Genomic DNA, 55,092 nt, shown 5'->3' on the forward strand with positions numbered 1-55,092 from the left:
CAGTACCACTACAACTTCAGTACGTTAAAAACATCGAAATAAAATAATAGTATTGTACCGTTAAATCATAAAATAAATATAAAAATATAAGCACCTATAGAGACGTAGATTTGACATCCTACGTTTCATGTTAACATGATACTTAACGTTCTCTCTTTTTTCTTTCCTTTCCAAAACAGCTAATATACCAGGGGATTAATAAAATTGCTCCCGAACATCTACCAATTTTCAGAGATGGTTAGCATAAAAACCGACCCATAAAATATATTTTAGAGATGGTTTTTTACGTTAACCACCTCTAGAATTAGTTTATTATAGCAATGGTTTCTTATCCAACCACCCCTGTAAAAAGCTGATAAACAAGTAAATTCATATTTTCTTCAAATATAGTTAGATGAATACAAACTTTATGTAAAACCTTTAGAGCTCAACGATATCTAAAATTCTGTAGCTGCCAACTTTTTTATTTGAGTTTGTTTAAGGGTCCAAATTTACATATTTTTATGTTCTTCGCTTTTGAAATTTGAATTTTAGAAATTTTTAAACAATTTCGGATGGAGACATGCTCTATACCAAAGTTGGAGTGCTCAAAGATATCTCAAACTTTTATAGTTGATTTTTTCATTTAAGATCACTTAGAGATAAAATATTCAATATAAGATATTTATAGAAGTTAATACACAATTATAGCATCCTATACATACACCACTTGACTTTCTCCGTTTCTCGCATGATAAAGTACTGTGTATGCCGGTGGACGACGGTAGCCCATGAGTTGGCCACTGCCGTTGTCGAACCAAAGAACTTCCAAACAAAAAGGCGAGGCTACCAGAATCACGCCTCCCAAATTTGGCCAAAATCGTTGCAGGCGAAGGGTCCCCCCTCTCCTACTCCCATTTTCCCACCGTTGGTTTGAAAAGTGTCTGATTCGCGTCGCCAGCGCCGCCGTGCCGTGGGTACTCCGGCTCCGGCCCCCCACCCGCAGCAACCGCCCCCGCGCAAACGCAAAAGGGTCAAGTCAAAGGCCCTCGCTCTCGAGCGGGCCGAACGGCGTGACGGCATCCTGGCCGATAAACAAAGCAAAGCTAATGCCCCAGCGCGCCGCGCAATCGCCTCGCCGCCGCTCCTGCCCGCGCCCAACGGCAACGAATCTGCCTCCCGCTGATCACCTCATCGGTCATCAGAGCCCGCCAGGCCGCCAGCATCAGATTCCCACCCTACTAAACCCTCCTGTTGCGGTTTCTATTCTATCCACTCCAGATAATCACCCGCATTATTTTTCCCACTACTCGGAGGCCCGACCACCGCCGGAGCCCATTCAGCTTTCATCCCCACCACCACCTCCACCGGTGGATGATTTGATGGAGCTGCAGCAGTTTTGCGGGCTGTTGCGGTAACTACTCTACGCCCACCACCAGCAGCAGCAGCAGCTCCTCTGCAAATTTCACCCTCAGAGAAAAAAAAAAATCAAGAGTCCCAAGAGTCTCCGCTCTCCTCCAACCTCCTGCCAACGGCACGCTTGCGTGTCACCGCTCACCGGAGGCGGTCGGTCCCACTTCCGCTGTCTTCTTGCTCACTCCGCCTGCGCTTCTCCTCCTCACGGTTCCATCTCCGGATCCTTGAGTTTGGATGGGATTGGAGACACGGTAGAGCAGCGCGCAGTTTCCCTTTCCCCTCCCAACAAGGTATTCCTGGGTTCCTGCCTGTGAGCTCTGCGGAATTGAGAATTCTGGCAGGACCGGCTCGGAGGAAGGAATGATGGTTGTCTAGAAAAAATCTTTCGGTGGTTATTAAGAATCGGGAGCTTTGGAGGAAAATTCGACTCTTTGGGCTCTAGGTTGGTCTGCGCGAGGCCGAGGAGGTTGCCAATGGAGCCGCCGACTGGGTTCTGGGCCTCGCTTTTGAGCTTCCTCAAGTTCTTGCCCTACTTCTCCGGCCTCCTCATCCTTGGGTTCATCAAAGGTGACTTGCTGTTCTCTCTCGTTTCCTCTCTGCTGATTTTAATCCACGCATTCAGTTCGTTTGGTGGTAATGGGAGGGCTGGCAACTTCTGCCTTGCCTCTCTTGATTTCCCGTTTTGCTCGTACAGGGCTGCTTGATTCAGAGGTTCCTGCCTGTTCTTTGAAAAATTAGCTAGGACCATTTAAATAATTGGTGGGCTGTCCCTTTTTCAGTTAGGTTCTTCTTTGACTTGAACTAAAAGTTCACAGTGCGGCAGGGTAAGTTTAAATAATTGGAAATTCCCAGACCGGGTTTCATTAGAACTGGAACCTGTTGGGGGCTAGTCTCTGAAATGTCCCTTTACCTGTTTTGTGTAAGAACTATCGAATTCGTCATGCTTAGGTTTCAGTCCAATGTCTTTGGCCTCTTGACTGCTTGTTTATGAATGAAAATTCAGTCATTCACTCATGTACTGCGGTCAGAATTGCAAGTATCTGCAATCGGAAAGTTAATGCAATTTTGGAGATGAAATGGTGAACCGACATATTACTACAAAAATAATGATGGAATGACACATGTGATATGATATGCAACCCTCATTTCAGAATATTTGATTGATTTATCAGGTGTTTTGTTGTGCCCTTGGGCATGTCTGATTATGGCAATTGGAATATCTGCACTAGTCCTGGGCTTATGGCCTATGCATCTGATTTGGACATACTACTGCATTATCAGGTACATGTCCTGCAGTTCCATTTTTGGCAACTTCACATTAAATTGCTAACTGGAAGTGCCCACATTTTGTTTCCTCCATTTTCTTGAGGCAGAACCAAGCTGGTGGGACCTGTAGTAAAGCTTCTGCTTCTTATTGCTGCTACTGCAGTCTTGATCATATGGTTGATAATTGGCATCCCGGGAAGTGTATTTGCTGGATTAGTATATGGTTTTCTAGCACCCATAATGGCTACGTTTGATGCAGTTGGAGAAGGCAAAGAAAAGCCATTTGTTCATTGTTTTGTGGTAAGTTTTTCTTTGTATGAGTAGTTTATGCTTTATCTCTGTGGTCGTTTGTTAGCATATCTTTTAGACTTTGCTTAGCTTGCTATTCTGAACTTCAGGATGGAACATGGAGTACTATCACTGGAAGCTGTACAGTAGTCAGGGACGTGAAAGATTTGCTTTTCCACTCCTACTTTTCAATTATGGATGACCTTCGTCTTCAGAAACCTCCTGACGGGAAGCCATATGAGATAAGGTCTGCATCTTATTCACTATTGGCTGTTTATATCTTTCAACTTTACACCTCAAGACCAGAGACTTTTGCTGTTACTTTTTCCTCTTTTCTCCTTTTAGCATTAGGCTTTTAGCTTTAATGTGCAAGAATCACTCTTTATGCTTGACTTGAGATAACAGTTGCAAGAAAGCATGCATTCAGACATTCATTTTGAATAATATAATCCCCCGTTCCAGTGCTTTGCATTGAGATGGCACTTTTCTGATTATTTTTCATCTGAAGAACAATGTAAAATAAACTAACATACATGACTTTCTTTTTCCCAGATTGCTTGATATTCCTGGTGCCTTGATAGCGGCCGCATTTGGGCTTCTACTTGATGGAATAATGTTCACATTAATTGCCTTCTATAAGTGCCCTGTGATGCTTTTCAAAGGATGGAAACGACTGATCCAGGATATGATTGGGAGAGAAGGGCCTTTCCTGGAGACGGCTTGTGTGCCATTTGCTGGTCTTGCTATTCTTCTTTGGCCATTTGCTGTAGTAGGAGCCGTTCTGGCATCCATACTCTCCAGTGTCCCTTTAGGTGCTTATGGTGCAGTTGTAGCTTATCAGGTATGGTAAAATTCCCTCTTTTTCAGTGACTGATGACAAACAATGCATACTTTTTTCAAGAACACGTCTGTTGATGCGATTTTCATTAAAAGGAAGTTTTAATTGTTTACAACGGATACCACGCCTCCAACACGAGAAGCGTAGCAGGGCTGGTGACCATGCACGCTACGCTACATTGCATACTTTCATCACAACATTTTTTGAGCAAGCACTGCCACCTTATGATGAAGTATTAGCTCATTTAACCTGTTGCTATTGAAGTCATCTTGATCATGTCTCAGGAATCCTCCTTTGTCATGGGACTTGCCTATGTGTTCTCATCAGTGTCTATATTTGATGAATACACGAACGATGTTCTCGACATGGCACCTGGTTCTTGTTTTCCAAGGTAAATTAATACTGAATGCCTTTGGTTGCTATGGTAAACGATTCAAAATGTCTGGTACTGACTTTTCAAATCTCTAGATTTAAATATCGAAAGGGCAAAGGTGAGTCTTCGCACGGACATAGTGCTCCGTTATCCAGACCAGCCTCATTCGACAGGGAGAAGCAAGAAGGGAAAAAACCTCCATCTCGTGTTACGTCATTTAAGAACAGCATTGATGAGTTCAATCCATTCAAGGTGATTCTTTTCTCCAAAAATAGTTAGGCTGCAATTCAAATTCTGTAGACTTTCACTTTCTGTACAGTCCAATCAGGGTAGTACATACTTAGAATAGGGTATTCACTGTGCAAATAAATTTTCAATAAAATGTTTCTGTACTGGTAGTAATATGTAATATGTAAACATATGAAGTCAGGGCATTATATAACTGAATGATACCGTTATGCAGTTGCTGGACCACCTATTTGCCGAGTGCAGGAACCAGGGGGAGGCTTTGGTCAACAAAGGGGTGATAACAATGAAAGACATTGAAGAAACTAAGTCTGGAAAAGTTGGCAGCGGTGTTCTTAATGTTGGTCTACCAGCATATGTTATCCTTAATGCACTCCTTCGGTCTGCAAAAGCTGATTCAGTCGGGCTAATCTTAAGTACGTGCACAACAAAATTAGGTCTTTCTTCCATTTTAACTGTTGTTATGACTAGTTGTAGGGTTTTTTTTCCCGGATTGTTATGACTCTAGCTTGACTTGCTTTGGAAAAAAAAATGCAGGTGACGGCTCTGAGATTACATCTGACAATAGACCTAAAAGTACCATCTTTGATTGGTTCTTTGACCCACTTATGGTTATAAAGGAACAAATCAAAGCTGAGAATCTCAGCGAAGAAGAGGAAGAATATCTGAAAATGCGAGTACTGTTGGCTGGGGATCCCAGTCGCCTGAAAGGTTCTCTGCCTCATGTTCCATCCTTGACCGAGCGAAAAAAGGCAGATATAGATGCATTCGCTCGCAGGTATCTCCTCCGTCCTCCCCTTCAGCCTTTATTTTGATGGAGGATGCAAACATGGACGTTTACTTATCGATCTTTTCACTCTTCTTCTGCTGCAAGATTGCAAGGAATCACAAAGTCGATATCTAGATATCCTACAGCGAAGCGCCGCTTCGACATCCTTGTGAAGGCGCTCCTGTCAGAGCTTGAGAGGACGATGGGTGGCAGCAGCCAATCTGCCAATGGATCCCAGTCTCAGGCGCAGAGGCTGCGGAACTCGGTAGCCCGGATGCTCAGCCAAAAATCCATGGGCAAGACGGCCAACATCAGGGATGAAGACCCAGAAGCGCAGATGACAAGATTGTCTCGCACCCCGTGATAGTTTGTAGTTTGACGATGCGGTATGCTGTGGCTGGAACGTAGCTTTCACATGCCGTTCCAGCTTTGTACAAATGAGTAGATGCTGCGGCCTGAACTTATTCTAACCATTGTCTTCAACTCATGTATATGATTTGTATATTTTAGGTACTATATATGTATCGTGTATGCAAATGTTTGCAAGAGTAAATATATATCACATGCAGTCGTTTTTGCAGCTGATGTTGATTTGTTCTGAAAGAAAAACACAGCTCTGTGAATGGAAAGTAGTGATTGATACAAAATACATCACAAATCACAAAAGAAGTAAAAAAACAAACAACTGAAAAATACACAATCCACGACAGCTAACGCCAGCGGCAGAAGGCGGAGCACCGGCGAGATGTAGATGTGGGGGGAGAGGAATGGTGGAGATGGGTAGTGGGGTAGAATAGAACTCACTGTAGCCCTGCGCACCTGCTGCAACCGTGTACGAGTCCTATTTCAGATGAACTATTTGTCACACAGCATCTGATCAGTCAGGACTCCACAGGATTTTAAATTTCTTGCAGTGAACATTACTGCCGGAAATCGAAATGAACCAAGACTCAGGGGTGAGAATCTGAGAATGCGCGTCGTTCTTACATATATATAATATAGTAGTTCTGGTAAAATGTATCATGAACATCATCGATTCGTCCTCAGGCAAAAGATAGTTTAAGCCCGACAAAAGAAGGAACTACGTGTGGTGTATTGGCCATAACCGACAAAAATGCCATCAGCAACATCAACTTATGGGAGGTTCGGCTACAACTCTTGTAGTTGTAGGGCTCGCCTGAAACCTGCACCGTTATCAGGTGGTCAGGTGGATAATAGCAAAAGGTTGAAGCAGGGTCAGTGCTTCTCTTCATTATTACCATGTTCAGCGCCAAAGGTCATCCGTGGGCTGGCTATCAGGCACAATGGTGTCATCATCTAACAGCTCCGCCTGCTTCTTTCTTGCCTTCTGATAGCTACGGGAACCACGGAGGATGGAGCCAATATCCAGACCACCTTTGAGACTCCTCTGAGATCTGAACAAGTGGGAGGAAAGCAACTCAGGTGTCAGTAAGCTTCAGCTGACGACAAGGAAACAAACATGACTAACTCAGTTCCGAAATAAGGGATCCTGAACCTGGACAACAGGGGTAAGTAGTAAACAAACAATTTGATCAAACAAGTCACCGTGTGGTTGTTTCAACCAGCTAAGGTTATTCTAAAGGCAGCTACTCTACAGCACTAATGCATGACCAAGCCACAGTAGGTATTAGGTTTAGGTTACTATAATGCCTACCATGCAACATTATACTTGCCCATCCACATCGCCACAAGCTGATACAAGAAAATAGGCATTTCTCTAATAACTATTTTCTCAGTTTGCAGGTCAGATAACTCACAGTGATACGGTGCCATCATCAGGAACCTCGCTTTCATAGGCTGCAGATGAAATACCTGCCAAGGGCAAATTGGTTAGACACATGTCGACCAGGACATCTGATGCCACATCTAAAATAATCCATAAGCAGTTTAGATGAATAATGAACCTGTAAAACATGCTCTGAAGAAAGTAGATTGCTAAAAACATTCATGTCCTAAGTTAACTAGAACTGAACCTTTTACCAATCAGAGTACATCAGCACCAGAGATATTAATGCAACATTTCAGAATGGTAAATCTAGCATTTTCAAGCATGGCATTGATAGAGAAAAAGAAAAAGAAATTTATCAGTGCAGGAACTTCCAATGAACTTGTGAATATGACCAATGAACTCAGCAATTTTTCACCAATTTTGACTGCAGGAAGGCATCCACCCCCAAGAAGCATAGATAGATATAAACAACCAAAGGGAAGTGATGTTACAAATCCCAAGGAATGAACTAATGCATGACCAAGTGCAAATGTGATCCTATTCCATGTGATACTATCTAAGGTTCCCACCTGAGTCAGCAGATGTAGATGAACTATCAGGTGATCCTTCCATGACAGTCTTGGTGTCCAATTCATCATCAGAACCTTCACTGATACGGTCATCGAATATTGCACCAGAGCCTACTTTCCTACTCGCTTTTTTGGAGTTTCCACGGGTCTCTTCATACCTTTTATTTGGGACTTTCCGGACTGCAACTCTATATCGGTTAGCACTTTGTGGCGTGCCCTCTATGCTGTCACTTGACGCTTGTGGGCTCATGGAAAAATCTTTCACAAGGTTGCTTACAGGCTTAGGATTTGGAGCCACCTTTCCCTCGATAGTAGACCCATCAGGCTTTCTAATCTTAGCATGGGGCTTTGTAGAAGTGAATTTCCTCACTTCTTTACTTATATGTGCATGATCCTTTTCAGTGAGCAACTTGCTCTGATCATCAACACTCTGGTGGAGATTCTTCTCAGGAGTATGATTCCAAGTGGCATCTTCTGGTTCATGTGGCATTATACTGACATTCTGAGTAACTTTGCTGTTGCTCTCTTTCCCATTGTCCTGACCCATCCTTTGTTTTTGTACAATAGAAACAAGTGAATCTTGGGTACCAATATCAATGCCTTGACTATCACAATTAGGATTGTCCCTTTCAGCAGTAGGTACTTCCATATTAGCTTTGCCCTTTCTCTTCTTCTTATCCTTGCCGTTATTCACATTCTCATTTTCTATGTTCATGTTTTCTGTTGCAACAAATGGCACAATATCTTTCTCTGAGGGAAGAGATTCTAGAACATCATTTGGTTCAATGCTACCAGTATGTTGCTTTCGTTTCTTCTTCTTTTTATTCTTCACTTCCCTTAAAGATTCATCTTCATTGTTTTGATTACTTTCTGCAGCTATTGATGGATCGTCATTCAGATTGCTGCAGTTAAAATGATCAAGAAAATTGATTCCATCATTAGCAGGATGAAACACAGTGTGGTAATCAGGTTTAACAGCACTAGCACAACTTGTAGTGCTGACTCCCTTTTCAGTCCTGGAGTTCACCAAATCTGCACCGAAACCATGTTCCAGGGCACAATCCCGACTTTTAAGTTCAGAGTTCAAAGATGTTTTCCTTTCCTTTTGAGAATTAGGGTTGGCAGAGTTGAGAGCCATGACATCTTTCTGAACTACATGCAAGGTTGGAGTTCCTGCAGCATTCTCAATATCATGGGTCCCAATGATGTCAGTTACATACTCATCATGGCTGTCCTTTACTGCATGACTATCCAGCTCATGAGTAGAACAATTAGTTTCTCGCATTTTAGGAGTCAAAGTCTCAGAAGCCCTGTCTTTCTGCTCTACTTTCCCAACAGTGCTTAAAGGAGTGCCAACTACAGAACCTCCCTGAACCAAATTTTCTTCCGTACGATTAGCTTCCTTCAAGTCCAATGTATCGAGTACCTGCTTTACAGAACCCTTCTTTCTTCGACGTTTAGTGGCTTTGTGTTTGTCATCAGCTTGCGCAACCACATTTCCAGTTACTATATCCTCAAGGTCACTTGTTTTATCAGCAAACCTCAAAGAATCAGACTCTTTTAATTCTCTATTAGCAGCTTCTTCAGGTACACCACTTGATTGATGAGAAGAGTCAGTCATGGTTGCTAACACTTTCGATTTTTTTCCCTTAGACTTCTTTTGTCTAGGTGGGCTAACAGGAGAAGCAGAGTGAACCGCTGCAGGATATTTTGGAGGTAATGCTGCAGTAACGCTACCAACTTTAACAGCAATGGATTCAGGAACTTCTAGTCCATTCTGATTGCTGCCTAGGTGAGTTTGTCCTGGTAAAAGATCTGCATCCAGATCCTTACTTAAGCTGTCTTTAGATCTTAGATCTGCCAATACCTCATCAATAACATTTGTTGCCGCTACACCTAGACTTTCACTAAGCTTCTTGTGCTTACTAACTGTTTCTCCTTCTATAATGCCCAGGGTTGTTTGCTTTGCATCTATTGGAGTAGCATCTGTGCATTGTATCGAGCTTTCGTTTGTTACAAATCCAGAAGATTTTGTCAGATCTTGACTAGGATTCATACCCTTCAAGGATTCTGAGTGGCGTTTTCTTTTTTTCTTTTTCTTTCCATCGCCACTTGGATTTTCTATTACATTTGAATCCCCTTGATATGCAATGTTTGACATCTGTTGCATAGAAGGTTCATGGACAATCTCCCTTTTAGTAGAAACTGTATCTTGTTTGGCAGCATTTTCACTATACCCATGATCTTTCTCACCAGTAGCATCCACGGAAGGCATGTCAACAGAACCAACCTTTGATTTCTTGCGCTTCTTCACTTGAGAAGTATTTTGATCAGTTTGCCTCTTGTCAGAGGCATCTGTACTTTTGCCATCTTTCTCCATGTTGCTTGTTTCAGGTACACCTTCATTGTGACATCCCTCATTGTGTTGTTTTATTTCTTCATGCTTGTCCCCTTCATCCAAAGGAGTGTGGCTTGCTTTTGTAGTTTTTCCTTCAATAGCTACACTTTCACCTGTAGAATAAATAGCATCTGCAATTGAAGGATCCCTACATCCCTTGAGAGCATGATCAAACTTGTCTTGTTCAGAGATTAGATCAGTAGATGCCTGAGCATTGCTCATAAACTGAACACTTTTGCTCCCCTGGTTTCCATCATTAAGTTCTGATGATGAAAGAGGCAAACCCGATGCTTTGACTATAGTTTCATCTTTGTCAGTCAATTCAACATTATATGCCTCGTCACCTGGATGGTAAGAAAAATAAAAGGAAATCAGTACTCCTACATTTAACAATGAAAATAATCTCAATATTTGTCATTAAGAAGATAAATAAGGTGGATTTATAGTTCTACATATGACATTCATGGCAACTATAGAACATGAAGTTACACCAAGTTTTGGCCAGAGGAAAAAAAATGTATAGACAGATTTTTCATTATTAGTTGTTCAGATCAAGTATCATACTCATACCACGCAGTTACACCAAGTTGCATGATGAAATATATCGAGCCATCATAAATATATTTCCAATTGAATTCAAGCATAAAGAATGCCATATGGTACATTATAGCACCTCATGCTACACTACAAGCAATTTTCAGTAATTAATACAATATATGGATATTATTACTCTGTAACCATAGGCTGTTATGAGGCAGAACTTCACCTCTGGATTTTGATAAATCCGCTGGGGCTGCCCCATACGACGGTTCTGTCGTTATTTGAGCAGAAGCAGATTTTGAAGGGGCCAATTGATGTTTTTTCTTCTTCTTTCCAGCAGCACTTGGGTTTTCTAGCTGGATGGACTCCTGATGTAAAGTGTCATGGACTTCTTGATGATTTGAAGTGTTTAAAGGTTCCCTAAGAGAAGTAGGATCTGTTTCCAGTAGATGCCTACTTGATGTGTCAGTAGAACTAGTCCTAGATTTTTTGTGCTCCTTTTCTTGTGAAAGATTATCCATTGCATGTATATTATGGATCTGTATCCCTAGGATGTTATGCGGCAGAACTTCACTTATTAAATCTACTGCCATAGCTGATGGTTCTGTTGTCTCTTGAGCAGCAGCAGATTTTGACGGGGACAATTGACGCCTTTTTCTTTTCTTCTTCTTTCCAACAGTGCTTGGATTTTCTAGCTGGATGGACCCCTCATGTAAGGTATCATGGACTTCTTGATGATTAGAAGTGTTTAAAGATCCCACAGTACATGATGTGTCAAAAGAAGCAGTCCTAGATTTTTTGTTCTCCTTTGCTTGTGGAAGAGTATCCTTTGCTTGTATCTCTTCCAGCAGTTGCTCCTCTACCCTGACTTGCTTTTTGTCAGAAACATCATCACCAACGCCGTGGTCTCGACTTGCATGCAGGTCCTCCACAGCATGTGACATATTACTCTCATTTGAAGATTTATCAAGACATGCCATTGATGTGGAACTAATATAAGCACCATCAGTTTGATTAGCATGATTTATCTGGCCACTGTAACTCTTTGCTTTATCAATAACTTGATCAATTCCTGCTTCTGCATCAATGGCCAGACCCACTGCTTTGTTCTTCAGTATTTCAGTATTTAGCTGTGATGAGGATGGCACCAAGGAACAATTTGGCAATGCATCATGTGCTTGAACATTATTCAGTGTGGCATCATCATTACCACCTTCAAAAGAAGAGATAATTCGATTACAACAGCTAGAGGTAAGGACAAAAGAAGAACTGATATTATAAGCTATGAAAAAGCAAGCAGCTTCAACTCACACGTCAAGGGTCAAGACTTAGGACAACTACTAATCACATGCTGTTTTCTACAAAAATGTTGTGAATGCATCGAAGAGAGTTTTAAACATGAAGGAGAAACTCCTCAGTGGAATAGGATGGCTATGTAGTTTTAGCATCTACTGGGTCACAGACGCCTTTAGATTGATCTTGATGCAAGAGACATGCATAAAGATTCTTTTTTGGAAATACGTGAACTTGATCATCCAGTTGAAATGAATTATGCAGTCAACCAAGCATATAAATAACAAGCAAATCAGGAAGAAGTAATGTTAATTTGATATGTTTCATATGCCAGAGATAATTCCTAGGGTTTTGCGGTTTACCTTCAAGGCCTCTAGAGGGCATATCACAAGCAACATCTGGTGCCATCACAGTCAGCTCCTCAACATGGTTCTTTACATGAATTCCAAGACAAACATCACTCACTCTTCTATTATCAGTTCCTGGAGCATCTCGGCAGCAGTGTGCGGCTGCTGTAGCCTCTGCCATATTGACGTGAAGAAAGCACCCACCTTTAATTTTGGTGAAGACACTCATCACTGTCATTGAATCAGAGAGGTGATACAGTACACCCTTCCGGCGGACCTGGTGAATAACAATCACTTATATAAGCTAACAATACCTTTTTGCAAGATTTGGTACAATTAAATAGAAATGCTAAACTTCTAGTCATTCCCTCAATAATCAATAAGTGACTTTGATCTTATGCCTTTGATTTACATAATAATTCCATAATTTTACATAAATCTTAAGAATCATGTCCACCCAACATGAACTTCCAAAATTTGCATGCACAGCTAAGCTAGATTATGAAACTGCAATAAGATCACAAGTCATTGGACTTAGTTACAGACTTCCAAAGTTACACCGCCTGATTTAGCATGCAGTACATTATGTACAAATGAAAAAAAGCCTGCACACATGTAGTGCAGTAGATAGTAATTCCACAGCATTGCACTAAAAGATGCTCTTCTCTCTTGAATTTCAATATCCACATTAATGGGGGTCAAAACACAACAAAACAGATGGCAGATTACATGCAAGAACCACCCATCCATTACTTAAAGCTACAGCATTATGATGTTTATGGAGAAAATCACATTCACAGCCTCATAGGGCCACAAGGGGTGACAACTAATTCAGCACCAACTGAGGAGTCCATCAAGAACCCTTTGCAGCATGCAACCCCCACCGATTGAAATCAACTTATTATCAACAATAAGCTAATACTGAAATATAATAAACTCTACAGCCAAACTAAAATGCGTCTATGCGATCTTCATGGGCTGATTGCAATACAAAACTTCACTAAAAGTCGAACACCCAACAGAGCTACGAAACAGGACCTGGAAGGACTTGACGGTGACGGGGCCGAGGTCGGGGAAGGCGGCAGCGTGCTCCTCGGCCACCTGCGCTGTGCATAGACCAACACACGAATCAGTTCCTATGGGCACCTGCCGTACGAAGAGACAGGGAGAAGAAGCGCGAGGGGAGTACACTTTAGGCCACGGATGGCTGTGTCCGGGGCGACGAGCAGGGCGAGATGGGTGCCGAGATTGGTGTCAAGGAAGAGGGAGATGGGGGCGTCTCCGCCCTCGCGGTGTGCCATTAGCAGCCGCGGCGGCGGCGGGGCGGCGGCCATAGCGGGGCAAGCGGGCGCCACTGGCTGTGAGACGAGAGGGCGGCGGCGGGGACGGCGGCACGGGTCGTGAGGGTCTTATGGTGCGTTTTAGGGCATGCAAAGGCGTATTTCTTTTTTTTTAATCAGCAAAGGCGTATTTCCTTTTTTTTAATCAGCAAAGGAGTATTTCTTAGGACGCCTTTCAGTTAACTGCAATTTGGAAATTCAATTTTAGTTTTAGTTTAGATCATTTAGTCCTGGTTCGTTTGACAGGGTTTGAGGCTGGAAACTGTTCCAGCTAATTTATATTAATAGAAATAAACCTATTAATCCACCTAGAATTATTCCAGGGCATCCAATCCAGATGAAATGAACGGACCATTAGATGGAGCCCTCATCAAACCCCAAACAATTTAAAATAAACAAGCTGAAATCAGAAATAGATCAAACAAATTTCTTAGGTTTGCTTCCAAACAACTTGTCAATGTCTGGAGTCTCCTTTGCCTTACAATCGGCCTCTTAGAATACCATCTACTTGTCTTTGAAGCACTAATTTATAGTAAAGCAGGAGTATTTTATGTTAGCTTAGCGGCATACTTAACTTCTTTAAGAAAAGAAGATATTCTATTGAATTGATAGAAAGATTACATCTCTATTTACATTCAAGTTTCTGCATAAGAAAATGCACTAGAGTAAATTCAGAGCCCCTAATTATAATTTTTATCTCCTTGTCCTTCATGATTGTCTAGTCTAACATGTCGAAACTTAGTGACCCAAATTACCACAATCAGAGCATCACCTCCAATCATCCACAACGACATATCTAAAACTTTAGAAATGCCACATGATCCAACACCACAGGAACTTCCTTTAATTGTTTTGTTATTGAATCACCAAAACCCACTAGCTAGGGTGGGGAGATGAGCTCTTCGTTGGCCATGATCTTGCCTTAGCTTTGCAATGAAGCAAGAGGTATTTTAGCTGTAACGATGGTGGCTTGGTATTACTTTACACGCTCTAGTCGTTGCTAGAGGGTAGATGGGTAAGAAGCTGCTTTATATAGTGGAAAAATCTAGGCTACTGTTCGAGAAATGGGCTAGGTCGGGAGATAGAGTATTGTGTAACATGTACGGAAACATGATTAGATTAGAAAAGATAGAGATGTGTTGTGAAATGTTTATGTTTATCCATGCCAATAGTATTGCTGATACACTTTGATGACCTACCAGGCTGAATACAAGACGAAAGATTACCATATGGTCCATGCTTAGATTATTTCTTGTACAACACAAGATGAAATAACTTTCTTACACCAACACACTACAATATAAATGTATGTGGAAGAAATCCCTGATTACTACTACCATGGACATGTTATATAGATGATACGACTAATCTTGAGGCCTCATTGTTGCTAATGTGTCTTCCTCTTAGCGTCTTTGGCCCGCCCCTTGGTGCGAACATCTAGTGCTACGTTGAGGATCATCTTATCAGCGACAGGCTCAGGCACAAAGGAGCCGAGGAACCACAATAGCGCATGTGTCCAATATGGTGTGCATCGCGGTTCATACCCGATGTAGCGAATAGCCGCACGGGCATATGTATCGGGGGATGGCACAAAGAAGGATGAAGTCTTGATGGACGCCATCTTTGTGGCCACTAACATTGGTACCTGCACATTGTATATGTATGTAACATGCGTATCGTAGAACATCAGATCAAGATGTGCTCAGTAGTTACTCTTGCATGGTAACAAAGTTCAAAAGACTTGAATTACATTGTATATGTATGTAACATGTGTATCGTAGAACATCATATCAAGACGTGCTCAGTAGTTACTCTTGCATGGCAACAAAGTTCAAAAGACTTGAATTGACATTGTGTCGCAAAAGTCATGTAATGATGTAACTCTCTAGCTAGTAGGGCAAGTGGTGGTTGCCTGGGCCATTGATGTCGTGGTAGGGGCATTTGCATGATAGTGTGCCTAAGGAGATGGCAAACCAATGACAATGGCGACTGACAGGGAAGTGAGTATGGAATGATAGGTTGGGCATGCTTTGGTAGTTGACAAAGATTGATCTACTTATGAATGTTGGATATTAGTGCAACGGTGATAGCTTTGGAAGATGGTTGGTACAACAACTAGCCAGAGACACTCTCACATGGTAATGGTAGTGTCCAACTCGTTGTGGTAGTATCACCCTTTTTTCCTAGTGGAGCTAAGCGGTGGCAGTGGCGATGAGTATGGAAGATGGTTCCACGGTTGCTAGCATTTTTTGGTGCTATAATATTTTCTTTGGTGACTGGTTTGGTTTTCATCCATGCACACTAGAGCGACAACGACTACACATGCATGTTTGTAGCTAGTTTGTTGTGATAGTGGCAACTCGTATATGAACACTTATTGCTAGGTTGCCCATGAACGAGTGATTATGGCATTAACTTGGGCTCGTTTGAGTGGCCATGTGTTGTGGCAATGGCGACACTCTTCACTTGGAGTGACACTAAGGTTTGACGACCCGTTGTGGTTGGCGTCCCGTGAGAGGGTGGCGGAACCTATGGTTCGGTGTTGTGGCATCAAGTCATGCATGTTTGTGGCCTGGTTCATGCAACAACTTCCTCCAGTTGGCAATAGTTTATTACAACTATTTCTTCGACAACTTGTCTCACTATGAATGACATGTTTGGTGTGTCGATGGTGGCTCTTGGCATGATAGGGATGCAAGGGTTTTTTAAGTTAGATGGTTGTTTTTGGGCAAAGACTCAAATCTGCCAGACATTCAGGAATGTTTTTCTCTCATAGTAAATCAACAAACAGTACTTTCAGCTAAAGCGCTTGGTTAAAAAACGATGGCTGAAAGTATTGTTTCTTGATTTTTTATGAGAGAAAAATATTGTTGAATGGTAAGACAGATTCAGCAGATAAGCTTAAGCGAACAGGACAAGATTAGCAATGCTGACATGATTGGTTTTCCATGTACCTTGTTGGAGGCTTTGCCATGAGGTCACTCTCCTCAACTTATGTGTGGGTGGGTGGGTAGGGGGTCAGTTTGAAAAGCTTGTGTATGTTTCTTCTTTTGACATTGGCGACACTTGTTGATAACATTTTCCTTCTTGAATACATCACCACCAAACACCCCTCTTCCATGAGCTTGCCATTGTGTTGCTATCGAGGTGTTTTGGTGGATGAGTCGGTAATTTTTGTTGTGCTGTTGTCTTGATGTTGCTTCTTTCATGTGGGCCTTAATTTTTTATTTTGTTGTATATTATTGTTATTGTTGTTGTAAGTCTCTTTTCCCTATTAATATACACTCAAGTGATTTCTTATATGTTGCTTTTTGAAAGAAAAATAATAAAACTCATAACAACCTAGCTAGTCCATATTTTTGTAAGTGCTTGTGCTATTGATTGTTCCATTGTTTTCATATGTGACACGTGATGACTATATTTATTTGGTGCAATTGAAAGGTTTTCGATGAGTTATAATAAATAAAGGGTTTAATCTCCAACAAAAACATGCGGCATATCAACCATCAGCTGAAACATGTGTTGCATGACATCAAGTGTAAGTGATGTTCATACCCGAACCCATTGCACTCCGATACGAGTCTCACTTAGGACAACATGAGAAAATAATGTTCTTATTCTTATACTGTTATACAAGAGGCTTCTCGACCACTATATATAGCTAAACAGGAGAGATATTTTTCACAATTAAAAAGAATAGTTAATACCTGGCATTGCACGTCAATGCCTTTGCTCCTGTACTCAACATATAGGCATCTTGAAAATTGGTCGATATAGCTGGTAAATCAAAGCAAAATAGTCACAAAACATTTGTTCAATGTTAATAATTAGGTAGCAAATCACAGCTGTTTAAAACATGAAAAGTTTGTTTGCCTCATATTTGTGCATGAAGCAACACCCACATATTTAAACTATTTGGAGAACCATCACATAAATATTCTCTCCATAGCTCTTGTGTCTCCAACGAACTTTTTAAGTTTTGTTCTCTATGCTCAAATGATTTATCATAAATTTTTGTTCTATAAAGAAATTTATGAGAAATCTATCTTGTATTGAATCTAGAGGGTGATGTAGCCTATCCATAAGCGAGAGCGAGGTAGATAATTTTGGAGAGCGGAAGATTTATATATGGATAATAGTTTAGACGTTAGACGGTTAGAGTCTATTAGACTTTGACTTTTTAACTTGTTTTCTAAATTTTAAAATAATAAATCATACAAAGAGTCTCTTTGGAGATATTCTTAGAGACAATGTTATAGAAACAAACTTAAACGAACACGTTTTATCTTAATATAATTTCTCAAAAACATAAAGATGGATAGCCAGCGGTAGGGCGGTCGGTGTTTCCAGGTGTAGCTAATTTCCATGGAAGAATGACAATGCACGACTACAGAAGTAAAAATATCCAAGTTAAGTAAGTCGTTGCAAAACTTGCAACGAATGGATTTTGATTGTTTACGTTGTGTTGACGAGACTTTCTCAAAAAATTGACTAGTAATTAAACAAATTTGAAATATCATCAAAAAAAAAAAAACTTAGTGTTCCATGTGATCAACCCAAAATTGTACTACTTTTTAGCGGCATGCATTTTGGCAACAGTCCCATCGAATGATGAAGGTACAAAGGTACTGAAGAACTGCTGTAGGTGCATCGGCATCGGTGGTGAAGGTGCACAGATTACTGTCTCGAAATTTCAAACAGCTACTGAAGAAATTAAAGAGTTGATGAAAGGCATAACGGCAGAGGCACTCACGCCTTGGTGGCGGCGTAGACTGTGTAGAGCGGGTCGGACGGCAGAATAGCGGAGGCGCCGGAGCCGATGTTCACCACGGCGCCGCGCCCGCGTCGCACCATGCCGGGGAGCACGGCGTGCGTCACCCGCGTGACGGCGTCGACGTTGAGCCGTATCAGGTTCCGCACGAGCGCCTCGTCCACCTCGTGGAAGTAGCGCGCGTACGGGTAGCACGCGCCGGCGTTGTTCACGAGCACGCCGATGTCAAGTTCCCCCAGGAACTCCCCGAGCGCGTCCACCTTCGCGGCGAGGCCGTCGCCGGCGAAGTCGAGCACGAAGGTGCGCACCTGGGCGCCGGGGTGCCTGGCCTTCACCTCGGCCGACACGGCGGCCAGCTTGTCGGGGCTGCGGCCCACAAGGACGAGGCCGAGGTCCGCCGCGGCCAGGCGGAACGACAGCGCGCGGCCGATGCCGTCGGTGGCGCCCGTCACGACGGCCCACGTGCCGTACCGCCGGCGCAGCGGCCTCGCGGGCCGCAGGAACGCCGCGTACAGCCACAGCGCCAGGCGCGCCGCGGCGCGCGCGCACAGCAGGAGCCCCAGCGTCGCGAGCGGCGCTGCCAGCGCCCACGCGGCGGGCTGCGCGTCGTGCGCGCTCCACGCCGCTGCTCCGGCCATGGAAATGACGATGAGGTGCTTCCAGCTCCGCGCGCAGGGAGTGGTCTCGCGGCGGGACCTGGCTGCTGCTGCTGCAGCAGATGCGCACGGTGTGAGCTTGTTGTTGCCTTCAGGTTCGAGGGGCTTGGAAATATAGCGCGGGAGTGATGGGCGTTGGTGGTGCGCGGTTGTCGGGTGGTTTGGTGTTGGCGTACGTGCCACCGCCCACCGGCATCACGCGCGCGCGCACGCGGCACGCCGTCGTGGCTACTTCACGCCTTGCCAGTTCAAAAAAAAAATGCAAAAAAATTCAGATTCTTCATTATATCAAATTTTGCGGCATACGTATGAACATTAACGTGGTGTTTAGTTCCCCATAGAATCCAAAATGTAAAATACCAACTACTTTGGAGTGATGAAATGCAAAATGACAAAATTTGTAGGGTCATATTTAGTTCCATCCAAAATGCAAAATTTATTCCTCTCATGAGAGCCTCTTGAGACTCTTTTTGGTTTTTTTTTGCCTCTTGAAGCCAAAATCCAAAATGGAGAATAACCACCTTTTTGTCAAAAAAAATTACATGGTGTTTAGTTTCATTTTACAAAATGATAGACTAAAACCCAAATTTTTTGGGAAAAAAGGGAACTAAACACCCCATAAATAAAATAAATAACTAATTGCACAATTTACCTCTAATTTGCGAGATGAATTTTTTGAGCCTAGTTAGTCCATAATTGAACAATATTTATCAAATACAAACGAAAGTGTTGTAGTATCCATTTTGCAAATTTTTTTAGAACTAAACAAGGCACAAGTTTCAATTGCCTGAAAACTCGTGGGATTTTAGTTGAGGAGCAAATTGAACAACATTGACGAGGAGTAAGGTTGAGAGGCCAGGGCAGCGAGCAATTAAGGTGGCCCATGCCACATGTAGTTTGGGTCTATCCTATAGATTAGATGATCTAATCTACGCTAGTACACTATGTGATTCAAAGAAAAGTTAAAAGCAAAAGAAAAACAGAAAAAAAACATTTGTCAGTTTGTCATGGCAAAAAAAAAGAGTGCTCATGAAAAAAAAAGCTTGGGCTTTAGATTGAGACAACGAAGCTTGATGAGGCATCATTTCAAGAATTTCAACACACCTTCACCGTGCCGATGTCCCTTATGAGGTGGGAAGTGATACAAATGCTCTCTCCTGAGAGACGTCGACGTCAAGGGCAGAACATTGAGTAGACCATGTGGTTACAGCACTTTGCCTTGTTGTACCCATGATCACAAATTCTACCGGTGACGTGAAGATCATTGGCTTGGCGAATGAAGTGGATCAACCTCTTTTTGGCTTGGGCCAAACACTTTTTCTTGTTGGTCGAGCTTTCTACAAAAAAAAGCAATGCGAGAGTGTGTGTTGTAGCTGCTAGGCTCTAGCTCTAGCTTGTCAAAAAAATTCTTGGTTGGTCCTGCATGCTAGCATCTTGTCAGTGGCGTGGAACAGCCGGATCTTGTTGATCGTCTTCGCCTTAATAATGAAATAAGGGTACAAGAAAAAAGAAAAAAAGAAAATAAAAAGGAAACCAGTTTCATGGGCCGCTCTCCCTAAAGCACCGGCGTAGTCATGTCCGTGAACCTGCTGAAAAAAAACCCGGCCCAGTAGCGCGCGGAGAAGCTATCTGTCAACAGGCCCAGGACAACCGCTCTCAGTCTCCTGCGCTCGCAGCTGTTTGCCGTTTTTCTTCTCCCGTTCACCTCGCGCCGCCGCCGCCCTACGCCCAGTTGCGCAGGTCTTCGTCGGTGCCTTTCCGGCGACGAGCACCCACGAGGTATGCCATCCCCTTCTCTTCCCTTCCTGCTGTGCAAAACTGAGCACCCGAGTCCGTGTCCTTCATTGGGCCCACCTCCGCAGGGAGAGGATGGGGAAGAAGCAGAAGAAGCCTGGGAAGGGGAAGGAGAAGACGGAGCGGAAGACGGCCAAGGGTGAGGAGAAGCGCGCCCGCCGGGAGGCCCGCAAGGTCGGCGAGGAGGACGACATCGACGCCATCCTTGTCGGTGTTCTCTCCTTCCCGCCTCTTTCCATATATGTGCTCCAATTTGGGTCACGTATGGTGCAGTCGCGGCTGCTCGTTTTGCAGTGCTCAGCGTGTCGCTGGGCTGGCGGCGGCTGAAGTCACCTACGCTGCTAGGCACGCGATGTTTGCGTGAATTAGCGGCTTTTCGAACCCTTCCGCGTTGTTTTTAGCTGCGGGTCAGCTAGTCAGCTCTGTCTGTGCTCGCTGCCTGTGCATTTAGTGGCATTGCTGCTTTACATCTGATAACTTTGCAAGTTGCCACCGTTGTATTTTTCCCCATTTGATGCACTTCTGCCTCTTAACTCCAGAGGAGCATACAGAAGGAAGAGGCGAAGAAGAAGGAGGTTCATGTGGAGGAGAATGTTCCTGCACCATCTCCTCGGTCCAATTGCTCGGTAAGGCACCTCAATGCTTCAAACGACAATGAATTAAGTTAGCTTACTTCTGCACTTTACTTATCTTGTGGTACTTCTCACTTCTGTAATTCAACTGGTCTTGTTTGGTTCTTAGAATTTATGATCTCTGAACTTCTCACAAATGAGTCAATGAGTTTCTATAGGACAAGATAGCAGTTTTTTAAAATTGAAGCTATTTATGAAATCTGGTGATCTTTTGGGTTACATAACTGAACCTTTCATTTGTGCTAAATCTCAGTTGAGCTTGTGACCTTCGCTTGATTAAGTCCTTTTTACAGGGTAATTGTTTTCAGTACTATGTATCTTTTCGCCATCTAAGTATTAACTTTGCATATAAAATTCTAGCTCGCCAAGTAAATCTGGAGGATTTTGTTTTGAAATCTTACATTCCATTTTGCAGCTTACCGTTAACCCACTGAAAGAGACAGAGTTGATCCTGTATGGGGGAGAGTTCTACAATGGTAGCAAGGTGCAGACCACATCTTTTGTGATTTAGTGATGTCTAATACATCTTAGTGGTTTTATTATGATCCTTTCATAGTTTTTTGAAAATTTTCTTTCAATTTATAATTTATATTTTGCAGACTCGGCAGTTCTCATTCTAATGCAATGGGTTGCTTAGCTTCCTTTGATTTTTATCATATTTTTCTTGACATATACTCCCTCCGTTCTAAACTATAGTTCACTATGGTTTTGTCCTAAGTCAAACTTCTTTAACTTTGACCAAATTTATATAAAGAAATGCACAAACATCTAGAACATCAAATTAGTTTCATTGAATTCTCCATGAAATGTCTTGGTAGAACATTTATTTGAATTTATAGATGTTAGTATATTTTTCTAAAAGCTTGGTCAAAACTATAGAAGTTTGACTTTGGACAAAACTAAAGTGAACTATATATAATTTGGAACAGAGGGAGTACTATGTTGTGTTGATGAATAATATTGTGATCCTATCTGTGCAGACCTTTGTTTATGGTGATCTTTATCGCTATGATGTAGAGAAAAATGAATGGAAATTGGTATCTAGCCCTAACAGTCCACCTCCACGAAGTGCTCACCAGACAGTAGCCTGGAAGAATAATATATACATGTTTGGTAATAGAACTTTACTCTGGGTAACATGCTGTTTCAGTGTACTGTATATGTTATTAACACCTTTTCCTTTGTTGATATTTTAGGTGGGGAGTTTACTTCACCAAACCAAGAACGTTTTCATCATTACAAGGTATAACCTAAGTATGATAGTTTAACTTTTCATTGTCGTTTTTGGAATGTTTTCTTGACATCAGGTATACACCTTTGTTACAAGCAAAATATGTATTTATTTGACTTGCATTTTCAATTTTGAACCTAGATATAGTAATGACACTCATTTGTATACATGAATATCTTTTTTTTTTTGAGAAAGTTACATTATTTTAATTCCAATTTCTCTTGTAGACACTAATCTTTGAACTCTTTCTCCCATTTATAACTCGAGAAGTAGAAACTTCCTTAGCATTGAGGGATCAATGTCAAACTGCACTACATATCTTGATGCAACATTGCAACAATCATAAAAGGTGGTGCCTTTCCTTATTCCTTGACTAATTTTTCGTAGGACTTTTGGACATTGGATCTGAAAACAAATCAATGGGAGCAAATTCTTGCAAAGGGCTGTCCAAGTGCACGTTCAGGACACAGGATGGTTAGTGTCTTTTGTCAAAATCATCTATTCACTGTGGAATTCCATTCTCCTAATCTTTTATGCATTAATGTATTATGAGCATGGACAAAGTATAATTTTTCTGTTGTACTAGAAATTGTACAAAACATTTGTTCCTGTTGCTAGTTGAAGGTAATGTTTAGTAGTTCTTAACTGGTTGCAATATGTATTTGAAAAGCTAAGGCACTTAAATATGAGAAATGACATGGTTACTAAGGTGTCACTTAAGTGTTGCCTCTATGCGCATGCTGATGTGGTGGTGCCCCCTCTATTCTGCCGTCTCCTCTATTATGAGCATGGTTGTACTAGAAATTGTACAAAACATTTGTTCCTGTTGCTAGTTGAAGGTAATGTTTAGTAGTTCTTAACTGGTTGCAATATGTATTTGAAAAGCTAAGGCGCTTAAATATGAGAAATGACATGGTTACTAAGGTGTCGCTTAAGTGTTGCCTCTATGCGCATGCTGACGTGGTGGTGCCCCCTCTATTCTGCCGTCTCCTCATCAATTCTGCTGCTGACCTGCTAAGCTTTTGCTGGCTTGATTTCTTCCATCTGCGTGCCAATTGCTCAATCTGGAAGGCGACGATGGCAGCTGTCAATGTGAGAGTGCTGACCAGCGGAGGCAGAATGGTAGTGGTGGAGAACTGAGAGAGCGAGAGCGAGGGAGGGAGGTAGGGGCACATGGGCTGCCTGGTGGGCTGGGCCAGCCCATTTCTTACTCCTTTCTTTTTACTTTTTCCTTTTCTTTTTTCTTCATCATCTACTGCTCTAAGCTGCTACTTTAAGTTTTTTTTTTAAAAAAAATTCTTAAGGCGCCGCCTCGCCTCACGCTTTAGTCGCTTAAGTGTAAGGCGGTAGTCAGTCGCCATGCCTTGCTTTATTGCCTTGATAACCATGAGAAATAGGAAAAATTGCATTCAATCTCTGGAGTTCTTTAAGTACATGGTTGAGTTATCATGACTGATATGTATTATAGATATACACCATTGAGAAATGTTTCCATTTCTCAATATTATTCTGACAATTTTAAGAGGACAGCATACATGTATATTAATTTGTTTCCCATGCTTATCCCATATTATACTTTTATATTACCATCTAGCCAGTTTAAGACATTCTTTGTTTATCTTTTTTGCAGGTTCTTTACAAGCACAAGATTGTTCTATTTGGTGGCTTTTATGACACTCTTAGGGAAGTGAGGTCAGTGGAGTTAATTTGTATGGAACTCTCATTTCTGATGTGGTGATGTGATTGCTTGATTAATATTTATTTCTGGATCTTGTTCGAGAGGGAATGGGAGTTACCGGAAAATTATGAGTTATGGATTCTTACAGTTGATAATCCACAAAGTGACAGAAAATAAACTGATAGCATAGAATATCTTCTGAATATATCCTTCCACAGGTACTACAATGATCTGCATGTTTTTGATTTGGACCATTTCAAGGTGAGTAAACCTTGTTTATCTTCATTTACTACTGATAACTGCATAATCTCTCGTAGTAACACATAAGCCTCATTTTGAATGTTCTTATTGAGCACTTTGATATTTTAGTGGGAGGAAATCAAGCCTCGACCTGGGTGCCTGTGGCCAAGTCCAAGAAGTGGCTTTCAGCTTGCTGTTTACCAAGATCAGGCAAGCATGTATTTTCTGTCTTCTTAGATTTTTATGGACGGTGCATGATATTTTTTTTAACACTATCTAAACTTTTGAACTGTTCTGTGCTACAAGTTTTCGTGAGAGCTCTTATTGTTGGACATTGAACTTCTTATGTGAGAATTGGTTCCCTTTTGAATCATCTGTACTAGCATGTTATGTCAATATGTCATGCTGACACAATCATGTGCACATCATTGTTAGGATGATACAATCATGTGCACATCTTTGTTCAATCAAATGACGACACAATCATGTGCACATCATTGTTCAATCAAATGATAAGTTTTTTAATGACTCAACAAGTCATAACACTTTTTATGCTGACTGGTTAATATCAAATTAGCTATGTGACATTTTATGGTCTTATGGTGCATTAGATGCCAAGAACTATTGGTTATGCATTGTTTTCTTACTAGTTATATTTTCAAATTCCTTTACGTTTTTTTGCAGATATATCTATATGGTGGATATTTTAAAGAAGTTTCTTCTGACAAAGAAAAAGGAACAGTTCATGCAGATATGTGGTCTCTTGATCCTCGTACTTGGGAGTGGAATAAGGTCGACACTTACATTTATATAATCATATTAAATGTTATATCTGTTAATTTTTATCTTTCCGTGTACTTATGTCCCAGAATTTTATATTGACAATATTTTGAGTTATGCTTCAAAAGCAGGTCCCCATCGAGTGTTTTTCATATTTACTTTGTTAATTTGAATTGTTAATAGGTTAAGAAGGCTGGGATGCCACCTGGTCCTAGAGCTGGCTTTTCAATGTGTGTGCACAAGAAAAGGGCTGTTCTTTTTGGTGGTGTGGTAGATATGGAAGTTGAAGGTTACTCATAACCAAGCTCTCTGCACCTGTGCTACATGCTTAGCTGTATATTAGAAATGCATGTTTATTCTGTTTTTCTATTTGGTCATTAAATGATTAAAACTTCATTTATTTTGGTAACTCGGGTGTTCTGTTGTTCACCTGAATATTCTAGTTCATAGTTTAAGACCTAATGGTCTAAAGGACAAAAAGAAAAAAAAAATCTGACAAAAGCCACCCAATTGCATGATATGTGTTGAATCAAAGACTGAAAAATTAGAAAAAAAACCAAAGCATAATGAGCAGATCAACACAGGGCTCTGAGTGTTTAGGCAGTAACTGAATTTATGATATGCTTTAATTCTTGGTCTATGCTATTTTTACGTTAGCTTGATAGATAATTAAATAATTTAATGGTTTGCTTTCCCCTCATATCGGTGTTTCCTGCTGCAAACAGAAGTAGATACTAGAGAATAGGAACTATGATATTTACATTTGAATGTTGGTATCAAGTCGGTTGATTGTCGTTGAACTGTAATGTTCTGTAGAGGTACACCGTGCAATAATAAGTTAAGTTATTTAACTCACACTCATCATGCTAGGAAAAAACTGGCTTAGAAAATGAGAAGTAGCTTCATATTTTTATTTTGTAGTCAATTGCTACCTATGTATATATCTTTTCAAACTATGCTTACCATTCTCCTGTCTTGGTTTGCAGGTGACGTCATTATGAGCATGTTCATGAATGAGCTGTATGGTTTTCAATTGGATAACCACCGTTGGTGCGATCCTCTTAGCATCATTAATGCAGATTTGTGCAATTTGATTTTTGTTAAAGTAAATATAGTTAATATAATTTTATGCCAATTTTTTTTTCTGTTTTTTGAGGCTATTCCTTCTATGGTTGTATATGATCAGTACAGTACTACTGCTACTTTTTAGCTCATACCAACACTAATATATGGCTGGACATTTTGATCAACTTGGAGCATTGTTAAATCAAAACACACGAACTGTTATAGTTCTATTTGAAAATAGTAATCCTTTGCAACTGATTTGTATATTTTTTTATTCATTCAGCACCTTGGGTTGAACATGCCTTGCAATCTTCTTGTAGTTCTCTCGATAACATAGCTATTTTGGACATATGTAAAATACTGGAATCCCTTGTCCAAGGCACATGCTTTACTCTCTGGTGTGATTATTATAATGATGACATTTGATTTTGTTGGCACTGACTACTTTTCTCTGTCCACAATTTAAATGTGATTGGAGCCTAGACCTGAAAGGTTTTGCTTCCTTGTTTAGTTTGTGTATTCTGTTTGTATGCTGAATCAATTGTTCCCCTTGAATATCTCAGGTATCCGCTAGAGCTCAGGAAAGACAAGCCTGCTAAAACCAAGGTGATTCCTATGCCATCCCATTAGTCATGGTTGGTGAATCTAAAGATGTAGATAGAAATTTATTGTATCAAGTATTTTACAGATATTTATTCTTTTATTTGAAAAAGCAAGACTAAGTATACTGTATAGCTGTTGAAAATGTGCATATGTTTTAAATTTTGAACTTTAAATATCCTAAAACCCATGGGTCTTTGGCTGTTTGCTTAAAGCACGTGCTAAGTCCATTGCTGTTGAAAATGTGCATATTTAATACTGGTTTCCTTGCACAGGCAAGGAATATCAAAAGAAAAGAATCAACGAATGATGTAGAAGCTAATGTTGTTGATAATGAGGGTGATGAGGTCATGGAGGACTTAGAACAAGCTATTGAAGGACAACCTGAAGTCAATGGAGTTTCAAATCAGTTGACCAAGAATCTGAATATCACTAAAGATGGCTCAAGCAGAAGTATTGATGTTCTCTCTGATTCAACAGCACAAGAAGCATCGTTGGAGGTTTATTTCGATCTTTGCATTTGCATTTCAGTGACACTTCTGTTGCTCATTGACTTTTGGTATGGCAGGCGGTGAAGCCCAGTGGTCGTATCAATGCATGCATGGCCGTAGGGAAAGATATGCTCTACTTGTATGGAGGAATGATGGAAGTGAAAGATAGAGAAATTACTCTTGATGATCTATATTCACTTAACCTTAGCAAACTTGATGAGTGGAAGTGCATCATATCGGTCAGTGACAAACTGGATCTCTTCTTGCCATTTTGTGTTAATTAACATTATTATATATTTCAATAGAAATACGAGACAAACAAATTAACTTCTAGTCATATTACATCCTTTTTATTCAGGCCTCAGAATCTGAATGGTTAGAAATTTCTGAGGAAGAGGATGATGATGATGATGATGAGGCTGATGATGATGAAAATGAAGAGGGGGATGCTAGCCAGACAGATGAAGATGATGAAGAGGTATGTAATAGTACTTGTAGTTCTCGTACCCTGCTTCTTTGGATCCCAATTCGATCCTGTATCAGGTTGTACTGGACAAAATCTTGCTGTGGTAATCTGGGTTACAAATTATTATCAATCAGGCAGGTCTTAGATTTAACATCTTATAGAACATATTTTGTCAGAATATTATTTGAAAGCAATGGGATCTTACTTTCCATGTCCCGGCAATTTTGTCTGAAACCAAAACATCTGGTACTTTTCGACCCGCTGTATTAGATTGAGTTTAGGTGTATGTGTTTTGCTAATATTGTGTAGCTATAGACCAATTCATCTACAGTATCTAACTGGACTTAAAAGTGTTGCGTTCATGCATTTTTTCCATATGTCAAAACTAACAGTAGCTTCTAAAAAATAGATAAAAGGAGGTGACTGTTGTAGCAGAAATATTTGTGGTTAGGAATGCTCCTGTCCTAGGCTTCTTATGAGTTAGTCCAGCTTGATACTTGGACATTCCTTAGGTGTGTCCTTTTCCATTAGCGACTACAGTTAGCATATGGTTATTTATCTGTGATCCTCACATGCCTTTGTAGTCTGATGAAGATGCTGCGAAGAACGTGTCTAGTGCTGTGTCTCTGCTGAAGGGTGAAACTAAGACCATGCGTAGAAAAGAGAAGCGTGCTCGGATAGAACAAATCAGGGTCATCCTTGGCCTTTCTGATTCTCAAAGGACTCCAGTGGTAATGTTGTACTTAAGCCTTGTTCACTTTGCAAAAAGTGTGGTTTTTGGCTATTGTAGCACTTTCGTTTTTTTTTTGACAAACATTGTCCAATCACGGACTAATTAGGCTCAAAAGATTTATCTCACAAATTACAGGTAAACTGTGCAATTAGTTTTTATTTTCGTTTATATTTAATGCTCCATGCATGCGACCAAAGATTCGATGTGACGAGGAATCTTGAAAATTTTTGTGAACTAAACAAGGCCTTAGTTTGGTTTATTTTCTGGCACTTTTAGATTTATTGTTTTCCTTTTCATTAGTTGGCTCTTGTCCTTCATATCATCATATGTTTGTTCTTGAGAAAATCATGGGCAACCATTCGTTACCTGCAGTTAACAAAACCAACATATTGTTTTACTTATATTTCCTTTTGTTTATTCTGAAAGCCTGGAGAATCATTGAGAGATTTCTACAAGAGGACAAATATGTACTGGCAAATGGCTGCCTACGAGCACACTCAACACACTGGAAAGGTTAGTTTCCGTCTCTTGAATTTCCATCATTAATCAGCTACTATATTATCCTTAAGAAAATGTGTTGTATGTAATCCTGTACATACAATGGCAGGAGCTTCGCAAAGATGGTTTTGATCTTGCTGAAACTCGATACAAGGAACTGAAGCCGATACTTGACGAGGTAACTGTGTTGTGCTATTTTATCTGGTATGAAGCAAAGAAAATATTCGGAGCTGTAGTATATATTGGCTCACTTGTGCATTATGTTCAGCTGGCTGTGCTGGAGGCTGAGCAGAAGGCTGAGGAAGAGGCCAGTGCTTCAACTAGTTCCAAGAAGGACACCAAGAAACCCAAGCAGAAGAGCGCAGGAAGGTAGTTATGGTTCTGAACGAGTGTGTATGCGGAAGCCAGCTTTAAACGAGTGTTGCAGAAGATGCTACTATTCTAGTGCGTCAGCGGAAGCCAGCTTTAAACGAGTGTTGCAGGAAGAGGCCAGTGCGCCAGCTAGTTCCAAGAGCAAGAGGTGAAGACTGATGAGGGACATGAAGAAACCCAAGCAGAAGAGCTCAGGAAGATAGTTTTTGCTCTGAACGAGTGTTTAAGTGTAAGACAGGTTTAAACGATCGTTCCAAATTCTCAAGTTCTTTTGATTAATAGTATGTATACTCACGTTGAAAGTTGAATTCGTGTGCAATCTGGACCGTCTGGGCCTTGTTTACTTCCAAAATTTATTGCAAAATAGGAATAGTAGCACTTTCGTTTGTATTTGACAAATATTATCCAATTATAGACTAACTAAGCTCAAAAGATTCATCTCGTCAATTCCGACCAAACTGTGTAATTAGTTTTTATTTTTATCTAAACTTCATGCATACGTTTAAAGATTTGATGTGACGGAGAATCTGAAAAATTTTGCAAAATTTTTGGGGAACTAAACAAGGCCCTGTTGTCCCACTGCTCAGGTGAACAATCTTATTCCTCCACACGGCATAGAGCTCTATTGCTTACACGAAGTACATGTGCTTGCAAAATATTATTGTCGAATCTGTGTTCGAGAAAGCAAGAATTACATGTGCTTGCAAAATATATTGTTGAATCTGTGTTCGAGAAAGCAAAAGATTTCTGTGTGTTCCGCCAGCCGTCTGTGGGATTTTGACATATCCAACTTCGAGAAAGCAAAAGGTTTCTGTGTGCCTACCATCTGTCAGATTTTGACAACTTTTCAACAGTGTTCTTTCATCCGTGGAACGTTGAGACAACAAAAGATTTTTGTGTGCTCTGCGTGCCATTTGTGTGTGATATTTCCACAACCAAGTTTTTTCAATGCGCATCGACATTCAACAACCGTAACCGCACCACCTGCCCACTGTTTTTTCAGTGCATCGACATCAACAACCGAAACCGCACCACCTGCCCACAATTTACTCCACAATTAAGGCTGTCCCGGCGGCCCAGCCCAGCTCACAATGGGACGCAGCACGGGTACACGGTTATATTATTTTTCCATAAAAAAAACTGATATACGGATACGTTTTATATAGTATATATATATATATATATATATAATAAGTCATGTTAAAATTACTAGAAGCTAATCATGCAGCAGGGCGTCTAGGCGGGCGTCCGTGGCGGATATGAATCGGCATTAATCAAATCGCATGGATACATATCAGACCAAGTATTCAATTTTTTTGCAATTAGTATTTTTTTTCCAATACTTCACGAAGACGTATCCATCGCGTATCCCAAGCGTATCATACGGGATACGTGGCCAGCCTCACGTACCCGTTAAAAAAAAACCCTCACGTAAACGTGCAATGGGGTGCTTGTACATGCTTCTCGGGTTATATCTCCACCTGCTCACAATTTAAAGGCTGTCCCGGCGGCCCAGCTCACAATGGGTTGCTGAGCCGTCGTCCAACCCCGTTCGCATACAGTGCGCAGCAGCATCCCACACCGCGCAACCGCGCGCTCGCGGTGCTCCCTGCTGAGTGTCTTCCATGGCCTGCGTGCACGCGCAGCCCGCGTGGGCGCTGGCGCTCGCAGCGCTGGGGCTCGTGGTGTCGGCGCGCGCCGCGGCGCGCCTCGCGCTGTGGCTGTACGCGGCGTTCCTCCGCCCGGCGAAGCCACTGCGCCGCCGGTACGGCGCCTGGGCCGTCGTCACGGGCGCCACGGACGGCATCGGCCGCGCGCTCGCGTTCCGCCTCGCCGCGGCCGACCTCGGGGTCGTCCTCGTGGGCCGGAGCCCCGACAAGCTCGACGCCGTCGCGGCCGACCTCAAGTCCAGGCGCCCCGGCGCGCAGGTCCGCACCTTCGTCCTCGACTTCGACGCCGACGACGTCGCCGCGAAGGTGGACGCGCTCGGGGAGTTCCTCCGGGGACTCGACGTGGGCGTGCTCGTGAACAACGTCGGCAGGTCGTACCCGTACGCGCGCTACTTCCACGAGGTGGACGAGGCGCTGGCGCGGAGCCTGATACGGCTCAACGTCGAGGCCGTCACGCGGGTGACGCACGCCGTGCTCCCCGGCATGCTGGAGCGCGGCCGTGGAGCCATCGTCAACATGGGCTCCGGCGCCTCTGCCATCATGCCGTCCGACCCGCTCTACACCGTCTACGTCGCCACCAAGGCGTAAGTAGCTAGTGCTGCTCGCTCACTCCCTCTGTTTTGTCTGCTTCAAAAAATTTAGGATTTATTTTTTAGATAACAGTAGTGATGGGAGAATCCTGAGATTAAAAACTTAAGGTCTTTGTTTTAACTTTTAAGTGAACATAACTTCAAACATGGATAGATTGGAAATGATGTACGGTCTACAGTTCTGCGTCCATCTCGTGATATATTAAAAGGATGAATTAAAATAACATGCACACCCCTACTTCTCGTGATATATTAAAAGGATGATATATCTAGTGCAGAGTAAATGAACATATATAGCCACAAAGGCCAACGCGGCAATTGATCGAGAACATGTTCACCGGCAATTGATCGAGAATATATTTGCTTTACTTCGAATTTACTAGTTATTAATATTTTTCTCTTACAATAAATATATTTGTAGACATGACTTTTCTACCAGCAAACTGACCCACCGCTACAACGACTCTTTCACCCCCAAAACATGCCCGATTTTTTTCTTAAACAAATGGACCACAAGAATCTTTCACATGCTTTCTTAATTGCTCATACGTCCTGTTATTGGTTGGTGATATTTATTCCTATAGGCATGGGAGTATGGGACTCAACTAGCTAGCACGACGACGTTCTTTATGGGACTTACCTTTTGAATTCTACTACTAATAAAACGACCATAATTACGTAGATCATTTCCTTTGGTTAAGTGAACATAGATACACTGGAAACATGAGGCACGGTCTACAATTCCATAAGAGCAAGTTTAATAATACAGTCCACTTGCTGGCTGTGAGGTTCCTTACAGCCTTCTTGCAGCTCACCCATACAATAGTTAGCTATTCACTATTAATACATGGCTCACTTATCTCTCTCACAAAGTTTCTTGGTTTTTGTGTCTAAGCTGGCTGTAAGCTTACAGCCTGCTTCTCCTCTCTCTCCTCCCTTCTCTCCTCCACATCAGTATTTAGCCAGCTTACAGCCCACCATAATACTTGCTCTAAGCTTATTATTAGATGCTCTAATAATAAGCTTATAAGCTTATTATTTAGAGCACATTCAGGCCGCTGAGCTTATTTAATTTGTGTAAAGTATGTATAATTGTCGGGAGATTTTTTTTCTAAAACTAAACGATTTTTACATGAATTCTTGAGGTCATATACTCATATGGAAGCACTAGATTACTATGCAATAATAGGAATAATTTACTGTTGTCAGTTATTTTGTTTTTACGAAAGTACTCCCTCCGTCCACGAAAGAGTCAATTTCTAGAGTTGTCCTAAGTCAAACTTTTTAAACTTTGACCAAATTTCTAGAAAAAAATGCTAAGATTTATAGTATCAAATTAGTATTATTAGATTCATCATAGAATATATTTTCATATAATGTGCATTTTATATTATAGATGTTGTTACTCTTTTCTATAAAGTTAGTCAAACTTTAAAAAGTTTGACTGACACGGATCCTAGGAATTGATTCTTTCGTGGACGGAGGGAGTATGGACTAAGGAATTTAGAGTAGAATTTGATCATTTACCATCAAATTAGTCTCATATGTTTTCTGTGTTGATTATTGTGTTCTCCTGATTATAAAGAAAATTAAAGAAACTCAACGTTGTTTATAAACTGCAAATATTTACATCTAAGACCCAAGCTAAAAATAGAATAAAAAGATTATGGTAACTCTGCTAGACTATTTGCATCACATTGTACAAATATTTTTATGAGAACAGGTGATGAGACTACTCGTTTCTTTTATTTGCCAGGTATGTCGACCAATTCTCGAGGTGCCTATATGTCGAATACAAGAGCAAAGGCATAGACGTACAATGCCAGGTGTGTGAACTAACTTTTTTGTTTGCAAAATGCATTCTCACACTACCAAACTGATAAAATAGTTTAAAATATAAATAAGTAACACTTTTAAATTTCTTTGTTGAATTTATCTAAACTTTTCTATACCAAGCAGTTACACTTAGATATTCTTGCTGTTTATTTATTTTCGCTAATATCTATTTTGACCATATTTTTTCTGCAATATCATTAGTAGTTATAAAATCATAATCATTACCAAGTGATGCTAAATACAAACCCAATAATATCAACTCTGAATTAATCGCTTTTCGATGGCAATGCACTCAATTTACCTAACTGCTAAAAATGTTTAAAATATATTAAATTCTCCGTTGCATCCATCTAAATTGCTTGATGCAAAGCATAAATTTTGCCCTTCTCTGTGGGTATCCCTTCTCGTTATGGAATGCTTGAATGCACATGAGTTACCACGGTCTTTCCACATTCTCATATACAGTCCATTTTTATAAGACATACTAATCACTAACAAGCAAGTGATTCAAATACGAATGTAATATTAATATTGATTCATGGCACATAACTTTCATTTATTCGACTAATTCTTGGTCAAATCATGAACTTTGATAATTAAAAAACGCTTTATAAAAAATGAACAACAAGTTATGCATGGTACAAGTGAGCTCGATGCACTGGATTGTGGGTACCTATCAATACTTGCAAAAGCCCTTGTCAGATGGCCCTAATAAGAAAACCGATGTGCATAATGCATATTTATTGGACAGAAGCCCTTTGAAACATCCAACTACTCCAAATATAAACACAGCCGTGACAGTAACACTCGAAGAAACATTTGTAGGAAGTTGACTACTATCGCCGTGATATGTTCGCTGTCGTTCCTGCCATGAAATGCTGTTATATATGGAGCCATCATATCTACAGTGCTATGCTATTTGCCTTGTCTCCATAAATACATACGCAACACTAATGTTTGTCATATGTATGTTGTTCTTCGATCGATCCAGGTACCCATACAGGTGGCGACGAAGTTGGCGTCCATCAGGAAACCCACCTTCCTGGCACCGTCGCCGGAGACGTACGCCCGCGCCGCCGTCCGCTACATCGGGTACGAGCCGCGGTGCACGCCGTACTGGGGGCATGCACTGGTGTGGCTCCTCATCTCCCTTGTGCCCGAGCCTATCGCCGACAGGATGTTCCTAAACAGGTCCGTCACCATCCGCGCCAAGGGCCGCGCCAAAGAAGCTAAGAAGAAGGCGCAGTGACTGTGATGAGGGTTCTACGTGTTGGTCAGTGGATTTGCAGTAGCCTCTAGCGTGAATGGTCACATTTCGTACACGTTTGTATCTCCTCTCAGTATGTACGTTGCTACACTTTGCATGTCGATGAGTTTGTAATACATGCACAATGCATTTTTCTTATTATCTTTGGAAAATCAGTTCTCAAAGCAAGTGATTGGCATAAAACCATTAAGCACTTATTCGTTTTGACATAATTCCACCAGGAATCAATCCAGGTGATTAAAGATTATATAAATTGTCACTATATTTCTGGTCGGAACAGTTCCAGACATCCATTCCCTGTGAAACGGATGGCCCCTAAACAAGCATATGTAGACTGAAATAGATTCATGAGTACCCAAAGTTGACTGATCACTAAACATCTGATAAGATCGTAGTGCATTATAGTGCTAGAACCAAAAACAAAAAGAGCATCCAATTATTTACATATTTATAGGTTAGACTGATTGTCACTCAGTTGCTCATAGTTGACTGTGACACTGATAAGATCGTCACTCATAGTTTGACTCACACTGATAGTAGTACCTACCGAATGAACACAGATATAAGGCAACCTACCGAATGAACACAGATAGAAAGGCAATTCAGATACCCCCGGTGTACGTCAAACTCGCGAAACCGCCACCAGGCATGAATGAACACAGATAGAAGCAAATTCAGATACCCCCAGTGTACGTCACACTCGCGAAACCTCCATCAGGCATATGCCACTCCGCCCAACCACACCCTTGATCTGTGACACGTCTATCTCGGGACGATGTTCATCATCACACCCGTTGTTGTTGTGGTACATCTCACACTCGACCTGGCGGCGAGTGAGGCGGTCCTTGGCAGCCTTCTTGTAGTCCTGCTCAAGCTTCCGAGCACGTTCTGACTTAGTCGCCTACTCGCCTTTGCCCATGCGATCGCCTCATGGTGGTTGTTCAAAGGGCCCGACAACAGAACGATAACTATGAAACAAATTTAAGACATTGGATTCCTACACAATGAGTTGGTCAGTTTCTAGTTTTATACGAGGCAAATACAATTTGTAAAGCTTCCTACATGCTATTAGAGACGATCTTATTACTGTATTCCTGTTAACTCATTCGAACATCAATGTAGGAACATGAGGAGAAAGACAGGATTAGCGACTTTAGACCACATTCCAGGATTGCTTTCGAAAATTGTTTTATACATCGGGTACTATCAGTGTGGGGAGGTTAGTTCTGATTATACACGTGAGGAGTTGGCACAATCCAATGTCTTAGTGGAAGCCGCAAAGAGTATCTTGGCACATAAGAGTCAGCAAATAAATAAATGAATGAATGAATTGGTAGGGAATTCTAAGAACTGCCTTTGCCTTATTTAGGTCCTTCCTCAAAAGTTTATACCCTCTACTCAACGAATTGGATAGATTGTGACTATTTTGTGAGATGAATCTTTTAAACCTAATTAGTACATGATTTGATAATAAAGTGTACATTAATTAGGCTTAATAAATTTATCTTGTGAATGAATAACAGATTCTATAATTTTTTATTAGTATCGAAACACCCTATAGTACCTCTATATGATACCTCAAAACGTTACACTCTGAACCCAAACAAGGCTAATATATAGAGATTGGGGGTGGATGGTGTGGGGGAGGGGAGACAGACAAATACGGACGACACTTCATATAGAAATATCAAAATAGTCGTGGCCCACCACTAAGGGCCCTGCCCACAAACTTTTTTCTCTCTCTCCTTGGCTAGTTCCATGAATTTGTTTTCACGAAGTCGTGTCGCATAAAAAAAGTTGTATTCCCTCCGTTTCTAAAAAAATATAATTCTTATATTTTGAAAAGTCAAAGTGTTTAAATTTTAACAAAAATTATAGAAAAAGAACTAACACCACAAAATACATACCATTAGATTAGTTATAGAATATATTTTTATAATAAATTTATTTAGAGATATAAATTCCAATATTATTTACTATAAATTTGATTAAATTTTAGCTTATTTGAAAATCATGATTTCTCTAATTATATTTTTTCATAGACAGAGGGAAAATCAAACTTTGGATGGGTCATGGGCGGTGGTTGCAAGGGCTAGTCCTGGGCACTGGCTGCGAGGGCATGGGCGGATTTAGAGACATTTCTCAGATATTTTTGGGAATATTTAACTATTTTGATACAATTCTATATATAATGTTATAATCTATAATATTTTTGGATATTTAAGCTCAAAACATATAAAAAACTGGCATTTCAATTAGAAATCTAGATTCAACAAAGTAAATATTGACTTAAAGTTGTTGATTTGTAATGCTATTGGCTACTATATTTTAAGTCTATGGATTTAATTTTTTTAATGATGTGAAAATGAGAATACCTAAGTTTCAAATCCTAGCTTTGCCATTGCACGAGGGCCATGCAAATCCCCTACTTCCGCTGCTTGTCGAGCGTGTTGTCATGGGAGCCATTGTTTGCTGGGCGGTGACGAGCCTAGGATCTGCATGGCCCTCGTGTGATCTAGGTGAGCCTTCCTTTCCATCCAAATTTGTTTGGATCTTCTTAGAGATGAGAACAATTCGATATAATGGCCACATCACCTTCAATTTCATATTTTTTTCTCGAAAACAAAATCGATATGATATTGTCGAAAACAAATATGGCAATGATGTTCTGGTAATTTCAAAAATGTTAGTAATCGATCGAAAATACACCAATAATGATCGAAATCCATAAGAACGATATTCTCAAAAATAATAAACATGCTAAACATTAGAATATTAGAAGAGCCATAGAATTCAATCTATCTCACATGACAATATAAATAAAGCTACAATTGATAAGACCACAAGCTGAAGCCACAGTTCACATCATCTTAAATCTCAAGCAAGCTAAACCCTAGAGTCTGTTAGTATTTGTGGTCACTAGTTAGAGTCTCGGATGTAATATGTGATTGGCCGATTGCTTTGTTGTTCCTATATGGATGAAATGCGTACCATATATAGTTCCTTTCGAAAAATATATGTCTTACGTGCTTGTATATGCAGACGAGATACTTAGATGTGAGTCAACTGAACCTAAAGTATATGTATTATATAATCTATATGATTTAAGGTCTTTAAATCGGTAACTAATAATGGTAAATTATCAGCTAAATACGGCAGTTTTCAAAAATAATTGAAACATGGTAAAATCATTTTCATTTTTGTTTCTGATTATTTTTATCATTTTTGTTTTTATTTCTTCGGTTACCATTTTCATTTTCATTTTTGCACCATTCTAATTAACTCCAACGTGGAAGGCTAGTAAAAGTTGATGTTATTCTTTTTTTAGAAAAAAGTCTACTTCATCCCCTCCCTGAGGGTGGACTACTTAACCCTAACTTTAAAACAGGACGCTTTATCTCCTCAATTTTCTAAAATTATTCAAATAACCCTCAGACGTTTTTCAATGGTAGTTTTGCTATGGCAACCAAAGTTTTACAGTGACGGCCGGCGGTTTTAGCCGAACGGCGAGGCGAGGCGGGCGCGTACATCGCCGAGGCGGCGCCCATCAGGAGCGTTGAAGGCCGTGGAGGTCGCCACTCGCCACTGCTCCCTCCCTCTCCTCCGCTTGAATCGTCGGCGAGTCCCGAGCTGCCAAGCGATGACGAATTGACGATGAGCGACCGTAGGGAGCGTCCACAAGGGGGCCGCGGACAGTGTCACTCGATGCCGCGGAAGTCGGCGCCACCGCCTCCTATGACCCACCCAAGGTGCGGCAGCCGGCAGGCCCCTTTTGGAATCCTCAATCACTGCACTCGCGTCCGTGCTGCACCATGCCGACCAGGTCTCCGGCGACCCTGCCCGGCGCCTACAGGCCTGCTCCCATCTCGAGAACTAGTACGTTCTGAAACGTTTGCATTGCTGATCCCAAAATGAGACTGCAAATTTGAGATTTAGGAAGCATCGACCATTATGCTTCATATTGAAAATTGGAGGTGCACAGATCTTTTATGTGTCAATTTACTTAGAGGTGTGTTGAAAATTGGCGTAATATTCCATATTTGTATATTGAAAAATGTCTTGCAGAGTTATGTTCAACATTACATAAGGAATGGTGAAAGACAAAAGGCTCGAGAATAGAACTTTGCTTGGGCCAAGCTAAGCATACGCTACTGTCCATAGTGTAGAATAATGGGAGCCAACATTCCCTTTGGCATCAATCGGTGTTGGTACAGATTTGCAGTTCGCCATACCCGCACGATCAAGAATGTCTGCGGCGTACCGCTGTTGAGACAAGTAAAAACCAGCCGGCGTACACTGCACATCAATGCCAAGAAAGAATCGGAGAGCACCGAGATCCTTAATCGCGAACTCAGCACGGAGGCGATCGACAATGCACTGGAGGAGAGCATCACAAGAACCAGTGAGAACCATGTCATCATCATAGAGGAGGAGGTAGGCAATGTCAGCACCACGCCGCAGGACGAACAGTGAGGATTCAGAGGGCGTTGCTTTGAAGCCGAGGCTGATGGCGAAAGTGGGAAAGCGATCAAACTAAGCACGTGGTGCTTTTCGGAGACCATAGAGGGACTTATCAAGGAGACAGACAACATTTGGGCGTGCTGGATCCACAAACCCCGTGGGCTGCTGACAGAGAACATGCTCCTGCAGATTGCCATGAAGGAAGGCACTGGATCGGAGGCATCAACGCAGGCCACTGGCGAGAGGCAGCGATGTTAAGCACGATGCGGATGGTGGCCGGTTTGACGATCGGCGTGAACTTCTCACCAAAATCAACACTGGCACGCTGGGTAAAGCCACGGACGACCCAGCGTGCTTTGTATCGATCAAGCGTGCCATCAGACTTGAGTTTGTGTGTAAATACCCATTTTGCCAGATATAATATGTGCACCGGCCGGGCGATCAACAAGGCGCCAAGTGCGATTGGCCTGGAGAGCACTGAATTCGCTCTCCATGGCAGCGTACCAATGTGGATCACGTAGTGCAGTGCGCACAGATGAGGACACAGGTGAAATAGTGGCAGCAGATGAAGATGCTGTAGTAGAAGTAGAGGTGAGTGCATAGCGTGGATTTGGCTTGTAGATGCCAGCTCGAGCTCGAGTGAGCATTGGGTGCATCGGTTGTGGAGAAGATGAAGCAGATGCACTGGGCTCAGCAGCAGACATGCTGGCCGTTCTAGGCAGAATAGAAACACTGGGGAACGCAGCGCCATTCTCAGTGCCTGGAGTAGAGGAATGCGATGCCGGCTGAACCAGTGAGGGAGGAGAAGATGAAGACGTCCCAGAATGTGGATTAGTGTTGGCCGTGGGATGGGGATCCGTTGGTTGCAAGACCACGGACCTCTGTTGTCGGACAATGACCAGTAGGCGCTGAATTTACAGAAGAAGACACTGGCTAGCATGTCGAAACGGGAATTGGTTCTCATCAAATGTGACGTGCCGGGGATGTGATAACTCGACGAGTGGTGAGATCGAAGCAGCGGTAGCCACGATGATCAGAAGGATACCACACAAGCTGATGATCGAGCACAGAGCTTGTTGGTACTTGGTAGTGGTGGCCATCTGATTCGGGAAGCAGAGAGAGCCAAACACCCAGAGATGTTCGTAGCTGGGAGGCGCACCAAGCAGACGCTGGTATGGTGTGAGTTGGCCAGTGGCACGGCATGGCCGTCGGTTGATTAGATGAGTAGCAGTAGAAAGAGCTTCGACCCAGAATTGCGGTGGCATTCCGGCATGAAGGAGTAAACTCCGAATGCAGTCATTCAGAGTTCTTAAATTAGAATTAGCTCGGCTTTGCCATTTTGGGCAGAAGTGTAAGGGCAAGATAAATGGAAGGCAACACCATGAGCAAGAAGATGATTGCGCAGAGCATGGTTATCAAACTCGTTACCATTATCGGATTGGAAAGAAATCAGTGGTAATTGAAATTGGGTGCGAACATATGCATGGAAGGACGGCAAGCAAGCTAGAACATCTGATTTACAGCGCAATGGAAAAGTCCAGACATAATGGGTGAGAACATCAATCAAAACAAGGTAGTATTTATAACCAGAACAGCTAGGTACAGGTGATGTCCACAGTCACATCGGCATGAATTATTTGAAAGGGTACATAACTGACAGACTCTGAAGATGAAAAAGGAAGGCGAACATGTTTGCCTAATTGACAAGTGTGACAAGAATGAGAGGACGACTTGGAACAGCTAAAGTCTAACTGAGTTAGGGTCTGACGAAGGGCTTGGCGTCCAGGGTGCCCAAGCCACAGGTGCCAAAGATCGACCGAGGGTGACGCCATAGCAAACCAGCGCCGAAGGTGAGGAAGACGCCATGGGGTGATCACCGGCGCTGTTACATCGGAGGAGCACCGTTCTGGTCGGGATATCATTGTTATCGCGAGAGAGAGAACGAACGGAGATGAGATTATTCTTCACTAGTGAAGGGGAAACAAGGATGTTGTTGAGATGAAGAGGGGTTCGAGCGGTGGGTATAGCAGTGGAAGCACGGTGCGTTACTGGAAGCAGGCACCGTTGCCGACAGTGATGGAGGGCGAATCAGAGAGGGATCGGAAGGATGTGAAATTACCAGCGTTCAGGAACGCGGAAGAGCATAGGCCATGCCTGGACCATCCCTGTCCACGGATTAACGCCAGCCAGGTGTTCAGCCTGGGGGAGCTCGGGGCTGCGAAGAAGAGGTGGAACCGGCTTGGTGTTGGTAACCGCCGCGGCCACGCCCACGTCCGCGACCGCGTTTGCCATCCGAACGTGGAGTGTGGAGCTGTGCATTGGGTGACCGTCTAACTGTCAAAGGCCGTGGGGGTGGAGTGTTGCGCACCCTGGCCAGCGCCTAAACCGCCATCACCGGTAGCTGGAGCAGGAGGCCGACGACAGCCGGCGGCGAGAAGAGCATGCTGCGCGGCGGATTTGGCATGTTCCTTGTCATACTGCTCAAGTAGGAGCGGGCGGAGAGAAAAGTATGCGGAGGGTTCTTAGCGGTGATCACAGGGACGTACGACGTGTCGATACTTGGGGGAGAGACTACGGAGGACTTGGGACGTCTCACGCACGAGCAGCGCGACGTCGCGCAAGGCATCAGCGACAGCGAGCTGCTTCAGCTTGCCAGTGTAAGTCTTGATGTCCATGTCGGCCTTGGACCAAGCTCCGAAACTCGGCCTCTAGGTAAAGTTAAACTGCTCGGTGAAGCTCATGATCCCGGAACTGATCGTGGATCGCGTTCCAGATGGTGTATGCCGTAGCCTTGGGGGCACGGACAATGGCACGAACGTCCTTGGATATTGAGCTGTAGAGCCAGCTGAGGATCGATGCATTGGTCCATCATGACCCAGTTTGGATCGCGGAGAGATGAGAGCCGAGGCCGAACTTGCCGATGAATGCGTCGAAGAAGCACCTCCACTCGGTGTAATTCGATTCGGCAGTGTCAAGCTCGCCAGGAACATGGGACCGAATGTACGTAGACGGTCTGCAGCACGTTGGCCGGGAGCGGCACAGGAGCCGCGGTCGGTGTAGGACTCGCCGCCAACGGAGGAGGTGGAGGAGGATTCGACGTCAGAGACATCAGCGTCGAAGAGGGCAGGGGGTTGGCATCCATGGCAGGGGAGCGCGGCAAGTGCGTGGGACGAGGAGGCAGCGGAGAAGGAAGAACCGGCCGCGACGAGCACAGAAGAGGGCGCGACGTGGCAAGCGTGGAGGAAGATCCGATCAGCGAGGAACGGCGGTTGCGAGAGAAAACCCGCGCTCTTTGATACCATGTAGAATAATGGGAGCCAACATTCTCTCATATAGATCTCTGGATCGAGTTTACATATACAGATTTACAGAGGCGCGCTCTAGGCACGCATGAGTGCGGGACGTGGGCGACGCCGAGGCCAACCACTCGTCAAGGCAAAAGCTAACTACCGTAGACTAAGCCATAGTATATATACAATGCTTCAACACATAGTCTAAAAGCATGAAAACCTAGAGGATTGTAATTATTGGTTAATCTGTTTTAAAATATTTTTGTAACAAAATAAATAAATAAATAAATAAATAAAGGGAGACAATATTACCTAAGCTAAACGTTACTGCACTCATCATTTATGATGAAATTCTCTTCACAAATTCAATTACACTTGGATAAAAAGACCAAATCACCAGGCCAAATAACCTCTCATCTATTCGAGATAAGGTTCTTTTTTTAACTAAAACAGAGATTTTATGGTCATTTAGTTATCCTTGGTAGTATTTCACTACCTTATGTGCTACATGAGGTTAGATCATGGAAACACAAATTTATGACACGAATGATCATCAAAAAATGGCACGGCAATGCCGCGCTGTGTTTTCTAGTTTTATATTAAATATTATTTATTTATCAATTAATCACCACGTTGACGATAACGTAATGAAGGTACATGTGTCTTAATTTACCTTAAAATTATTATAATGTGCTATATTACAGGTATGGAGTATTTGTTTTCAGGCTAAATGATAAATGGTCATTTGAACAATCACCAAATGACATCATTGGAACTACTCCCTCTAAACTTCTATAATTAAAGTAAGTCAATTTAGCTATATACTGACTCAGCATTTTAATCTTGACCATTATACTGACTAAAAATTACATATAGGTCAAACTAGTAAATATGTCTGTGCGTTGCAACGGGAGAAAAACATCAAATGGTCATAAAAAGTGATGACATAATATTACATATCTATTTATATTTATCTTTTTTATAAAATTTAAAGTCCATAATTTATTTTATTGATAACCATGACGTATATGGTATGATATAGTTAATATTTACAGTATTAGGTAGCTTGGAGACATATTTATTTAACAATAAAAATAGATTATATTAAAACATGAGAAGTTTGTTGCTAGCTTTATTTTTTTATTTAGATTAGGATTCCTATAAAATATGATATATCAGTAAATGTATGTAGATTATAAAGATATGGGCTTATGAAGTGTTCATATGATATAACAACACATCGTGCAAAGGTAGTGAAAGCATCTTTTTTATATTTTTACACACTTAAATTGATGCTAAACTATTTAGCTAGCATAAATTTAGGTAAAATAGTAAATCAGTGAGATACGCAGGAATAATGCTAAAACTTTTACCACAAATCAAGCATCACATTAAATAGGCTACCATAAAATTTTTATAATAATTGGAGCAAGATAACTACAATTTCAATTTTACCTAAAAAGCATAGGCAAACATCTCCAGCAAAAAAATATACTAAAATTTATGATATTTTTTGTTTACTACATGGATCTACATATGTGGAGCTGAACACATTTTGTTTTGTAATTTTTAGATTTTTCTTTAAATTTCTACGCATTTATTATTTTTCAGCCGATATAAAGAATAAAAGAAAAGTAAATTAATAGGACAAACACTTTTGCACCTATTTTTGGTTTACTGTATGGATCTACATATGTGAAGCTGAACAAAATTTGTTTTGTAATTTTTTAGATTTTTTATGAATTACTACACATTTATTATTTTCAGCTAAATTAAAGAATAATAGAAAAAAAAATAATAGAATATATGAGATTTTGCATTGGGAACCCTGAAAAAAAATATTTTCTTTTTGCTCTTCTGCAAGCAGACGGCAGAGGCTAGCGATTCCAAGAGCAGTAGAAAATGTAAAAGAAGATTTTGCATTGGAAACCTTAGAAAATATTCTATTTTTTTTCTCTCCTACAAGCGTTAAAGAAAAATAATAGAATATAGGAGATTTTGCACTGGGAACCTTGAAAAAAATTATTTTCTTTTTGCTCTTCTGCAAGCGGACGGCAGAGGCTAGCGATTCCAAGAGCAGTAGAAAATGTAAAAGAAGATTTTGCATTGGGAACCTTAGAAAATATTCTATTTTCTTTTTCTCTCCTACAACCGTTAAAGAAACGGAGAGACCGATTCCGGGCGATACACGAGACAGGGCAGAAGAAATTTTGGGCAGACTGAAATTTTCACAATTTATTAGTAGGTATAGAATAGCTCTTTTGTATATATAATTGTTTCTCTTTAAGATAATATAGGAGTATTTTTTAAGATATTGTTGAGCAAAGTATAATGTTGGAGACAGTTTCGATGTCCAAATGAGATCGATGGAAAAGTATAAACCTGGTCCCTTCTTGCAGGTGTGAGGTGTGGGAGTGTGGGACCATGTGCGTAATGGAAACGAAAAGTTTATGTCCAGCGAGAAATTTCAGATGCAGCGAGAAATTTTTAAAATGGAAAGTGATCACTTGATGAGTTGGGAAGCACATGTCAGGCATTATAATCTAAGCAAGCTCAGGATAGATGGTTTCCAAGTAGAAGAGAAACTCAAGAGATATATAAGACAAGTTCTAAAAGCACCAGTGAGTTTAGAACTTGTAGCACTTCGTAAAAGTCGCATCTCTCCAAAGTACTGGATTCGTCATTCATCAATGTCATATCCACCAAACGAAGAAAAGATATCCTCGAATGCTAGAACTAGAGTTTTCCCTTGATCATTATTTTTGCATTGCGCGTCCCTTGAGCATCATCATAGCTTTCACACCTTGTACCATATATATATATATATATATATATATATATATATATATATATATATATATATATATATGGACGTCTTTATTAGTAGCTGATTAGTATATATGAATATGATTATAAAGAGGAAAAGCCAAGGGTTAGTTGTAAGGTAGTAATATCACGTCATAGTATAGCAATTGTAGTGCAACCATGTCTTTAGGGGAAATAAAAGGGCAACCAAAACCATGCACGAATTGCAACATGAGAAAAAAAGACAAACAAAACCAGGCACAAATTGCACATGAGAAGCACCTTATGAGACATGTTTAGAAGTTTTGTACATTGAAAAACAGGCGGTGAGCTAGGTGGATTGCGGCTAGCACATCGTCCAGAACCGAATACTAAATGTCCAAGTCAATGCATAGCAAGACTACAAGGAGGCGCTCGCTCAAATAGTACACCGAACACCGAATGGATAGCATAAGGAGACGCTCGCTCAAATAGAGTACGTCACTGCAGCGACACGACCACATGGAAGCCCGTACATCCCAGTACGGCCCGCCGCTCTCCTAATCTTAGATATGTCAATCTCCAGGTTAATAAATTGGATAGATTGTGACTATTTTGTGAGATGATTCTTTTAAACCTAATTAGTACATGATTTGATAATAAAGTGTACAATAATTAGGCTTAATAAATTTATCTCGTGATTGAATAACGGATTCTATAATTTTTTTATTAGTATTGAAACACACTAGATTCTATAATTTTTTTATTAGTATTGAAACACCCTATATAGTACCTCTATATGATACCTCAAAACGTTAAATTTCTGAACCCAAACAAGGCCAATATATAGACCACAAGGAGATTGGGGTGGATGGTGTGGGGGAGGGGAGATAGACAAATACGGACGACACTTCATATAGAAATATCAAAATAGTCGTGGCCCACCACTAAGGGTCATAGCCACCTAGCTCACCCTACCCACAAACTTTTTTTCTCTCTCCTTGGCTAGTTCCATGGATTTATTTTCACGAAGTCGTGTCGCATAAAAAAAGTTATATTCCCTTCGTCCCTAAAAAATATAATTCTTATATTTTGAGAAGTCAAAGTATTTAAATTTTAACAAAAATTATAGAAAAAAGTACTAACACCACAAAATACATACCATTAGATTAGTTATAGAATATATTTTTATAATAAATTTATTTAGAGACATAAATTCTAATATTATTTACTACAAATTTGATTAAATTTTAGCTTATTTGAACATCATGATTTCTATAATTATATTTTTTCATAGACAGAGGGAGAATCAAACTTTGGATGGGTCGTGTGGGGTGGTGGTTGCGAGGGCCTGTCCTGGGCACTAGCTGCGAGGGCATGGGCGGATTTAGAGATATTTCTCAGATATTCTTGTGAATATCCAACTATTTTGATACACTTATATATATATACTATAATCTATAATATTTTTGCATATTTAAGCTCAAAACATATAAAAAAATTGGCATTTCAATTAGAAGTCTAGATTCAACAAAGTAAATATTGACTTAAAGTTGTTGATTTGTGATGCTATTGGCTACTATATTTTAAGTCTATGGATTTAATTTTTTAATGACGTAGAAATGAGAATACCTAAGTTTCAAATCCTAGCTTTGCCACTGCACGAGGGCCATGCAGATCCCCTACTTTTGCTGCTTGTCGAGCTCGCTGTCATGGGAGCCACGGTTTGCTGCGCGGTGACGAGCCTAGGATCTGCATGGCCCTAGTGTGATCTAGGTGAGCCTTCCTTTCCATCCGAATTTGTTTGGATCTTCTTAGAGATGAAAACAATCGGAAACGATCGATACGAGGCCACATCACCTTCAATTTCATTTTTTTTCTTGAAAACAAAATCAATATGATATTGTGGAAAACAAAAACGGCACCGATATTCTGGTAATTTCGAAAATGTTAGTAATCGATCGAAAATACATCAATAATGATCAAAATCCATAAGAACGATATTCTCAAAAATAATAAACACGCTAAACCTTAGAATATTAGAAGAGTCATAGAATTTGATCTATCTCACATGACAATAATAAATAAAGCTACAATTGATAAGACCACAAGCTGAAGCCACAATTCACATCATCTTAAATCTCAAACAAGCTAAAACCTAGAGTGCTTTAGTATTTGTGGTCACTAGTTAGAGTCTTGGATGTAATATGTGATTGGCCGATTGCTTTGTTGTTCCATATATGGATGAAATGCGTACCATATATAGTTTCTTTTGAAAAATATATGTCTTACATGCTCGTATATGCAGGCGAGATACTTAGATGTGAGTCAACTAAACCTAAAGTATATGTATTATATAATCTATAGGATTTAAGGTCTTTAAATCGGTAACTAATAATGGTAAATTATCAGCTAAATATGGTAGTTTTCAAAAATAATCGAAACATGGTAAAATCATTTTCATTGTTGTTTCCGATTATTTTTACCATTTTTATTTCTTCGTTTACCACTTTCGTTTTCATTTTTGCACCATTCTAATTAAGTCCAAGGTGGTAGGCTAGTAAAAGTTGATGTTAATTTTTTTTAGGAAAAAGTCTACTTCATCCCCTCAAGTATGGAGGGTGGACTACTTAATCCTCAACTTTGAAATAAGACATTTTATCTTTTAAATTTTCCAAAATCGTTCAAATAACTCTCAAACGGTTTTCAATGGTGGTTTTGCTATGGTAACCAAAGTTTTACAGTGACAGCGGTTTTAGCCGAACGGCGAGGCGAGGCGGGCGCGTACATTGGCGAGGCGGCGCACATCAGGAGCGTTGAAGGTCGTGGAGGTCGCCACTGCTCCCTCCCTCTCCTCCGCTTGAATCGTCGGCGAGTCCCGAGCTGCCAAGCGATGACGAATTGACGATGAGCGACCTTAGGGAGCGTCCACAGGGGCCGCGGACAGTGTCACTCGATGCCGCGGAAGTCGGCGCCACCGCCTCCTATGACCCACCCAAGGCGCGGCAGCCGGCAGGCCCCTTTTGGAATCCTCAATCACTGATCACTGCTCGCGTCTGTGCTGCTCCATGCCGACCAGGTCTCCGGCGACCCTGCCCGGCGCCTACAGGCCTGCTCCCATCTCGAGAACTAGTACGTTCTGAAACGTTTGCATTGCTGATCCCAAAATGAGACTGCAAATTTGAGATTTAGGAAGCATCGACCATTTATCGAAAGTTCGTGCCCAGTAATTTTCATTTGTTGCACAGGTCTGCAATTCAGGAACAAAATACAAGTTAGTGTTGGTCCTTGTACAGGCTAGTGGTGCCTACGACGCGGTACTCGGCCTCCGCACTGGAACGCGACACAGTGGGTTGACGCTTGAAGGACCAAGAGACCAGTGCATCGCCAAGGAAGATGCAGAAGCCCGAAGTTGATCGCCTGGTGTCAGGGCATCCCGTCTAATCTGCATTAGAATACGCCGTAATGGAGAATTCAGGGCCTGCCCGCAGCCAAAGACCCATGTCACTAGTTCCTCAGACATAACAAAGGATCCTCTTCAGCAATGCCTGATGTGGAATGCGTTGATCATGCATGTGGAGACATGCCTGTTGAACTGCGAACGCCAAATCGGGGCACGTCACAGTGAGGTATTGAAGCGCGCAAGCCAGACTGTGATAGTTGGTGGCATCATCAATCTTCTCACCTTCAGCAGAGAGCTTCCCTTTGGCATCAATCAGTGTTGGTACATATTTGTCGTTCACCATACCCACACGATCAAGAATGTCTGCGTTGTACCGCTGTTGAGACAAGTAAAAACCAGTCGGCGTACACTGCACATCAATGCCAAGAAAGAATCGGAGAGCACCGAGATCCTTAATCGCGAACTCAGCACGAAGGCGATCAACAATGCGCTGGAGGAGAGCATCACTAGAACCAGTGAGAACCATGTCATCAACATAGAGGAGGAGGTAGGCAATGTCAGCACCACGCCGCAGGAGGAACAGTGAGGAGTCAGAGGGCGTTGCTTTGAAGCCGAGGCTGATGGATAAAGTGGCAAAGCGATCAAACTAAGCACGTGGTGCTTGTCGGAGACCATAGATGGACTTATCAAGGAGACACGAGACATACAACAATTTGGGCGTGCTGGATCCACAAACCCCGTGGGCTGCTGACAGAGAACATGCTCCTGCAGATTGCCATGAAGGATGGCAGTGGAGAACATGACGCTAACACTCCATCATTCATTGCTCCTTATCGTGGTGTAAGGTACCACTTGAAGGAGTTTGGGCATGGTCACCAACGACCAAGAAATTACAAGGAACTATTTAATCATCGCCATGTTGTTTTGAAGAACCATATAGAGAGAGCAATTGGTGTTCTGAAGAAGCGTATTTTAAAAGTAGGAACCTTACATTCCATCGAGAACCAAGTGAAGATACCAGTTGCTGCTGTGGTGTTCCATAATCTTATCCGTATGCACAATGGAGACGAGGGGTGGTTGAGGAACCAGCCGGATAACATCCTTCCTAGTAGTTTTATTGATGTCCCTGAAGGGGACACTACATACAATAATGATGTGCCATCATTTAGTAGCCAAATAGAAAATGGAAATTCCCAAACAGATGCAATTGCATTGAGTATGTGGGCAGATTATACCCACAACCACTCATGATGCATATGTACTATGTAAGAGTTTCTCATGTGTAATATTGAATGCTTGGTTCAGTCATTTGTATGGATGATCATGTAATGGTTTATTTATCCATCTATTTAATTGTCCTCTTTACTATAAGCTATTGTAATTGTAATCCATTTGTTTATGTAATGGTCTATATACTCTCATAAACTAAAGCAGGAATCAAAGCTATGCTTGGAAGGGGCTCTCCTAAGTTGCATCTAATGCAAGCTACATCTTTAAAGAAGAAGAGGCCATCACCTAAAGCAAGTGGAAAAGGTAATTAGCCATATAGTTGAGTTGAGATTGCAGCACTATCTTGCATGCACCTTTTGTAATATCTTCATGTAAAGTGATGACCTTGTACAGTGGACCGCTCAAGAGCGCATTGGAATTTAGGACTTGAAAAAGCATTGGTTGAGTTGCTCCATAACAACAACAATGATTGCTATAGGGGGCAAAATGGATGGTCTACAGATGCATGCAATGGAATAGTGAAATCTTTCCATCAGAAATTCAAGCATATCTCATTTTCTAGGCAACATCAGGACAAGGAGAAGGAACTTAAGAGGGAATATCGGATGCTCAAAGAAGCGAGGCAGCAAAGTGGGGCATCATGGGATGATAAGTTGTGCATGATTGTGGCTGATGCGCCTGTCTGGGCAAACAACATCACGGTAATTTCTAAAAATTATTTTCTGTTAGCTCCAAATTACCATGATTCTCCCGCAATTCTCTGTGGTACTGAAATGTACCATACAATTGGAAACTGCACTATGTAATTCCAAGATAGCAAGTCACCTGAACTGAATGGTCAATGCTTCCCAATTCTAGCTCAGATTGTTTCCTTAAATAGTGCTCCCTAATTCTTTGGATTTCTCAGTTTATTCTCTTATATTCTTTCATTTATCTATCTGTTTATTTTGTCACAGAGGTCTGGTAGATCTGTACTGGTACTGATATTTGTTTTCTCTGGTTAAAAAAATTTAAGACAGTCTATTTTTATCCAATAAAAGTTTAGAAAGTTAATATATTATTTTTATGAATTATTGTGAGAGGTAACCACTTAATTTCTAAGCTATCCAAATCCAAATAGTTGATATATTGTTGATAGTTGTAGGTTGAGATGTCTCCTATCTTGCAAGCTGCTGCACCGAATGTGCTAGTTTTTTCTTTTTCAAAGCAACTAGTGTTGAATATAATGTGGGCTTTTAGCTCATATTCTATTTGATGATTAATTCAAAAACTCATAATAAATGCTATAATGAAAACGGTTTAATACCGTATTGATTGTTGACCATGTGTTAACTCAACTTAAATAGGTGGCCTTTAATAGCTCCTATGGAGAAGTTGAGGAAGGGAAAGAGGGTGCCACACGCGCGCGCGCCGCCGCCGAGCCGAGCCGTGTTTTGTCTTGTCGTGGCACACACGACTGGTGAATAAGGAAAGGGAGGAAAATCAGGATTTGACCGGATCTGACCGTTGTCTCGTTAAAGGCAATTAACTGTGATTGATTGTCACTAACTCAGACATTTCCTCCTGGGCTTATATATTCCATACCTGAGTCACTCTTTCCCTATGCGAGACATAACACAATCCTCTCATCTTCTAGACGTCCTGCATCGAGACACCTGCTCGGATGTGCCGGGCAATCAGGTTTTTGGGGAGCATCTTCCGCGAATGCTCGCCGGCGAGATCAACTACTTCCTTCCTGCGGAGATCGGCTTCTTCCTGGTGGCATAGATCAACTACTTCCTGCGGAGATCGGGATCGTCTTCTGATCGACTACTTCGTCTTCTTTCTGGTGGACATTCGCGGGACTGCACTGCGAACATCTACCTGTATCGACTGAGGTCCACTACTTGACTGAGGTCCACTACTTCAATCAACACACTATGTCGACTAGTGTGAATGGAGCCGCCGATGCCTTCGGCACTGGTCCCTTCTCGGGGTACAATCTTAACCGATTGTTTATGTCTATTATTTTCAGTATGTCTGCAGTAGTTCTTGCAATATTTATCTTTAATCTGAGTAGTGATAAAATTGCACACGTACACATATATACCACCACTGTATTATGCGTAATTTTCTACATTAAATCAAACATTAAAATGTCTAATTTTCTAACAACTAGTGTGAATGTGATAGTTGTAGGTTTAACCTCTCGATATATGTATTCATATTTCTTGCAAGGTTATTACAAACATTTCTTGATTGTTGTAGTGCTTGTTTAGTATAAGGCTAGTTTGTTTCTTTATCTTGTCTTAACAAGGGTGCAAACAGGAAATGTTAACAGGGGGAAATTTTCTTCTTTTTTGTTTGTGTAAAGATAGTCAAGAGTTAACTAGTTTCCTTTGGTTCTTGCTTTTCAGGAGCTGAAGGTATGAAAGATTTGTTTTGCAATGTTGCCCAGGGAAAGGAAGCAAGGTTGCAGTATGTTTTAGCATGTGGTTTGAAGACCAACAAAGATATTTAATTTTGCTATGAGCCTAGTTTGTAACTTCATATAAAAATGCTCTATTAAACTGTAGATGAGATGAGTCTGCAGATTTAGATCATGCACTGTCGCTAGTTTGCAACTGTTTTTTTTTCAGATTTTTAAAGAAAGTTTTAGTTATTTTATCCATTTTTATTTTAGGAAAATATTTTTTTTGGTTTCTATATTTTTCTGTTTTCATTTTTTTTTTGAACTTTAGAGATGAATGCTAGTACTCTAGCTCAGGTTTTGGAGAACGTGCTATCTTAATATTTTTCTATTTCTCTGAAGCCATGTTGGCATTCAGAATTGATCATCCAAGCCAAATAGAAAAGTATGGGAGGGGATTGCGGGATCGGCTGGGAGCCTTTCAGTGGGATTGGGTGGGTGTGCGGCCGTGCGGGGATCACCCAACCCCAACGTGGTTTGCTTCTCACGTGAGTTTTGCCCCCACATTGCCAAATGAGCACCTCCAATGATTTGGCAATTTTGGTTTGGCATTTGTTGTTGTTTGTCAACTTTCAATTGCAAATGCAAAGGAAAAAATATGGTCATCCCCAATGGTTTGGCATTTTGGACTTGGCAATTACCTAGTGGACCCGACAAAATCTTTCCCCGCGTTTTTCTGTCGCACGCCGTTGTTTGTTCGCGCGTTTTTGCCGTCGCGTGAAGGGAGCCGCCGCCGCTCGTAGACGTTCCTGTCCGTCGCCTTCATCATTCTCGTGAGGTGAGAGGAGCATCGGCTTTGGTTGGTGTCCGTTAGCACAGCCATGGACCTCATCCGAAGCTGCCGGTACCTGGACGTCATTTGCGAACTGGTGCCCTTTTCGCAGTCGCAGGTTTGTGGCCATCGCTGCTGGCGCGTTAGTTGTCGTCGAGGACTTGGTGCTCATGCTGCCGCCGGCGACTCCATCAAGTAGACTGCGCGACTCTTCTGGCCGCTCGCAGCAGAGACTCCCACGACGCGACAACTCCACAAGAAGGACAGCGTGAAGTCCAATTGGCGCGAGGACTCCAACCGAGTATGGAAACGACGCCAAAGAAATCTGGACGCGTACGGATTTGGCGCACGCAAACCGGGCGCGAGTGAATGCCAAAAGCCAACTCGCAAATATGCCAACTCGCAAATATGCCAAGGGGAGCCTCTCAAATGCCAAGTTTACTAAAATGGCAAACCCGTTTGCAAAACCGTTGGAGGAGTGATTTTTACTTTTTTACCAAATAACACAAATGTCAAACTAGAATGGCAAACCGTCGGAGGAGATGGCAATTCCACGCATCGGATCAACAGTGTGCGCAGTTTCTATGGTGCCTGTCCATTATCGATCTAGGGCTTCGTAGTGCTAATGTGCTATACATACCTCCGTGGCCTTCTCGACGGCCTTCGGGCGGATGAATTCCAAATCCGCCATATGCCTAGATCGCCGCCTGACCCAATCGACGGGTTCTGGTTCTGCTTCTGCGAGGTCCCCGACGAGAGTGACTCGAGATGGTTCGTCTGCCTAGGGTCGCGGGGAGGGCAGGGGCAGCCTGCTGTTTTTATATAAGAAAATAGAAATAGAAAAACGAATTCATAGTAATAGTATGTTTTCTTTTCTCCTGTGGTGTTTGTGTCGGATTGGTTTTTTTGTGTGCGCCCTCGAATCAGATTCTCACCGAAAGGGATTTCTGTTTGGGCGTTTGGCGAGGCAAATATAACTTCTCTTGCCTTCGTTCATTTAGAAATTTTTTTAGAGAGAAAAAAGGATTTCTGTTTATTAAATAGATTTCTAGAGTTGTCTTAAGTCAAATTTTTTAAATTTTAAACAATTTTTTTTAGGAAAAAAACATTAAGATTTATAGTATCAAATTAGTGTCATTAGATTTACAATAAAATACATTTTCATAAGATGTTCATTTTATTTTATAGATGTGTTTTTGTATAAAGTGAGGAATTGATTTATTTGGGATAGAGGGAGGGACTACACAAGTTAGAGCATCTTCAAGAGACTTTGTATATTATTCCTAAATGCTAAGAATAACAATTTTGGTGAAAAACTATCCTCCAACAGCTTCTCTAAATGGTCATCCAAATATAGCCATTGTCTATTCCGGGTTTTTCGCTAGCCAAATATACAAGACGAGAATGACTCTCTAGAGTGCGCATGAGATTTAGCAAAACTGTTGAAAAATAAAAAAATATAGAAAGCAATTTTTATACAAATGGCTTTCCAAATGATGATTTAGAGAGTGAGATTTAGAAAGACTTTTAGAGATGCTCTTAACCCTTTCCAAATGGCCCCTAAACCATGACATGGATTGGTGGTTCCATTGTTGACAAAGAGGAACCTTTGTTAATTATTGTAATCGGAGACATGTTATTACTTTCTTGGTTAACCACTCACTTATAAACAATATACAATACAAACGGAACCTACATATGTCAGACCACCGTATAGGTCCTCTTTCGCTAATTGTACAAAGTTAATTCATGGATAATTCTATTATAATTTCTCTTGCACTTCCGGATAAAATTTATTCCATTGGTTCCAAATTATAGCCTCTATTGACTTTGTACTCTATCAAACTTTTCTAACTTCAACCAAATTTTCTTGAAAATATATTAACATTTAAAATTTTAAATAAATGTTCTATCAAAACGT

At 41.4% G+C, this 55,092-nt stretch overlaps 5 protein-coding genes across 5 annotated transcripts; 3 read left to right on the top strand and 2 right to left on the bottom strand.

Moving 5' to 3' along the window:
- LOC8060161 (uncharacterized membrane protein At3g27390) lies at positions 1,013–5,760 on the top strand. The gene is made up of 10 exons (XM_002446641.2): positions 1,013–1,962; positions 2,568–2,676; positions 2,769–2,961; positions 3,060–3,196; positions 3,502–3,790; positions 4,072–4,178; positions 4,256–4,412; positions 4,624–4,822; positions 4,944–5,184; positions 5,281–5,760. The coding sequence occupies exons 1-10, from the start codon at positions 1,869–1,871 to the stop codon at positions 5,537–5,539; spliced, it is 1,785 nt and encodes a 594-aa protein (XP_002446686.1). The 5' UTR covers positions 1,013–1,868; the 3' UTR covers positions 5,540–5,760.
- Positions 6,077–13,483, bottom strand: LOC8073679 (dentin sialophosphoprotein). Its single transcript, XM_002448030.2, has 8 exons — positions 13,262–13,483; positions 13,111–13,178; positions 12,088–12,349; positions 10,659–11,645; positions 7,495–10,236; positions 6,954–7,008; positions 6,435–6,590; positions 6,077–6,359 (listed from the first exon to the last, which is right to left on the bottom strand). The coding sequence occupies exons 1-7, from the start codon at positions 13,404–13,406 to the stop codon at positions 6,440–6,442; spliced, it is 4,410 nt and encodes a 1,469-aa protein (XP_002448075.1). The 5' UTR covers positions 13,407–13,483; the 3' UTR covers positions 6,077–6,359; positions 6,435–6,439.
- LOC8060162 (very-long-chain 3-oxoacyl-CoA reductase 1) lies at positions 14,557–18,897 on the bottom strand. The gene is made up of 3 exons (XM_002448031.2): positions 18,166–18,897; positions 17,120–17,189; positions 14,557–15,057 (listed from the first exon to the last, which is right to left on the bottom strand). The coding sequence occupies exons 1-3, from the start codon at positions 18,819–18,821 to the stop codon at positions 14,800–14,802; spliced, it is 984 nt and encodes a 327-aa protein (XP_002448076.1). The 5' UTR covers positions 18,822–18,897; the 3' UTR covers positions 14,557–14,799.
- LOC110436571 (kelch domain-containing protein 4) lies at positions 20,474–29,851 on the top strand. Its single transcript, XM_021463901.1, has 21 exons — positions 20,474–20,618; positions 20,702–20,840; positions 21,173–21,259; positions 21,681–21,749; positions 22,246–22,378; positions 22,462–22,508; positions 22,884–22,970; positions 24,127–24,188; positions 24,393–24,435; positions 24,544–24,624; positions 25,099–25,206; positions 25,378–25,483; positions 26,181–26,244; positions 26,823–26,865; positions 27,135–27,359; positions 27,428–27,589; positions 27,709–27,828; positions 28,401–28,547; positions 28,976–29,062; positions 29,157–29,225; positions 29,316–29,851. Exons 2-21 carry the CDS (start codon positions 20,709–20,711, stop codon positions 29,418–29,420), a joined length of 1,977 nt encoding a protein of 658 aa, XP_021319576.1. The 5' UTR covers positions 20,474–20,618; positions 20,702–20,708; the 3' UTR covers positions 29,421–29,851.
- On the top strand, positions 30,904–34,972 carry LOC8060163 (very-long-chain 3-oxoacyl-CoA reductase 1). The gene is made up of 3 exons (XM_002446642.2): positions 30,904–31,673; positions 33,436–33,505; positions 34,507–34,972. Exons 1-3 carry the CDS (start codon positions 31,045–31,047, stop codon positions 34,762–34,764), a joined length of 957 nt encoding a protein of 318 aa, XP_002446687.1. The 5' UTR covers positions 30,904–31,044; the 3' UTR covers positions 34,765–34,972.

The sequence above is a fragment of the Sorghum bicolor genome, chromosome 6 (genome assembly GCF_000003195.3).
Source record: "Sorghum bicolor cultivar BTx623 chromosome 6, Sorghum_bicolor_NCBIv3, whole genome shotgun sequence".
Lineage (NCBI taxonomy): Eukaryota > Viridiplantae > Streptophyta > Magnoliopsida > Poales > Poaceae > Sorghum > Sorghum bicolor.

Bases quoted from the DNA above. Each gene is read 5' to 3' on its own strand.
- LOC8060161 (XM_002446641.2), top strand. From the start codon at position 1,869: ATGGAGCCGCCGACTGGGTTCTGGGCCTCGCTTTTGAGCTTCCTCAAG. The intron at 4,413-4,623 runs GTGATTCTTTTC...ACCGTTATGCAG, and splicing joins ATGAGTTCAATCCATTCAAG to TTGCTGGACCACCTATTTGC. The intron at 4,823-4,943 runs GTACGTGCACAA...AAAAAAATGCAG, and splicing joins TTCAGTCGGGCTAATCTTAA to GTGACGGCTCTGAGATTACA.
- LOC8073679 (XM_002448030.2), bottom strand. From the start codon at position 13,406: ATGGCCGCCGCCCCGCCGCCGCCGCGGCTGCTAATGGCACACCGCGAG. The intron at 7,009-7,494 runs GTGGGAACCTTA...TGCCCTTGGCAG, and splicing joins ATCTACATCTGCTGACTCAG to GTATTTCATCTGCAGCCTAT. The intron at 6,591-6,953 runs GTGAGTTATCTG...CCACTTGTTCAG, and splicing joins GATGATGGCACCGTATCACT to ATCTCAGAGGAGTCTCAAAG.
- LOC8060162 (XM_002448031.2), bottom strand. From the start codon at position 18,821: ATGGCCGGAGCAGCGGCGTGGAGCGCGCACGACGCGCAGCCCGCCGCG. The intron at 17,190-18,165 runs GTGAGTGCCTCT...TTGATTTACCAG, and splicing joins GTCTACGCCGCCACCAAGGC to CTATATCGACCAATTTTCAA. The intron at 15,058-17,119 runs GTATTAACTATT...TACAATGTGCAG, and splicing joins GCATTGACGTGCAATGCCAG to GTACCAATGTTAGTGGCCAC.
- LOC110436571 (XM_021463901.1), top strand. From the start codon at position 20,709: ATGGGGAAGAAGCAGAAGAAGCCTGGGAAGGGGAAGGAGAAGACGGAG. The intron at 22,509-22,883 runs GTATAACCTAAG...AATTTTTCGTAG, and splicing joins AACGTTTTCATCATTACAAG to GACTTTTGGACATTGGATCT. The intron at 26,866-27,134 runs GTGATTCCTATG...TTCCTTGCACAG, and splicing joins ACAAGCCTGCTAAAACCAAG to GCAAGGAATATCAAAAGAAA.
- LOC8060163 (XM_002446642.2), top strand. From the start codon at position 31,045: ATGGCCTGCGTGCACGCGCAGCCCGCGTGGGCGCTGGCGCTCGCAGCG. The intron at 31,674-33,435 runs GTAAGTAGCTAG...TTTATTTGCCAG, and splicing joins GTCTACGTCGCCACCAAGGC to GTATGTCGACCAATTCTCGA. The intron at 33,506-34,506 runs GTGTGTGAACTA...CGATCGATCCAG, and splicing joins GCATAGACGTACAATGCCAG to GTACCCATACAGGTGGCGAC.